Genomic DNA, 60948 nt, shown 5'->3' with positions numbered 1-60948 from the left:
CTCAATAAAAAGTCATTTTCCATGACCAAATGAAGCACAAGAAAAGGATATCAAAGACCATCATAAATGTCACATATCAAACCACAAAGAATTACTTGTAATTTTTCTTAAAAATAATTTACATGTCTTAATAAGTTAATATTGCAAATTTCAAATGATCTGACTAATTCTTTAAGAATATTATTATTGATCAAGTTTAATTAGAAAACTGAAAAGAACTTAGGATTTCAATTATTATGAAAGGGATAATTAGTCAGATTTACTACATACATGCCTTGTTGATTTAGACATGAGATATCCATGTCCTTGTACATAGGTACGGTAGTAGTTGTAAAATAATCAATAATCAATAATAACTAATGATATTAGGGCATTTTAGATGTACTAAATAAATATCGCATGTTTTTCTACCACTCAAAATCTGCCACGTAAGACCATTGTTGCAAAATGTGTGTATTTATGTAGAGTACTAATATTATTGTTCAAAATTTTCTTTTGCTGATATGATTTCCACTTGTCATAGTCCTATACACTTCTAATCACTTGCAAATGGTACTGCCTTAGTAATTAGTAGAAAGTCACTCGTCCACTCTAGTATATTAACTTGGTAGAAGTAGACTACTATACCATATTTTATAATAAGGTTGCTTTAAAATATAAATTATTAGTAAATACTAAAACTGGAAAAGGAATAAGAATTAATTTCTACTAAAAAAACATTCTAGGTCCATAATTTTTTTCACAATTATCTGCATGTTTGATTATGAATAGTGAAAAAAAAAAGTTATGGATCTATATAAAAGTGACAAACAATCAATTATGATTTGCCATGTAAAATTGTAACAAAAGATGTGAATTAATTTATGGTCATAGAACTACTCATTTCTACCCAATGGAACATCCCACCTCCAAGCTTTTTTCTTGAAAATTCAGGTTGCTATGTTTAGAGTAAGTAAGTTCTAGCCTCGAGGTGGTGTAGACAGTTGAACCTTTGAGTACAAGTCTAAGGTATATATAAATATATATATTCTTTTGTGTGTATAGGTGGAGGAAAAATTATCATATATATGTATGGTGGGTGAGATTTCGTCTAACTCAGTTTTTATTATTTTATTTTTTGTTTTCCATCTAGATAAGATGCAACTCATGCAACACTATCAGCGAGGATACCACTGCTGTGTCTTTGGGGCAAAAAAAGTTTGCAAGGTGAGTCTCTTTTGTGTGAGCTTCAGCATATAGCCTCCAACATTTGAAATGTTTTTCTTTATTTGCAATACTATAATATGATTTTCATCCATCACTTGAACATTAAGACTAGGCTATTGTATTCTTTACATTCCAATATAAGTACCCATGTTTGATGTTTCCAACCTAATTTTAATATTTGTTTTCTATATATATGTAGTGCAAAAATCGGACTTGTCGTGTTCAAGGTAATATTACACTAGAACCTGGACATAGAAGGGAAGTTTCCGAAAATGATAATATGAAGTTTGTGCCGTTAATGCGCTTTCGTTGCATGTATATATACACATATATACATAGATATGTATGTATGTATGTATGGTGTGTGAGATTTCATCTAACTCAATTTCCGTTATTTGATTTTTTTTTTTTTTTTTTTCCATCTAGATAAGATGCAACTCATGTAACACTATTAGTGAGAATACCATTGTTGTGTCTTTGGGGAAAAAGAAAGTATGCAACAATTTTGTGTAAACATATTATAGAGATTCTTAATACAACAAAACCGACTAGTTGGCAATGGTTTTCAAACAGCATAATGTAGAAAGTTTCAGCTCGGCCTCATATTTTTTGGCCATTGAACCAGGTCCTACTCATGTTGAATAGATTTAGAGTTATAGTACAACTCCTCTAAATCACTTGTTATTAAAACAAAATTTTTTCTTATCAATACATTACATAAAATTACTATCCGTTTATTGGGCAAAAGAGAAGTCAATACACCACCAAAAACAATTGATTTTTCTTTTTCTTTATTTGCTTGTGTAATCAAATTTTCATCCATCACCCGACCACTGAGACTAGGCTTGTATTTTTTACAAGTACCCATGTTTAATGTTTCCAAGCTATTTTTAACATTTTAACTCTATATATGCTATGCAAGAAACCGACTTGTCGTGCTCTTGTATCGAAAATTGGACATGGAAGAGCCTTTACTGATGATAAGGGTGGTATGTGCCGTTGATGTGCTTTTACGATTTGGGTTTTGAGCATTAGTGATTTGAGTTTAGGGATGAACTCTTGTGCTCTTAGGGTTTTCTTTCTTTCACAAATTAACAAAAGACTTCAAACAACATTAAATACGTTGTTTTTGTAAATTTATTTATAGAATGAATTCTTTTTATATTACAATAAAATTAATTACTAAATTTGTATTTGTCTCTATCTCAACTAAATGTGTTTTTACAATAGGCCAAATCCAAAATAATAAAGATAATTTATTACCACAGAAAATTGTGAAGTAACAACATATTGGAATGAAAATTTTCATTGCAACACCTTTTTGCAATGAAATATGTTGTTGCCATATCTTATTGCAACAAATCAAATTATTAGAATGACTTATTGCAATGAAAAAAAAAATGTAGTTATGATAACTTAATGCTATGAAACTCCACAATTGCAACAACTAGTTTTGTTGCATTAACAATATTTTTAAAATATCAAAAATCCTTTATCACACCGACTTCATTGCAACGATAATTTTTGTTGCAATAACCTATTTACCACAAAGTTTATTCAAACTATGTGTAACAATTTTTTTTTTTTTGCAATAGAATCTTATTACAAAAACTTCAGCTTTATTGTAATGAAAAATGTCATTGCAACAATCATTTTTTTTTTTCTTGTAGTGCCTTTACTGATAATATATGGGGTTTGTGCCGTTGATGTGCTTCCGTTGTTGGGCTTTAAGCCCCTGGGATTTGAGTTTGGAGATGATTAGGTTATAAGAGTACTAGCATCCGTGGATGAAAAAAAAAAAAAAAAAACCTATTTTACATCCTCAAATACCACTTTATCTATTTTACTAAATCATTTTACAATACACCATACATCCTAATTCCTATTTTTATATACAACCTAATAAAATAATATAAACTACTAAATCAAATATTATAAAACACTACTTTATCTCTTCTCTCTCTTCCTCTCTATAACTCCCTTTCTCATCCACTACCATCACCCAAACCCAGCTCCTCCACCACCAAATTGTAGATCCCACCAAATTGTAGCAACAGAGAGATTGAAAGCTTTTAGGATCACGTGGTGATGCCATTCACTTGCAATATGTTGTGACTGCATTGCTCATTGAATTGGGCTGACTGATGTACATAAATGTGACTGATATTGTTCTGCCTATATAATGCAATGTTTATGACTGATGTGCAAACACTATAGGGTATAGGGTCTATCTCACCACAATTGCTATATTGGCAATGTCCAATAGCCAGTAGAGGAATTAGAAACCTCATCAAAGTGCTCTCGTGCTCTCGTGCATGTAGATGCAGTTGTGTCTTGCAGGTCTCCTTGCAAGAGTGTTGTGACCTCCTGTTTAGTGAGGTCGGGTTAGTAGCTCTGCGAAACTATGACGACAGAGCTGGAAGAGCTATGGAAGAAACTCTCTTTCACGGAAGAGGAAGATGAGAGTATTTCCCTGGGGAGCAATAGCACAGAAGCAGCAAAGGAAATAGGTAAGAAATGCCTCGTGATGAAAGTGCTGGCACACAGAAGTATATCGCTGGAAGCACTTCGAAAAAACTTGAGGATGATATGGAAGCCCAACAAAGGAGTGCAGATAATGGAGATTGACGATGAGCTATACTTAGTCGAGTTTGGAGATGGACGGGACAAGAAGAAAATAATGGATATGAGCCCCTGGAGCTATGAGAAACAACTAGTTTTGTTAAAGGAGTTTGAAGGTGAACAAGTTCCTAAGGATATATCTATTAAGCAGTCTCCGTTTTGGATTCAGATTCATAATCTTCCATTGATGAGCAGAACCTGTGAGACGGGCTGGGCTATAGGGTCCACATTAGGAGAGGTGATGTCCGTTGACGTAGCTGATTCTGGGGTTCAATGGGGAAAGTATCTCCGGATCCGAGTGAAGATCGATGTTACAAAGAAGTTAGTCAGAGGAAAGAAAGTTAAGATTGAAGGTGGCGAGCAAAGATGGATTAGCTTCAGGTATGAAAGGCTTCCGAACTTCTGTTACAGATGCGGACTGCTTAACCACGACCTGAGGGATTGTGCTGAAGCAGTGGAGAAAGAAAACCAAAAGGAGCAAACAAACCTTCAATATGGACCGTGGTTAAGAGGTGAGGCACTACGAAGGTTTGGAGGTGAGGCACCTAAAGGAGGTCAGAGTTTTGGGCCGAGTATGGGAGACAAACAAGGCAGAAATTATGGAAAATTCTTGGGGAAGCCCTCTCACGCGCCACCTGTGGCATTGGGGGTGGATGTTGCGGAGGGGTCAGCGATGAACGGCCTAGGAAACAGGGATAAAGAGGATGGGACAAAAGGGCATGATACTAGAGATCAAGCTCTAGGATGTATTCATGAAAATGGTATGGACAGTAGTTTCGGGCTGAACAAAGAAAGCATAATTCCTTTCCAAGAAAAGGAAAGTTTGACCAAACCCACAATCCAAAATGAAGATGTGAGTGATCAGACATGGGGGAAAGGGACTCAACAGAAGGAAGAGCCTCAATTCAACTTCCTTTTGGCGCCAAGCTTGAAAGGCCCAAGTGGGGATGAAAACCCAGTTAAAAATGAGAAAGAAACAGGCCCAATGGCCATGTGTTTTAATGAAAAGACGGCTGGGTGGCAGGGACCTTGGGCCCGAAGAGTGGGCATTGGAAAAGACTTGCGAGGAAGGCCCAAAGTAATGATGAGAGCATGGGCTTAGACTTACTAGGGAGCAAAAGACCTGGTCTGGTTCCCACTATGAAACTTGAACAAGACTTGGTTGTGCAGAAACGAAGGAAAACAGAGAGCAAAACAAAAAACACTCAGGAAAAGGAAAAAGATAGGGATGGCGGAGAGGCGGCGACTGTGACGCAGTGCCGCCGAGCCAAATGAGTATCTTAGCTTGGAATTGCCGGGGTCTAGGATCACCCCCGGCAGTTCGGATTCTCACCGACGAGGTGAAATCCAAAAATCCGATCCTGGTGTTCCTTGTGGAGACCAAAGCACGTTCTAGCAGAATGAAGGGATTCATGAGGAAATTGGAGATGACCCAGGGAATTGATGTTCCTAGCGATGGCATGAGCGGTGGGTTGGCTATGATTTGGAAGGAAGGCGCAGATATTAGGTTCAAAAGCTGCTCCAACTCGCATATCGACGTGGTGGTATATGATGAGAAGGGGCGGAATCCATGGAGGGCGACCGGGTTTTATGGGCATCCGGATGCAAGGAAGAGGCATATATCATGGAGTTTGCTTGAAACATTGAAGAAGCAATGTGATATGCCGTGGGTGGTCTTTGGTGATTTCAACGAGATCACCCACCCCGATGAAAAACTTGGATGGGCAGACCGAGATGCAGATCAAATGAGAAAGTTTAGAGATTGTTTGAGTGTGTGTGGTCTTAATGATTTGGGATTTGTGGGAAGCAGATTTACTTGGTGCAACGGCCGGTTTGGAGACCAACGGACCCTAGTTAGGCTGGATCGGGTGGTGGCCAATGAGGGCTGGCTTGCTAATTTCTCCGAAGCGCAAGTTCACCACCTCTCAATGGCAGCTTCGGACCATTGCCTCTTGGCTTTGTTCTTAAGGAAAAAAGCGCCACCAAAGGAAGTGAGAAAGAGATTCTTTTTTGAGGCCATGTGGATCAGAGATGAAAGATGCAAGGAAGTGATTGAAGGGGCTTGGGATCCATTACGGGCTGATGTGGATATTCAGGAGAGGATTAAAAATTGTCAAGGGCAGCTTAGAAGATGGAACCACGGGGTCTATGGGAATGTGAATAAGGTGCTGAAGCTGAAACAGGACAGGCTCAGACACCTTGAAGATTTGAATCTCTTGCACGAGACAGCGGAAGAAATTCAGGGATTGAAAAAGGAGATCAATGAGATACTCATAAGGGAGGAGGTTATGTGGAATCAAAGATCAAGGGCTTTATGGATCAAATGTGGCGACCACAATACTAAATTCTTCCATGCCACGGCAAATCAAAGACGAAAGACTAACAAGATTGAGGGGATTCGGGGCGCGAATGATGTATGGTTTGATCAGCCGGAGGACATTGAGAGAGAAGTCCTTGAGTATTTTTCATCCATATTTAGCACTGCAAGTCCATCTTCGTTTGCTGCTAGCTTGGGTGCCATAAATCCGCTGGTCTCAAATGAAATGAATGTTGCTCTCCTTAAGGAGTTTAGTGTGTTGGAAGTCCGGAAAGCTCTGCATCAAATGCACCCTACCAAAGCCCCCGGCGCCGACGGTATGTCCCCTATCTTTTATCAAAAGTACTGGAATGTGGTTGGTCATAATGTTACAAACTCTGTTCTGCAAATTCTAAATACTGGTTGCATGCCGAATGGTTGGAATGAAACTTATATTTGTCTTATACCTAAAGTCAGCTCCCCCCAAAAAATATCCGAATATAGGCCTATTAGTCTATGTAACGTCCTCTATAAAATTGTAGCAAAAGTCCTCGCTAATAGGTTAAAGCTGATTCTACCTGAAGTTATTAGCGAGTCTCAGAGTGCATTTGTACCAGGAAGACAGATAACTGATAATGTGATTGCAGCATTCGAAACTATGCATAGCATTGAATTACGAAGAAGAGGGAAACAGGGTCTGATGGCAATAAAACTTGATATGAGCAAAGCGTACGATAGAGTGGAGTGGGCTTATTTGGATGCAATGATGAGAAAATTGGGGTTTGCGGAGAGATGGATCCAGCTGATTATGATGTGCGTAACGACAGTGACTTACTCTGTTCTCATTAATGGAGAGTCGAGGGGAAAAATAAGCCCATCAAGGGGTCTTCGACAAGGCGATCCCATTTCCCCGTATCTCTTCATGTTATGCTTTGAAGGGCTTTCTGCCATGTTGAAAAGAGAGGAAACAGTTGGCAAAATAAAAGGGGTGTCGGTGTGCCATGGTGCTCCTCAGGTGTCCCATCTTTTATTTGCAGACGATAGTATCATATTTTGTAGGGCAAGTGTGAGTGAAGGGTAGAGGGTGATGAAAGTATTGGCGGATTATGAACAAGAATCGGGGCAAAAGTTAAATAAGGAGAAGACATCTTTGTTCTTTAGTAGAAATACAAGTAGAGATTGTCAAGAAGAAATTAAGGAGCTGTTCGGGGCCCAAATCATCCAACAACATGAAAGATATTTGGGATTGCCCCCACTTGTGGGCCGTGGAAAGAGGAAAGCTTTCTCTCGGGTTAAAGACCAAGTCGGGAGGAAAATAGCTAATTGGAAAGGCAAGCTATTGTCCAACGTGGGTCGTGAGATTCTTATTAAGGCGGTTGCCCAAGCCACACCTACATACACAATGAGCTGCTTTAAGTTCCCGGATTCACTTTGCAAAGAGCTTAATTCGATGACGCGAAATTTTTGGTGGGGGCAGAAAGATAAGGAGAGGAAAATGGCATGGATCTCTTGGGAAAAGCTATGCATCCCTAAATTGGAAGGCGGCATGGGGTTTAAAGATCTTAAGGCATTCAATCTCACGCTCCTAGCCAAGCAAGGGTGGCGGCTTCAACAAAACCCAAACTCCATTACCTACAAAATACTAGCAGCAAAGTATTTCAAGGGAAGCAATTTCATGGAGGCAAACTTGGGCCGAAGACCTTCCTATGTGTGGAGAAGTTTGCTGGTAGCAAGGGAAGTTCTTGAGAGGGGGTCCCGATGGATTATTGGTGATGGAAAAAAGGTTAAGACCTGGGAGGATAGATGGCTCCCAACTCCAAACACCTTCAAAGTAATGAGCCTGAGGAGTCAATTTCAAGTGTTGGATAGAGTGGAGAAGCTAATAGATAGGGAGAAAGGCTCTTGGGATGCAGACTTGGTGAAGAGCAATTTTGTTGCTCATGAGGTAGAAATCATATTAAGTATCCCTATTAGTAGCACACTCCCTGAGGACTCCCGGGTTTGGGCAGGAACAAGGAATGGTTTTCTTACTGTTAGAAGTGCCTATGAAGTGGCTTTCAACCTCATTAAGGAAGGAAAAAAGCAAGTGGCCTTAGGGGAAAGCTCAGACAGATCAAAAATGAAGGTTTTTTGGAAGTTTATTTGGAAGTTGGAGTGCCCGAATAAGGTAAAACAGTTTTTCTGGAAAGCCTGCAAAGACATTCTACCAACCAACTCTATGCTTGTTTCTCAGAAAATCACCGGGATTGATAGTTGTGGGTTGTGTGGTCTACGTGAAACCTCGGGTCATGCTCTTTGGGGATGCAAGTTTGTTTCAGAGGTATGGAAAAATGGAGGTCTACCAACAAGTGTTAGAGACCAGCTTCGGTACTCAAATGAATTCATAGATGTGGTGTGGAGGCTGAAGGAGGATAAGTGTATCCAAGACTGGGAGTGGTATGCAATCACGGCATGGAAAATATGGAATAACAGGAATTCTTTCAAGCATGAAGGCCTGTGTAAACAGCCAAAGCAAATTGCAGTGGAGGCCCGAAATTACACTGAGGAATGCAGACAAAGTGATCCTACCCCTAATGGAATTCAGGTTCGAACCAAAACTTGCTGGCAACCGCCAAGGGCTGGATGGTATAAAGTCAACGTGGATGGTGCCATTTTCAAGGATGCTAGTTGCTGTGGTGTTGGAGTCGTAATCAGGAATGAAAAAGGCCAAGTCATGGGTGCATTAAGTAAAAGATTTCAACTTCCCCTGGGGCCTTTAGAGATTGAAACAAAGGCTATGGAGGAAGGCATTCAGCTGGCAAAAGATCTTAGTCTTAAGGAGATCATCATCGAAGGAGATGCAAAGCAGGTGGTGATGGCCATCTCCGATTCTGCTTCGACCCCAAGCTCGATCAAGAAGGTGATTGAGGGAATGCGCCTTTGTTTGCTGCATTTTAATTACTGGACGGCTTCCCATGTTGGCAGAAATGGAAACATGGTTGCGCACCAGTTAGCCAAGCATGCTTTGTTTGAGGATGATTGTACTGTTTGGGTGGAAGATACCCCCCATTTTGTATCAAATCAGGTTCCTATGGATGTAATCTCTATGGATAATTGTCCAAATCAATGAAAGGTGTATGATGTTTGTTATCAAAAAAAAAAAAGCTCCTCCACCACCCACTAGCCAAACCCAAATCAATCCAACCACTAAAGCTACGAACAAAAACCACACCACCATCGAAATTTGTCACAAACTCATCTACCACCTACAACAAACTCATCCACCACCAAATCAGAACATCCACATACCCAAACCCAAATCGGAACAACCACACCCATACAATGAACAACCACCACTAATCTATAAAGGTTGGGTTATGGTTTGCTTTGTTGAACTGTAAAAGATACCCAGAAATTAAAATATATGGTACTTCAAAGAGGAAGACACCTCTCAAGAATGTGAAGAAGGAGTTGGATTGCAAGAAAAACGCTAAGGCTTGGGCTAACACTATCGTTGAAGACTTGTTTGAACTTATTTAAAAGAAACAACGGCTCCAAGCCCTTCACGTTTGACCATTTGCTCTTTTTTTTGTTCATTATTTTGCTGCTAGGCATAAGACTATGGTTTTGGTTTTTGGGTATTTGAATATTGATGTAAATATTGTAACAATTGAACAATAAAATTGTTCATAAAACAAATCTCAGGGAACCAAAAGGGAGAAAGATGAGATAGAGAGGGAGGAGAGAAAGGAGAAAAGAAGAAAAAGGGAATAAGAAGAGGGAGGCAGTAGCGTGTGAGAGAAGGAGAGAAGGGAAAGTGAGAAGAAAAAAATAATAAAAAAAGCCAAGCAACTGTTACAGTAAGGTTGTATTTATTAAATACAACCTTACTGTAGCTGGGTTGCAAATTTTTTTAGATATAGCCAACTAGCCCTAAAAACAACCCCTCACTTTGTTTCTACTATTTCCTAACCGAGTAACCATTCAAAACTTCCAAGGCCCTTCAATACCACATATAATATACCTTCCATACAATATATAATAAAAGATAGCCTTTTTGCCTCCAATAAGTATAATCACACAATAATTTTCATACAATTGCTTATATAATATATTATGATTGGTGTATAATAAAAATAATGTCAGTAGTGAACTCAAGTAAAAGTGATTATATGCAAAAAATTTCCATCCACACAATCAAGACATGAGCATCAATAGCTCTCTTGGCTAGGGCACGAGTTAGTAAAAAGGGCACCATCAAAATTGGCTTTGTATCGATTTCCTTCAAGAGACTTCCACTTCACTGCTCAGTGTTATGTTATGCTAGGTTGACTCAATTTTTTGTTGGCTTAATGGAACTCGAGTAACATTGTCTTGGCCACTCGATTGAGCTCTTCCACCTTAATACCTACCTATTTGAGACATAGCTTCGGAACATACATATTGATGCTACCTCACTTAGAATTTTCATTTTCGAAAATCCCATTGCTACTAAAATATCTCTCCCATTGCTATGGTGACACGTTGTAATTTGTGTACAATAAAAATAATTTCAAAGGTGATCTTATGTGAAAGTAATGTTATAATAATTAACCGCAATATGTCACCTCTCAGATGTGAAAATAGTTATTAAAATTCAAATGTGTTGTGATTGTAACATTGTTGATAAACAAAATGGACATAGAGAAATAGATTTAATTTTTAGGTAAATAATTCATTAGTTCATTTTCTCCACAAAAAAAAAAATATCTATATATATATATATATCCCTCACCAATTTTGTAGTCCTTTTGGCAATTTCATACTTTAATTAGGGCTATAAATGAGCGAAATTGTTTATGAATAGTTTGAGCTTGACTCGAGAAAAAGCTTGTTTATGTTTATTTATCTAGCATATGAACCAAGTTCATTAGACTTAATTATTAAACAAACTGAGCTCAAATATAAATATGTGATCATGAACAAGTTCATCAATATAAGGTTTGATTAAAATATATATACTTTTAAATGTTTTTTTTTTTCTTGAAAGGGGCCTCAATATCATTTATTAACTCAAATTAAAATCCAGGTACAAGGCTTCAGCAGCTGGTGGAGGATCTTCCTCCATCCAAACAAGCTCATTTGCTACTAGTCTAGCATGTTTAGCCAAAACGTGAGCCACGTTATTTGCACTACGTCGCACACAGCTCAACATTACTGAGTTAAGACCAGCTAACAGACACCAAATATCCTCATAGATCAAACCAAGCCGAGAATAGGTCTCCTGCTGAACCTGAGCAATAGTCTTCATCACAACAACATTATCCCCCTCAGTAATCAGGTCCGTAAAGCCAGTATCTACTGCAACCTCAAGGGCCTTGCGACACGCTAATGCCTCCACTTCTTCACTGTCACTAATAGCTCCTCCCTTTGCCGAAATAGCCACCATCACTTGTCCTTTATCATTACGAATAACTGCTCCATAACCCGAACCATCGCCACCTTCAAATACAGCCCTATCAAAGTTCAGTTTGTACTGCAAACACGGCGGAGGCTGCCATGCCTGAGTGACTACACCTGGGCTGGACCCGGTTACAACAAGATGGTCCATAGCATCACAGTACTCTTTAAGATAGTCCATCGCACGCTGGTTTAATTGAGAAGGATGATGAAGGACACCCCTACGTGATACAACATTTCTTTGTTGCCAAATCTGCCAGCATATAACCCAAAAAAGATCAACTTCTTCTGCCGTTTTCTTCACCATTAACTCCTCTACCAGATGCCTAAAATCATGAAAAACCATCCCACATTTTTGGAAACAAACAACACTCCTTGCCCAAACATCTTGTGCAACCCCACAACCGCATAGAGCATGTAATATTGTCTCCTCATCTCTCTGACAAAAAATGCAAGTTACATTCTCAATTACTCGCCTACGAAGTAGATTATCCAATGTTGGCAATGCATTCTGACCAGCTCTCCAAGCAAAAACTTTTATTTTGTTTGGAACATTGGCTTTCCATATCTTACTCCAAATTGGGTTTGGCACCCTCTATGACGAACACTCCCCAGCATTGCAGTCCTCCAACTCCAGTTGCTTAGCCATGTGATAGCCCGACTTCACCGAATATTTACCATTCCTAGTATGGATCCTACAATCAAATCCTGTACCAGTCTCCTACTCAAAGGGATTTTTAGAATAGCCTCCGCATCAAACTTATGAAAACATGCCTCAATTCTATCCTTATCCCACTTGTGTTCCTGCCAATCAATTAAATCTGAAACCCTCCACTCCCATTCCACCTTAGCTGGCTGAAAAAGAACTTTATGTGTTGGTTGTGAGGGCAGCCAGCAATCCTGCAAAACCCGAATTGAGGCACCATTACCCACCCTCCAACAACACCCTTTCTTCAGTATTGGTTGAGCCGCCAACAAACTTTTCCATACATAGGAGCTGTTTGGACAGTCAGTCGCCTCAAGAAAACTACACCGAGGGAAATATTTAGCCTTGAAACAGCCATGTAACAACGATCCATGGTTTTGAAGCATCCGCCATCCTTGTTTAGCTAGCATAGCTAAGTTGAAAGATCTCGAGTCCCGGAAACCCATTCCTCCCATTTTCTTTGGTTGAGTTAAGAAATTCCAACTCTTCCAATGTATTTTCCGTTCTTCTCCAACTTGACCCCACCAAAACCTTGCACACATAGCATCCAATTCATCACATAGTTTCCTCGGAATTTGGAAGACACCCATGGTATAAGTGGGGATGGATTGAGTCATAGCTTTTATTAATACTTCCTTCCCTACCCTAGATAACAACTTCCCTTTCCAGCCTTGAATCTTCTTCCATACCCTCTCTTTCAGAAAGGAGAAGATATCATATTTTTTCCTCCCAATCAAGGTAGGCAACCCCAGATAAGAATCAAACCTCTCCACTTCATGCACCTTCAGTTTTTCAATAATCCACTCCTTGTTCTCCACTGAAACATTGCTACTGAAGTAAGCATAAGACTTTTCAAAATTAATGTACTGTCCAGAAGCATCAGCATACAACTAAAGAATATCAGAGACAACCTGCACTTCATTCTCATTAGCTTGGCAGAAAATTAAAGAATCACCAGCAAAGAGAAGATTATTAATTTTAGGTGCAGTCTTACAGATTGCCACCCCATTTAGCTTTCCATCCCTTTTTGCTTTTGCCAAGAGAGATGTGAAGCCCTTTGCACATATCAAGAACAAATAAGGTGATAAAGGATCTCCTTGACAGAGACCTCTAGAAAGGGTGATATTGCCATAAGTTTTACCATTGATCTTGACTGAAAAAGAAGGTGTAGAAACACAACACATAACCCTATCCACCCAAACTTCCGGAAACCCCATTTTTTTCATCATCCCAGATAGGAAGGACCATTCCACTCGGTCATAGGCTTTGCTAACATCCAATTTTAATGCCAAATCCCCTTTTTTACCCTTCTTCTTAAGATGCATAGCATGTAAAATCTCATAGGCAACCAACATATTATCAGTAATAAGACGACCAGGCACAAAGGCACTTTGAGTTGGGGATATCAACTGAGAAAGAATCAGTTTTAACCTATTTGCCATAACCTTAGATATGATTTTATAAATCACATTACAAAGGCTAATAGGTCTGAAGTCTGACATTTTATCCGGTTTCTTTACCTTTGGAATCAAAACAATATGCATATAATTCATTTCAGGCACCATAATACCAGAATGTAAAAATTCTAACACTGCATCCGTCACATCACTACCAACAATATGCCAAAATTTTTGATAAAAAAGTGCATTCATACCATCAGGTCTAGGAGCCTTTGTTGGTCCCATTTGGAACAACGCTGCTTTAACTTCTTCTCTGATGTATGGCCTGGATAACACTTCCAGCTTCTCATCAGTCATCTTGTGAGAAACTGCATTGAGACATTCCTCCATTCTGGCACAAGTGTCTGCTTTAAAAATATTATGGAAATAATCTGAAGCCACCTCCGCTACCTCCTCAATCTCTTCAACCCAGTCTCCATTATTGGTTTTAATCCCCTGTATATGATTCCTTTGCCTTCTTTGAGAGGCTTTGTTATGAAAAAATTTTGTATTCTTATCCCCATGATTTAACCAAGAAATTCGAGACCTTTGCTTCCAAAAAACTTCTTGTTGCCTCAATAAAGCATCCAATTTTTTACTCTCCACCAAGAATTCCTCCTTACTCTCTTCCGTCATCTCCCTACCATTCAACTCCTCCAACCTTTTTTGCAATCTCTTTATTCCCTCAGTTTTTGGCCTAGTTTTGGAAGAACCCCAAGCAAGCAGCTCAGCTCCACTTATACAAATTTTCTCCATTGTAGTCTCCAAACTAGAACTGCCTACACCTCCTTTTGTCCAAACCTCAGCCACCACCTCCCTACAATCATCCCACAAAAGCCAACTCTCCTCAAACTTGAAATTCCCAGCACCCCTACCTTGTTTCGATCTATCTTTCATTGTCTTCAGTAAAATCGGCAAATGATCAGATGCATAGCTAAACAAATGGGTAACTGAGCTGGCCGGGAACTTCTCTACCTAATCTCTGTTTGCCACAGCCCTATCCAGTCTCTGCTTTGTATACGCTTCACCTGGTCTTCTGTTATTCCATGTAAATTTGTTCCCATGAAAGCCCAAATCAGCTAGCTGACAAACTTCCAATACTATACGAAAGTCATCCATTTGGCTATAAGAAGGCGAATGCAAGCTCTGTTTTTCAGAAGAATGGAGGAAGGCATTGAAATCCCCAATGCAGCACCAAGGACCTTTCACAAAAGATCTTAGGTGGGATAAAAGAGCCCATGATTTTTTCTTCTCACATGCTTTAGGCCAACCATAAAATCCTGTGAGAAACCACACAAATCCATCATCTTCATCCACTTTTGCCAAAATATGATTATCTGTAAAATTTATGACATCTAAATTTACATCAAACCTCCATAATAAAGCCAAACCTCCACCTGCCTTTGGCTTTTTAACTATCAACTTATTTTTAAAAGGTAAATCTCCACCATGCTTCTCAAACCCTTCCCTATCCAATCGCGTCTCCATCAAGAAACACTCCTCGGGAGCTTATTCCCTCACTAGTTTGTGAAGGCTTTGAACTGACCAAAGGTTCCCAAGCCCTTGGCAGTTCCAACTTAAGATCTTCATTGTTCTCAGCAAGGGTGTTGCAACACCCCCGCTGCTTCAATAATTGTATTGTCATCATCAACCTTCCCTCTCTTAGCTTCACTATGCTGACTGTCTTCCATGTCTTCATCATACATGGGCTGCGAACTTCTCTTCCCCAAAATGGACTTTGTCCCATCCTTTAATAACTCTCCCGACCCACAATCCATTCTGACTAACCTGGTCCATTTGGGCTGTTTCTTTCCCTCACTCAGCCCACTCACATCCTCATTAACTTGCACGTGACTCCCTTATGCTATTGGAACCAAACCATTCACCACATTTGAATTTGAAACTGGCACATCCAACGTTTGAGCCCGTAAATCCCTACTTTCCTTATCAGCTACCACATTCCCATGATTCATGCCTCTTTCATCGCTGATATTGCAATTTGCTCTTGTAATCTCGAACTTTCTTTTCCCCTGCTCCGATGTTGCCTCAGTGAAGTTTACCCCGGCGCCGCTACTTTCCTCCACCACCCCACTTTGCCGAGGCTCACTTTGCTTCTCGGTCTTCTCTACTCCGGTCTCCCTTCTCAATGGTGATCGTGCTCTCCCCCCCACCGCCTTTAGCCACTCCCCATAGCAGCAGTCCACCACTTTACCGTCATTCATATGGCAGAAGTACTGATCACAATGATGTAAGTCATGTCCTAGTAGGCCACAAAAATGGCAGAAAACCGGTAATCTTTCATACTTCAGGTCCACCCAATGTCTCAACCCATCAGAGCCTGTTAGAAAAGCCCCTCTTTGAATGGCTTTTGCAACTGGTATGTCCACCTTCACACGCATAAACAAATTCTGAGAATCAGTATATCGCCACTTCTTAACCTCTAAAACCTTTCCTAATCTTTTTCCCACTTCCTCAGCCATCTTAGGTGATCTCATGTCAAAAGGAGCCCCCCATATCTGTACCCACAACGGCACTGTTTCAAATCTGACGTTTGCGGCCGTCATCCCCGCCTCCCACTTGGTTAACATCAGAGCTTGATTGTCAAAACTCCACGGTCCCCCTGTGAACACTCTATTTAGATCAAACTCCTCTTTGAACTTAAATTGAAATAGATTAGACCCCATTTCAATGATTTGTACTTTTTCTTCTAGCCCCCACGCCTTCTTTAGAGTTGCCAAAGCCGCTCTCTTGTTAAAGGATCTGCAAGTAAGGAACTTCCCTATCAAACTTAACGCACAACTCTCTAGTTCCTCCTTACGCCCCTCGTCTGATATTGCTATAGTTTCTTCTTCCTCTGATGTAAGTTTCTTCTTTTCCAGCACATTTGAGACCTCGTCTGCCATGAAGAAAAGAAAAGAGAAAAGTCAAGCCCTTAGTGACCCTAAGGGAGGGAGTTCTCACAATAGACGAGGGAGAGAGCTCCTATCAACGAGGAGAGTGTACAAACCAAAAGTGCTTTTTAAGTGGATGTTGAATTAATTTTAAATGTTTTAAATATATATAAGTTTGTAAATAAGTTCATAAGATATTAAATTATTATTTGTAATTTATTGATGACATGAATAGTCCACAATATATTAAAATTATATTTAAATTTTAACCAATATAAGTTGGTATATCTAATTTTTGTAAGTTCATAATGGGTAGGAAGGAAAGAGCCCTATATCTTTTTTTTTTTTTTTTTTTTTGAGAGGAAATGATAGTAGACTTTATTAATACAAAATCAAGTTATACAATGGGGAAGAGAAAGAGGGACATTCTTTTAACCAAGTAATGACCTCCTCATTCTCTTTTGCAACACTAGCCTAAATTAGAGCGGCACGATTACATCGTAAAGAAATACTAAAAATAAAAGAAATAAATCAAAACTATCACATAGAAATATAATGTCTTCAAAAAACCAAACTACTGCCAGAGAACAAATCCACTCTTCAAAGTTTTTGGATGCCCATAAAATCAGTATGACGCCAAACAACACCGTCTTGATTTACTAAGGTATCAGTGTGATGTGGATTTTTATTTTTTTTTTGGTTTTTTTTTTTATTTTTTAATGGTGACGAATGGGGTGAGAAAATACCCCCAACAGCTTATTGGTAGACACTAAAACTATCTGAGCAAATAGCTTGCTTTTTTGTATGTGAAGGATCCAAGGATAGTGAGGAAGATGAAGAATGTTTACCCGAAGGTTGAACCTTAGACAAATTCTCAAGAGAAGTTTGAGACTTGGAACTACATAGAATACGCTTCCATGATCTCAAAGAAAATTCTTTTTTGCCTGGTATATCCTCATCAAAATTGGAAATACACTACATCTCCGTATCTGATTTTAAGCTTTCCTCATTTGAATTTTCATTAGCCACATTTGCCAGTATACTCCCTTGCTGATTTCTTGGAGATTTTGATTTCGACAAAGAAGGAAGTTCCTTATTTTTTGGAGTTACAGATTCGGATACACCACCATCACATTCAAAACTTGAAAATTGAAAAGGAACAAGAAATTTCGGCTTACTCAAATCTCTTAGCTGTCTCGGCTTCTCTGGTAGTTGCTTAGCTGTATCCGTATCCGCTTCACTGGTCATCGATAGCGGTGGTGGCTAAAGGTTGATGATGGGTTGCCCAATTCCTTCCTTTTCTCCATCAACAGAACTTGAGTATTGAGATCACGTTCAGTTGGAAGGGATTGAGAAATAACCTCCTTTGAACTCGGATCTTCAAAATTCGAAATTTCGTGGCAAGATATCTGACTGGAGGGTCCTGTGTCAGTCAAGGATGGTTGAGTAGTGCCGGCGCTGGGAGGTGGATCAGCTCTCGTTTTTTTAGAAGCCTTCGACTACCATGAACGTTTTCCTACCTGAGGAAGAAGGTGATGCTCTAAGCCAAGCTCCATATTCTTGCTGATCCAAAGATAATGACCCCTACTTGCTAACCACAGACTGCATTCTTTGTCATCGTGAGAAACCGTGCCACACCAATAATAGAAGTTTGGTATCTTTTTGTACTTGAAAGACACCCAATCCTCGTGGTCACCATTAAGCAATATCTTTCAACCGCGATACAGAGGTTTAGAGACATCAACTTCCACTCTTACTCGTAAAAAATTACCCCCTATCATCTCCCCCTTCTGCTCCGAATAAGATACCTCCCCCACCGATCTACCAATTTCAATGGCAGTTTTCCAGTTTAGCTTATTAACTGGAAGACTGTGCAGTTGAATCCAAAACTTAGCCTTCAAAAACTTTAAGTTTCGAATTGGACATGAACCATCGTACTTCTGCAAGAGGACCAGATGCTTATCAAAAGTCCACAACTCCATGGCTATTACCCGCTCAGCATCACTCTCCACTTCGAATACAAAAAGGATTGTATGACTACCAATAACTCGTATCTGGAAACCATTGTGAGCTTTCCATAAAGGTTTGAACGTGCGACCTATAGCCTCAACATTCAAAACTCTACGGGCTAGGAACCTAGCTGCAAGAATATACTCTTTATTGACCTCCTCCTTGTTATTATCCAGATTGACCCTAGCCCCTTCGTCCTGAGTGAGCGACAAACGATTCCAATCTTTTAAAACCTCATCCATGTTTGAAAACAAACGAAATAGAATGAGAAAAAAGGAAACAAGAAAACCTATAAACTAAAGCAATTTCCCCACCCCTGAAAGGAAAAGAGAACCCAACAAGCCCCACTAGTAACAGTGTTACTAAAGGAAAAAGATATCACTCCCTAAGGATGATAATGCCTTCTACCGACTTGTCTCTATGGTGACACCATAGCGACGAGAGTAGAGAAACTGGTTTGGCATTATATCTAATTAACTTCAAAGAATTCAACTATAGTTTAATCTATATATATATATATAAAACCGAAACTTTTAGAGCTCCCACATTTTTCCACATTAACATTATTTAAAAAAAAAGATTATTAAAAAAAAAAGTAAAACCCTTTTCTGACCCAATAACTATTTCTCCAAAAACAAACCCGATAAAACCTATTTCTCTCCCTCAAACGCAAACGTATCTCTCTCTGTCGTTCCCCCCACTCCTCTTCTACCTGTGGCTCTGCTACCCCAAACAAATTCTATTCTACAAAAAAAACAGAATCGCCGCATCCAAAAAAAAAAAACACAGAGCCGCGAAACGTCGAGACAGAGATAGCAATTTGATTTTGAGGGTCCTTCACCATTCTCTTTGATTTTCGGGTTGTGGCCTACTTCCTCTCAAAAGGTAATTCTCCTCCGCCCATAAACACCGCTGCTGATGGGTTCCTACTCTTTCTCTGATAAAAAAAATTCCTCCACCGATGGGTTCCCATTCTTTCTTTGATTTTTTGTTATACGTTTTCAAAATTTATAATTTCAGTTGGCTTTGGTTCTAGATTTAAATTCAGAAATTAGGGCTTAGAAAATAGGATTCTGATGTGATTGATTACATGTTTTCGTTTATATATATATATATATATATATATATTTTAATTCATCTCTTTGGATTTAAATCATTCAGTTTCTTTGCAGAGATGAAGTGGAATACTCTAATTTCATCACAGCAAAGGTATTAATTCTTTTTCTAATATTCTCTTCAATTATGGTTTGTTGTCAAGTTAGGAATTTTAGTTCATACCCCTTTTCCTCTCTAAACGGGCATAATCCAAAGAACCCAACGACATCGCAAATTGTCTTCTGGAACAAATCGATCTTCCTTTTATTCAAAACATACAAAGTCTTCCATATGTTATTCAAAATCCAATTTTGTTTGACAAATTCACCAGCTTTCTTGCTTTTTCTCTCTGTAATTCTCTCTTTCTCATGTTTTTGCTGGTATAATGGTTGAGAGAATGATGTAAGAATCGGTATCCTTTGTGAAAATAAGCCAACCCTAAGTGTTTGACAAAATGACCCAGAGAAATTAGAATCAATGAAAATTAAAGGTTTGGTAAAAATTTTATGTTTGTTTTGTTAAAATCCTCCCCATCACCCTAAGTGTTTGACAGAATGTCTCAATGAAATTGAAATCTTTTTTTTTCTTACCATGTTGTAATAATGAAATTCATTCTCATTTAAAGTTGCTGCAAAATATGTTTGTATGGCATTGTTACCGTATTGTTGGAATTAGAGATAAGTCAGACTTCATCTATTTGTTTTTTCCATACTCTATTCCTGTTTTATGGAGGACTTTTGGATTGAACTTCAGCTTTAGCTCATGATTTTTGTAGCAATCATCAAATGTTTTTTTTATAGCCCAATTTAATAGGTGTCTCTTTTCTTATCTTTGGGTTGCTACTGACGGCTATAATAAATTTTTGGACTTGGATATGTGACTTTTTGTTAGAATAATACACTTATTGGTATTTGATGCAAGTTTCCTAAAGTTTAGGACTTTTGGATTGAACTTTCAGCTTTAGCTCATGATTTTTGTAGCAATCATCAAATGTTTTTTTTATAGCCCAATTTAATAGGTCTCTTTTCTTATCTTTGGGTTGCTACTGACGGCTATAATAAATTTTTGGACTTGGATATGTGACTTTTTGTTAGAATAATACACTTATTGGCATTTGATGCAAGTTTCCTAAAATTTATGTTGGTTGCAATTTGGGTTCTTATTGTTGTTAATTGTTCTGCTGATAGGTAGCACTTTGATTTTCTTGGAAGGATTGCAAAAATATGTCTTTAACTTAATGGAATTCCCCGTGGGATGTAATGATAGTGTTGGGCAGTTAGGGAAACAGCACTTTTGAATAGTACATTGTTATACTCTACATTGTTATACTTATCCCTTTTTCATCGCAGGTGAATTTTAGTTCTTTTAAACTTAATCATGTCACTTTAATTTTCAAGTTTTGTTTTCCCTCTTATCTGTTCTGATATTCGTAAGGGGGAGTGAAATTGAGGAATTCTGTCGGTTTGATCTACTTTTGGTTTTTTGGGTTGCTATGGTTGAATGGTTGGCCTTTGGTTCAACACCCTTAAAAAGGGGTTTTTAGCAAATTTTTAATTGTGTAGTTTTGGTATTTGATGTCCTCCACCGTAAGAATTCTCAGTTTATGCTCTATTTGTATTAACATGAGACCTTTATTATTATTATTATTTTATTTTTTTTGGGGATTTAATTAAAGTTTCTAGGTTATCTCAAGCTTTGGTTTCATGTTTAGTCTCTATTTATTTTGTATTTTAGTTTGACCGAATCTTCTTTAATAGTAGCATCTTGATTTTTGAGGGGTTTTATTTGATTCTTTGTTTGGTTGCAGACCCCAGCTTCTTTTCCAATTTCCTCCTTTAGTAACCCACGGATTATTTTCTGCTTTCTGTTATGCACAGCGAAAGACCAAATCTATATAGTTTAGAAGCTGTCTGCAAATCCCAGCAATAGCAAAGTGAAAAGGTAGAGCTATTTAAGATAGAAATTATGAGAAAATTTTACTAATGATAGAAGATTTTCTGTTGTGATTATTTAATGCAAATTGTTGGTATGGGTTGCAGGGAAAAGAAAGCTATGAGTAATGGACATAGACATGAGTTATTAAAACACTAAACAATTGTATCTTTTTGGTGGTTTGCTATTGGTAATTCTTTTCTTCACAATCATGCTATTGTTTTCTGTTTTTAATTTTTAATTTTTATAATAACAAACATTTATAACTAAAGCATTGAAATATTTTGTGCACACCATGTGTTTGAGAAAATGCCTTGCTTACTCTTGCATTAGTTTGTAGCCACTTTATGGTTTGTGCATCTTGGTTTTAATTGATACTGGTTATTGACTACTTTTTGTTATGTATCAATCATAAGTTATGATGATACAAAAAATATTCTGTTTGTACCCAACGATCGGAAAAAAATATGTTTTGCCAAGTCATTAAAGGATGAAGAAACTCTTAGATGTCAGTTCTGCTAAATAGCCAATGTACTTAATCAGTAGATTTGATTTCAATTGCCAGATTTTCAATTGATATAGAAATAATGGAATGATGGATTGTTGTTCTTTTCAAATTTTTTTTATAATGAAAGCCTTATGGTCAAAGCACAGTTTGTCAACGTTACTTTCAACTTTCAAGCATTCAAATTTAGATAGGTGCTTGGTAGAACTTTGTTTCTAAGGTATTTAATTCAATGCATTGAATAGTCTTTTTTCTTATTTTCTGCCAAATAATGCAGTGGCTTGGTATTCAAACTAATATTTTCAATGCTTCGTTCTTTGCTCTCTTTTTATTTTGAAAATTTTTTTCCTGGGCTGAATGAGTTGTCCTCTATTAAGGTTACAACTGAGACATTATATAGCACTTACATCAATTCAAATGCCTACGTAAAGCTTTACATGAATCATTCTTCTTTTTTCCTTGCTTTAGCCTCTTTTTCTATTTGCTAAGATAGAGTAAATTTGTGGTTTGTTGACAGTACTTGCTACATGCAATGAGAATTACTATAGTTCACAATCGAATGAGTTTTACCATAGTTAACAAATGAGTTTCTTTTGGAACATCTGACTCCTCCTGCCAACAGTTTGAAGCCATGTCATATCATGTACAACAATGAAGATGACAATGGGAGAGATATTTTCCAAAGATTATATTGAAATTTTATTGTTTAATAGATTGTGCTGATTTTTTTTTCGACCCAATTGTTTTTATGTAAATAATTATATTAGAGGGTACTTGTGTCTGTTTTGTACTCTATATTTGATTGAATTGTAGTTTAGATGAATCTTTGGGTTTGGAACAAGAGATGGAGTTCATACATAACCCATTTTGGTCCTTAATTGTATTGTGGAAAAATTTATTGCAGAGAGATGATTAGAGTCAAAATAATTATGCTGCTACGACAATTCTTATAATTCTTTTCAATTAGAGTATGAAATTGAAATTTTGAAATTTTTTTGCCTGTTCGTTGTTGGTGCTTCTAACTATTGGAAAATTTCATTTATTGTTGTTTTCGTTATCAATCTGTTCTATTGCCAGGCTTACCAAAAAACACTTTTAAAAGTTTTTCTTTTTTCAATTTATTGGAAATATTGATTAATTCTTAAGATTTAATTCTTCATTTTATTTTAAACTTAAGTTTGATTTCTATTTTTCATTAAGTAATTTAATGTTTCATCTTTATACAAAATAGTTTTCCCGTGCATCGCACGGGTTAGCGACTAGTTTTTAATTATTAGCATATATTTGTAATGGGATAAAAAGTTTTGGTTGTAGGGTCCGTTTGGATACAGCTGAAAACTGAAAATTGAAAAACACTATAGCAAAATAATTTTCAAATGTGTGAATAGTACCATGAGATCCATTTTTAATGAAAAAGTTACTGAAAAGTGAGGTTTATGGGTCTCGTAAATAGTACTCGGGACCCACTGATATGCTGGAAAGGTGGAAAAGTCCAACATTGAGGCTACTGTTTATGAACAGTAGCCGTAACAGTGAGGTTTGTCTCTCAAACGCATGCCAAAAAAGAAAAAAAAAAAAGGAAAAACACCAGACAGAGATACGCTTGGTTTTTTAGCTGAATCCAAACGTAACCGTAATGTTTATTATATATGAAAATGAATAAATTAATGAAGTAACCTATAAAAAAGCTCAAACTTATTTTTTTTTTAAAATGAACCAAATTTAAATATCTAATCTCATTTTGTACTAAGCTCAATCTCGATTAAGGTATTATTTATAGCTCTAATTTTAGTCTGCTTTACATTATTAAACGCACTTTTTTCTACCCTCACCTCTTAGCAAATACAATTAAAGGTATTTAAAAAAAAAAAAAAAAAAAAATCAGCTCATTTCTTCTCTATAAAAAGCCACAACTTCGTACGTACATGTGACTTTATCCATTTCAGCTGGCTTTCCCTTGTTCCGAGGTTTTCCCTCCCCACCCATTACCACTAGTGAAGTCACTGGTCACTACTTCTGGACCCACTTGCTGACGTGGCAAGCCAGGGGTGGTGCAAGGAAAAGACTTTGGAATTGAATTTACATCCTCGTCAACCTTTGGTCCTTTATTTACTTTATTTGCGTGTAAATTAAGTTCAGAACCTGCAGAATTCAGACAGTCGGTGTTTAGTGTTGGATCAAGATCAAGATTCAAGAATCCAGGTGGGTTTTCTCTTCTAGTTCTACTCTGTCTTCTATCATTATAACATGCTTATAATAGCTAAGCTTCTCTGATATCTACTACATCGTACTCACTTTCTTAGATTTTCAATGATCTTTTTGGTCTGTATGGGTAGTCTGATCTTTCACTTCAGTTGTGTGTGTGTTTTGTTTTGACTTTTTGTAGATCAGAACCATGAAGAACTATGAGATTCTACATTTTCATTGCTGCCTATATCCCAATTTTGCATGTTTGGTATATCATATATATGTATCTTCTAATCGATTGCTTATTGCTGTACATTTTCAGATTTACTATATGCCTTGTTGATTAAGATATCCATGTTCCACAAATTCTGAAACGTTGTCCTTATTTTTCCTCAGAAATCAAAGTGAGGTTTGATCTCAAAAAGACCATATATTTATGTGATATGTCTTGTTTTCTAGAAATCTTGAAGTGTATCCTTTGTTGCGAAGAAGATAGTTATGATAACACTTACTCTAGAACTAGATCTAGGCCTTTTCTGCTGGAATCTGGTTCTGAAAGGAATGAATATTTGGTACGTAATTCAACTCCAACTCCAACAACCACAACCCCATTGTACCGTGACCACTACCAAATTTTAGCAAAGTCGTCATTGCCAAGTGCTTCTTCACCTTATTATCAAACCAAAGTTGCAGTAGATTCATGGATAAGCAGCTCAGTGACACCTCAATCTTCATCTTCATCTAAGCCGAGCCCATCTTCCTATGTGCCACCTCAATTTTCCACTAATGAAGTTTCCCACAGTTCTAAAAGTTCAAGTCCATTGCCACCTGCATTTTCTTCTAGATCAATTCAATCTCCATCTAAACAATCTGCATATTCCTACCTATCCCAATCTTCACCTAAACCGCCTCCCTCGTCTTCTAGTTCATCCTCATCATCCCTTAAACCTCCAGTTCCTTCTTCTAAAGCCCCATCAGCTTCTTCTCCAACTTCCTATAAACCATCTCAATCTTCACCATCTACTTCTAAGCAACCTCCAGATTTTAAGCCAATTCTGCATATAGCTCCCAATAATGTAACAGATGAAGAAAGGAAGACAAGTTATATTTGTGAAAAGGGTACAGCCATATATGCTGTTCCTGAGGATATCAAAGGTCTGATCAAGAGAGACATTGTGCCCGAAGTTCTGAAGCAGCCTTTGTCTCCTTCAACTTATAAGGCTTATTTTGCTGCCCTATTATATGCCGAGGATTACTACTTGGACGTAAGTTAACTACTTTGTCAACAAATGTTACTTGGTATATCATACAAATTTGTGTACTATCTTCTTTGAAATCTTGTTTATAAGATATCATTTACATTAACAATTGTACCCCTATTTTGTTCAATTTAAAGAAATAGATATAAATTGACATGTAAGATTTGGGTCAGGTCTAATTGAGGTAGTTATGAACCATCTGATAAAATTTAGTGACCCAGTTTTTACTAATTTAATTTCAAACAACATGGATAAACGTGTATATACATTAGAAAAATTGAAAAAAATGAAAGAAATATTTTTGAAAATTAATACTGGGATGCAAATCAATGGGGTAGAGGAGCTGAATGCTAAACATGTTGCAGGTGTCAGGTGTGACTCATTTGAGCTCTATAGTTTGCATGCATATTGCCTTCAATACAGAACAATTTTTGGTACCTATGTAAATTTGTATTTTTTAACCTCTGTAAATTTGGACTGGACATGCAACTTTGTATTGCAAATGAGTCCCTTTGCCTTTTATGCTGTAGTTTAATGCCTCACAAACTTTTCACACATATACTGCAAGGAATATAAAAGATGTCATGGAAAGCCAATTGGGAACTCCCTCTTACTGGAGACAAGGAGAAGCAATGTATTGCTGGTTTCCACTGTAAATGTAATCTCATTTTGGTCATCCCTCTTCTTGAATTGGGTTTTAGTTGAGTTGTGGGTGTTTCCCACATGCAATGCTTTCCATGGTGTGTGTGAAAGAAGGGATCATACTGCTATCAGTAAAAGAAAGTCAAAATTTTAGGCAGGCGTGCACTTTTAGTTTATGCAGTAACTCAATTCATTGAGAGACTTTGTTGCCAAAATTGATGTGATTGTGCACAGCATCAATTATTTAGCATTCTGTTTTTTGGTTGGCAAAACTTGATATTCTAGTAATTCATGGATAAAGATTCCATTAAATGATGTAAGAAATTTCTTCTTATGATTTTCAAACTGGTCTCTGCATTTGCAGATAGGTAAATTTAAATTGGTTGTGTGATCACATATATGCTTAGGATTTTGTTTCAAATCTTACAGTGTTTAATTGGAAGAAGGCCTCAACTTGAAATTGATCCAATCAGATAAACATATGATATAAAGTCCTGGAACCTGTGTCAGAGGTAATGATACATAATGAAATCAGGGCATTATTTTACACATCTACTGAAATGATCTTCCAATGTGCTCTATGTTCAAATGGAATGGTTTTATTCCATTTGTCATATCATTCAAAACAAATACTTCTGTTCAATCACAGGATCAGTTTCTAGAATATGATTAAAAGGATGTGAAATCAAATTCTTCTATTGTTTTTAAGATGAGTTTGTCCTGGATGATGGAATTTTGTTTATGTGTTGACTTTAGGAATTAAAATTTTAAATTTCTCTATTGGACATACTTGAATGCTTGTTAAAAAGGTATCTGATTGCAGGTGTAATGAATAATTACTTTCTTTTTTTCTCAGCAATAGCATTTGAAGCTAGAGCATCGTAAATAAGTATATATTCTAAATGATCATCTCTTCTGTTACCAAATGGAAAGTGAAGTTCCTAGATTTAAACGGAATTATACTCTTGAATAAGTGAGAGTGGCAATGTAAATGAGCCAACTCATTTTCTTAAAACCTTCCATAGGAGCAAAGCAAAAATTCAAAAGTTTTTTTTTTTTTTATTATTTTTTTTATGGAATTCGAAAGTTTCTTAAATTATCTTTCTCTAGTATCCCATTTTGACACCTCTTTTAAATCACAAGGAGATCTTTTGAGGGAGTATTTTACACTGTTATTGTCAGATATCCATCATACAATTTCAATGATATATATTTTGGCTTATTTGACTATTTTAAGTAGTATGTATAGTAAAATGTTGTGATTGATGTAATAATCTATGCTTTTGCACTCTGGCTTGTAGTAATTTTATGCTTTTATTGGAACTAGAAATGGAGTGACTTCCTATTGAAGAAAGTGACATTGGAGTTGGAGAAAGCAGCAGTTTTTAAAAAATCAAACAAGAATAAATATTCCAAAGGAAGTAAGGAGAAGGATGATAAAATCTTTGTAGCATTTGACATTGATTGTATTCGTGAGAAGCGGCCATATCTTTTATCAAGGGATATGGTCAATGCACGACCTTCAGATAAAAAGGTTGAGCCATTTCAGGTAAGCTTATTCTTAATTAACACATGATTAAATCACGTAATTTTTCTGGAGGTAGTCTTGAGTTTTATGATTAGATAACTTGTTTTCTTTGAGTTTAAAATGGTCCAGTATTTCGGTAGTTCTGTACAGCATTTTTTGAATTTTTCTTAACTAACCTGAAGTTAAGGTTCTTGCATCACATTATTAAAATAAATTGTTATGAATTCTTCTCTGTATATGACCTTTTTTGTTATGAATTCTGTCCAATACATCTGACTTTAACTATTATATAGCCAGTTAATCAACCAGTGATAAAGTCAGCTAATTTGACCTGTTAATGAGGTTGTTCTTGCATTATTGGCCTTGACTATGGTTATGCAGAGGCTTTTTATACTATTTGTTAAATTTAATGTATCAAATATCTTAGTGGGTCTTTTGAAACGAGATGAGTGAGCAGCCAAACCTCTGCACGGATCATCCTATAGTTATCTGTTGTTCAGGAAAATCTCTGTGATCCATACTATATCCTTTTGTGTGTCCCTAATTCACTTGAGAAATTCAGAGGTTACAGATCTTTGGTTGCTTTGATGCAAAAATGTGCTTCTTGAGGAGCCAAAATTCATAACATGGATGTATCCCCAAGTGATATTGAATGGATGAGCTAAATAAAAAGAGAGAGAAAGGGAAAGCGGAAGCACTAAGGAATAAATGTGGTTCAGACTAATATATATCAGGTACAATGACATGTATACACAGATCTAGGTTATCCTATCAGCCCTACAGTTATCCACTTTTGACGGATGGAGTTACCAGCTGATCAAAGTCCATACCTAATAAATAATACTGTTCACATTTATTTGTGCCAAACTGAATTTTGAGAATTATTTTATAGAGTGCTTATAAACATCATTTTTTTTTTCATTTTATGATTTTATTTACAACACTAACAGTCTAAATGGTAAGCAGGGTTTTGTCTATCGTGTGGTGAGAAGCAATCGTGTATTAGTTGAATTTGGAGATGATTTTCATTCACAGCATCATCCTAATCGCAAATATGATATCAGCTTCTCATTCAACAGAGTGTGTCTAAAAAGGGCTCATCAAGCAATAGAAGCTGCATTTGCATTAGATCCTTTATCCCACAACTTACTCTTTCCTGAATGCGTCTCTCGGAAGAACATCCTTAGCCCACCTGCTCTGCTTGATGCCTATGATAAACTCAATACAAATGAGTTCAATTCAGTACGCCGGATTTTAAGCTTTCGGGGCTCACCACCTTATCTTCTTGGGGGCGAGCTTGTCGGCACTGAAGTAAAAAGGTCTGTACCTGAACCAAAAGCACCAGCAACTGCAAGAACTGGACTGGTTGTTTGTGAAGCAGTAATTGAATTATATAAAACCTTTAAAGAGAGTCGGATTCTTATATGTGCACCTACAAATCACACATGTGATGAGCTGACAATAAGTTTAAGGGAAGTGATTCCAGACTCAGATATGTTTCGGGCCAATGCTGCATTTCGTGAGGTAAAAAGGGTACCCGTTGACATTCTGCTTTCATGTCCTATAAAAGATGAATGTTTTACATGTCCTCCACTAGCAAAACTTCGAAAGTTCAAGATAATTCTGTCAACTTTTGTGAGTAGCTTTCGACTATACAACGAAGGTATACCTGCTGGACATTTTAGTCATATTTTTCTAGTGGATGCCTCATCAACCATAGAGCCAGAAGCAACAATAGCTTTAGCTCATTTTGCTAATGAGAATACAGCCGTCATAGTTACTGGTGCACCCAAAGACCGTCCAGGTTGGGTTCGCTCTGACATCGCTTGGAATCATGGATTGGAGAAGTCATATTTTGAAAGACTTCTTGAATTCAGGCCATATAAAACCCTCAATCCAATGTTCATCACAGAGATGGTCAACTTTGAGGGACGGTCAAAGGACATCTATAAATAGGTCTGTGTCATTCTATTGAATTTCATGTTTTGAACTGTTCTTTCATGAACAGCAATATCCACTTGTATAAATGCTGCCTCCTTAGTATCTACCTGTGTTGTGTGTAAACTTTGTCATGTGTTGTGTGTATGTATATTTATTACTGCAAAGACCACCTATGGTAAAAGTTAGAACCTTTATTGTCTTCTCTCTTTCCATCTACTGTTATAGTTCAATGCATTTTGTGTTTCTGAAAGGCGGATTAGTTTTTTCTCTTTGTTCAAGGGACTGATACGTTCCTTGTAAAAATAAATAATAAAAAAAGACTGATACGTTCCTACCTATCTTTGTATCATACAAATGGTCATAGCATCATGATGCAAAAGTAATAGGGATTTCAGGTGATATAATATTTTATTATCCAAATTTTGTTTGGAGTTAGGCAACCTGGTGTCCTGGTATATGAAATTGTTTTCATACCCCCTCCCTAATAATAAAACAAAAACAAAACTATTTGGTGAAATTTGCTCCATTTGTTTCGACATTCACATTTTATGGAAAATAAATAATTTTTTAAAAGCATTTTTTAGAAAACTACATTGTTTTCTTATATTTGGTGGCGACCTTAAAATGAATTGAAAAATTATTTTTCGACTTCTTTTATTTAGTTTTGCTTGAGATATAATATTTTCATAGAAAAATTTACCTAAAAAAACTCTATCTTGTACTAAACTAAATAAGATAAGCAAAAAGATTTTTTTTTTTCATTTACTTAATTTTTCTAATACTACCAACATAGGAAAACGCAAAAAACCTATCTTGATAATTGATATAACGTTTTCCATCGAAATTACTTAGCAACCAAGGCCTACTGGATGCTTGATTAGCCCAACTGGAATTTCGACATGGCCCAAACGATGAAAATAAAGAAAAGAAATACTCTTCCCACGTCCCATATCTGGACTAGGAGTTGCCAAACCATGATGTGAACCCATCCCAATTCCCAAGCACCGAAATCTTTTGGTCCTTCAAAATTTTTTTTTTTTTTTGAATGAAGGTCCTTCAATGTTTTAATTTGTAACAATTTAGCATCTTTTTATGGCCCATTTATTGCTTTACATCCATTTCTTACTTGCATGTTTTTGTCCTTTAGAATATGGGTCGATTTTTTAGTCTCTTAAATATGAAGTACGGATTTTTTAGTACTTTAAATATGGGATTGGATTGATTTTGGTTCATGCTAACCGGAAAAATAGACGAAGAGGACTAATTGTTAGATTTTGAAAATTTGAAGGACCGAAATTGATTCGACCTCATATTTGGGAGACCGTAAATGCAATTTTCCCTTATCAATATATTACTAAAAGCTGAAGCGTAGCGTTTAATGCTGCTGCGCTCATGTTAAGCCACGTCAACGTCCACGTCAACGTCCACGTCAACGTCCACGTCATCATCTTTTTTTTTTTTTTTTTTTTTTCCATTTTCTTATAATTATTTATAATTTTTTTTATTTCATATTTACACTTATCCAACCTTTCTTCCTCCCTTACCTTTTCATCTCCCCACTACTTCTTTAACCTTTCTCCTTCTCTCATTCTCTCACCTTCTCATCTCCCCACTACTCTCTACATTAAAATCATTCTTCATCTTTCCCTTCATCTTCCTCTATTTTTGTCTCTTCTTATTCACACTTTCTTACTATAAATTTGTCACTATCTCATTCATTCCATGCATAGTTTTCCCTTACAAAAAAAAGGCTCTCTCTCTCTCTCTCTCTCTCTCTCTCTCTCTTTGATTGTTAAATGTTATCCTATTACATTATAAAGGATTAAATATAAAAATATAATATTATTCTAATACATAGCATGATTTGGATAATTTAATTTGGTAGCTACTGTAATTTGATAGCATGATTTTTATAGTGCTCAATTTAGATGTTAAACTATGAGACTTTAATCATTTTTGTTTATTTTTTAATCCTTTGTGGTAGACAAAGTACTCTATAATGCAATTTATTTAAAGAAAAGCAAAGGTTGGCTAAACAAAAGTTATTGGATGAGAGACAAATTTTATCTTTTGCAATTTTACTTTAATTATTATTATTATTATTTTATAACAATGCATATATAGAAATTTATTTCTTAGATTTTGCTAATAATTGATTATTTGATAATATGTTTTGGGTGGACGAAATTACAATTTCCGCAAAGAAAATAACCTTAGTAGATTATAAATAACAATTTTTTTTCCTAATTGGTCCAATTAATCATAGTTAAGTTTTATTAATTTTTTTAGTTACTTTTTTCAGTCTTTTGGATTGTAGGCAGAAAAAATAAGTTTGAGAAAGTTTGTTTAAAACTAAAAGAATAATTTCTAAATTTTATTTTCTTTTTAATGATTCACAAAATGTTATAAATAAATTTTATTAAAAAATAAATATTTTCGTTAAATTGCCTTTTGAATTTTTGAGAAAAATTGTATTTTTTTTCATTTTAGTACGACAAAAATTATTAAATTTATGATTTATGATTGTTTCTATATTACATTTATGATTATTCTTATAATGAATAAAAATATAATTACAAAATACATTACTCTTTATTAAATTAGTTTAAATTGTATAAAAAAAATTTAATAAAACTATCATAAAAATAATTATCATGCGCAACGCGCAGGTTTGTGGCTAATCTATATATATAAAACCGAAACCTTTGGAGCTCCCATAATTTTCCACGTCATCACTATTTTTTTTTCTTTTTATTTTAGATTCTTTTTATTTTTGGTTCAATTTTCTACGTCATCACTATTTTCTTTTTCTTTTTCTTTTTATTTTAGATTCTTTTTATTTTTCGTTTTATATCTTATCAAGTATTACAATAGTTTAGTTTAAATAAAATTCTATTAGATATATGTTTCAAAAGCTTGAAAATAGCCTTTGGAGCTCCCACAATTTTCCACGTCATCACTATTTTCTTTTTCTTTTAGATTCTTTTTATTTTTGGTTTTATATCTTATCAAGTATTACAATAGTTTAGTTTAAATAAAATTCTATTAGATATATGTTTCAAAAGCTTGAAAATTCTATTTCAACTAAAATTCTATAACAAAAATTTTCACAAATATAAACTTCTGCCAAGGTCGAAACCCTTCATACTGACTCAAATTTTCACAAAGAAAACACACATATCAAATTGAAGCCATAGTAGGAAGCAAGTTGATTCTTCAACGAGAACAAATCCTATAGTACAAAGGCCACCAATTGCTTTTAGTTTTGAACTCGATTGTCTTATTAACAACAAAGTCTATGAATTGCAATGATGGACAGCCGTCAACAAATAACATCCACGCAAGGGCTTGATGTTCTTCTTAATTATCTCATATAATTCTAGGAATTATTTTATTTAATTTTTTTTGGAATTAATATATTTAGATGGTTGGCATAGCAGACAACATAAAAACAATTTTCTGTCATTTATGTTGCCTTCTGCATAACCCTAAATCAATGTTGAAATGTTGTGTTTTACAACCATCTGATCTTGGTAACCAAACCCTGCACCTATGATTGTTTATGATTATTTTTGTTCATTGTTTGTAGTTTAAACCCATTAAAACTTATTGGCTGATGGTATTTCATGGTTTTTTTTTTTTTTTTTTCCCTTTACTTTTACTTTCAAGGTTGCTAGGAACACAATCTAACATGTGATTTTTTTTCATTGTTTAAAGTTTAGACCCATTAAAATTTAAAACTTATTACTTTATAGGTTCATGTACTTTTTTCTTCTTCTTATTTTTCTCTTTTGAATAGTCATATATTTTGTGTTAGTTTTTGCAATATTTGAACATGTTTAGCAGATTTCAACAACTATACCATGTATTATTCTTTTGAAGGTAATCAATTTTTCTTTTATATTTCTCTATTATAAAATCATATATATATATATATATATAGTTTTGTTTCAATAATTTATAGGATGTAAATCTTATGATTCCTTAATATTTTTTGGCCTTTTGGAAGTTTTAACATCTGACTTTTTGAGTTATATTTTTGTAATATCCAAAACTATCTGGAAAATTTCAATAATTATAACCAGGAATTATTATTTTGAGTGTAACAAATTTTTCTTCTATATTTCTCTGTTGTGTAGTCACACACACATATATATTTTTATAATTTTTAAGCTCTTAATCTTTTGATTCTTTTCAATAGTTATAAGTTTATAGTCATGAACTATTCTTTAATATTTTTCGTAAGTCATTGCACGTTCAAACAATGACTTCTTTATCAAATTGTAACACAAATTGAAGTTATACAAGAGCAATTAATGCAATAATGTAGTTTCTTAATCAATTTAAAATTTTATAAAATCAATTTAGTTTACCACATAAATAGGTAGGTTCCCGTGCATAGCACGGGTTGGCGACTAGTTAATAGTAAATTGCCTCATCCAAAATGCTTTTTATGAGATAAAGAATATTATACAACATCCTAATCATGTGTATTTGTAGGGTTCACGATTTTTGACCTCACATGCAAGTTAAAGTGATATTCTATATATCCGTTTTACAAGATACCACCTTACTCTCAACACATCCATATAACCATTAACCATCCCCATCTAACTAAGACTAGCAGCACAATTTGGTAGCACCTAAAAACAGTTCTCAACAGCACCATATTTTGGACTTTCCAAAATCCAGTTGCGTACCACTGTTCATGCACTAAATTCTCTTGCAAAATTGGAGTACATGCTCATGCATTTGGGACTGTATGCCCACAAAGCAAGCCTAATGGATGTCACCTAATATGGACTCCAGTGGCTCGTTGTATCTTCCAAATTTCCAATGGATATAGCGCAGAAACATGTTCCTGTTTAAATTCCAAGCGGTAGCAGGAGAAAAGAAAAAAGTCCTTGAGCAAGGCCTTTGGCCCATAAATGGTTACCACTTGGTTGTGAAGCCAGGCCAATGGATCCAAATCAAATTTGAGCAAATTCCAATTTGCTGTTATCAGTGTGGAATACTTGTCATGCTCATCCAAATTGCACTGCCACCAATTCAAGTTGGTCAGTTCTAGCTCAGTGCCATGCCTAACAATCTCATGTCTGTTATCTCTAATCCAAAAAGCTCAGGTAAAAAGCTTGACAGATTATTCATAATCAGAGAAGATACTATCCAAAATCCTCAAAGGATATATGGAAACCAAAAGCCTATGGGGGGTTTAGGCTTAGGGAGAGTTGTTGACATTGAATACAGCCTTATTGGCAAAGCTGGGGTGACAGCTGTTGGAAAATGAGGCTAAATAAACAAGTTTTGATTCAACAATACAAATCCTAAAAAATTAGAAATGACAAAAATAAATAGATAGAGTTAGAAAGATCTCACAAACTATAGAATCACGCAAAATGCGTTGTCCTTAAAGGTTGATACGTGCCACCCGGAGTAGAACTCGGTGTGAATAGCTCTCTTGGCTGAACAACCCCCCAAGATTAGACTATAATGATTTCTTCAAGTTGATCACACACTCAAGCAAGAAGAACTAGGAACAACCTTAATTTGCCTTTCCTTAAAACTAAAAATTGATGATGAATTTTTTAGTGGAGATGAGCAGAAAAACAGAGCAAAACAGAGAGGGAAGAGGCGGCTGTTTAGCTGAAAAAAAAAACTAAAAAGAATAAAGAGGGGAATAGAGGGTTTTATAAGCCAACTAGTGAGAGGACTTATGGGCTGCAACGGTCATTGTGCATGCCCAACGGGCAGCACATTAAATGCCCCCAACGGGTTGCTTGGTTAATGCCCAACGGGCTGAACCGAGTTGGGCTAAAAGCAAAATAAAGGGAAAATGAATGAGGCCCAAGAGAGATAGAGACAAGCCTAAATCCAACTCAAGCTCAACTCTAACCTTTAGCCCATTATCTTTCAAGCTATCACTTAAGTTGTGCTGTGGTTTATAAACATAAATGAAAACTCATCTCTAACCAATGTGAGACACAACCATAGTTTAAGTGTTTGAAACACACATACTCCAACAATCCTCCATATGTTACAAATACTAAACTAGGAAAGACAATAAACTCAAGAAGGCATGCATCAATATGGTACCATAAGGTTTTAACTATACATAGAATAAATAAGTAGGAACTACTAGACAATGTTAGAGTTAGATTCTTTTAACCAAGCTATTAGATAACCAAACTTACCACCCACATACCTTTCTTTACCAAGGTTGTTCCATAAGCTGGTTGGCACCTTATATAGGCCATGCGCCACTGGGTTTCATGAGAGCTCTAGAGACCTACCCAAGTCTCATAGGAAGCGGCACAACTTCCACTCTCACATAGGTGGCATCCATCAAGAGTGTGTGCAGTACACCCCATCCCAACAGGTAGGGACTATGGATCCATTAAGAGCTAGAGCTCAACCTCCAACAATTTGCAACTTAGCATTATCTCACATCATAGGGATGGACTCATCACTAATCTCCTCAATGAGATAGCGGAACACATAAAAACTGACAGTGCCCATATGGACCACAAATGACCTCTACCCATTTAACCCCTGTGTGGAATCACCCATCATAGAGGTTGGGCATTGGCCATAGTGTTACAATTTGGGTATTAGTCCTATCCCCCTCGATGTTTCACTTACCAGCCTTTTTACTAGTGGCTTGGTTAAAGGATTGGCCAAATTCCTTTCTGACCTCACAAAGTCCAAAGACATTACACCATTATTAATGAGCTGCCTCACAATTTTGTGCCTCAATCGGATATGTCGACTTTTCCCATTATAGATTTTGCTCTTAGCACGTGCTATGGTAGCCTCGCAATCACAATGTATGCAAACAGAGGCAATAGAGTTAGTATACAATGGTATATCAATTAATAAACTCTTAAGCCACTCGGCTTCTCTAAGGCTATTAACTCTGATTTCATGGTGGATCTCGCTATGCAAGTCTACTTGGATGATTTCCAAGAGACAGCCCCTCCAGCTAGTGTGAACACATATCCACCAGTGGGCTTTACCTCATCTGTATCAGAGATTTAATTAGCATCACAATATCCTTCTAATATAGCAGGATAACCACAATATGACAAACCATAATCAAAAGTACCCTTCAAATATCTCAACAATCTTGATATTGCATCCCAATGTTCAATACTAGGATTATGAGTATATCTACTCAATCTACCAACAACATATTCAATATCAAGGCAAGTACAGTTTGTCAAAAACATTAAACTACTAATGATTTGTGCATATTTATCTTGTGAAACACTATCACCACAATTTTAAACAAGTGCACCTTTGAGTCAAAATGAGTAGACATAGGTGACATATCAAAGTGTTTAAACTTTTTAAGAATTTTCTCTATATAGTGAGATTGTGATAGTGTAATGCAATCATTATCCCTATGGATCTTGAAGCCCAAGATTATATTTGCCTCACCCAAATCTTTCATATCAAAATTAGAGGCAAGAAAACATTTAGTATCATGCACAATATCAAAGCTAGTTCCAAATATAAGCAAGTCATCCATATATAAACATATAATAACACCTTCATTATTAGTAAACTTGCTATATATGCATTTATCGGCACCATTGATATCATACCCATGTGTAAGCATAACGCTATCAAATTTTTCATGCCATTGTTTAGGTGCTTGTTTTAAACCATATAAAGATTTATCCAACTTACAAATTTTATGTTCTTGTCCAAAAACAACATAACCCTTGGGTTGCTCCATATAAATCTCTTCTTCTAAATCACCATTTAGAAAAGCAGTTTTAATATCCATTTGATGTACTACAAGTTTGTGAATAGAAGCAATGACAAATAAAATTCTAATAGATGCAATTCTAGTAACCGGAGAATAAGTGTCAAAATAATCCACATTATGTTTTTGCTTATAGCCCTTGGCTACTAAGCAAGTTTTAAACTTATTAATTGCACTATCCGGTTTTAATTTCCTTTCAAACACCCATTTGCAACCAATAGGTTTAACTTTGGGTGGAAGCTCAACTAATTCCCAAGTATGATTAGACATGATAGATTCTAATTCATTATTAATTGCTTCCAACCAAAAAGGTGCATCTACGGATTTAATTGCATCATAATAATTTACAGGTTCATCTTCAATGACATAGGCAAGAAAATCGTTACTGTAATTCTTTTCCTTCCTAGCTCGCTTACTCCTTCTTATTTCTTGCACATCATTAACAAAGTCATTAGAAATTTCAATAGAATCATGCAATTCTTTTTCCTTATTTTTCAAAGGAAATATATGCTCAAAGAATATGGCATTTTTGAATTCAATAATAGTGTATGATTCTAATATATCACTTTTGATGACAAGAAATCCATAGCAAGAACTATTACAAGCATAGCTAATAAACACACAATCACATGTTCTAGAACCAAGCTTTCTCCTTTCAGGCTTGGGTAGCATGACCTTAGCCAAGCACCCCCACACTTTGAGGTATTCCAAGTTAGGCTTACGCCTTTCCCAAAGATCATAAGAAGTTCTACTGGTTTTCTTATGAGGTATCTTATTTTGAATATGGCAAGCCAAAAGAATGGCCTCCCCCCACATGTTGGAGGATAGCCCAGAACTAACAAGCATAGCATTCATCATCTCCTTAAGAGTTCTATTTTTCCTTTCAGGTATTCCATTAGATTTTGGTGAATAAGGTGGAGTTACCTAATGTATTATGTCATTTTGTTCACAAAATTCCTTAAAAGGATTAGACTCATATTCACCACCTCTATCGGCTCTAAGTCTTTTAATCCTTTTATTCTTTTGGTTCTCAACTTCACTTTTATACTTTATAAATATCTCCAAAGCTTCATCTTTGGTTCTTAGTAAATAAAGTTTAGTGAATCTAGAGTGGTCATCAACAAAGATCACAAAATCTTTTACCACCTCTAGTCATGGTGTGTTTTAAATCACCCAATTCACTATGTACCAATCCAAGAAGCTCGGTTTCTCTTGTTATGGATTTACAAGGTTTCTTGGTGATTTTAGTTTCGGCAAAAATTTCACATTTGTCCATATTAGCTTCACTTAGTGAGTTAATAATTCCACATTCTTTCATTTTCTTTATATAGCCAAGATTAACATGTCCAAGTCTATCATGCCAAACATCAATGGAATCAACTAAGCAAGCACAAGAAGATGAACCTTTTTTCATTAATAACTTGATCAATATTAAGTACAAAGAGACCTTCATCATCATAGCCCTTACCAACAAAGACTTCATTCTTAGTTAAAGTAACTATGCCACCATCAAATAAAACTTTAATATCGGCCTTACCAAGCAAATGTACCGAAATGAGATTGTGTTGAAAGTGAGGTACATGAAGGACATTATTGAGTAAAAGAGTTTTACTGGAAGTTAGCTTCAAGAGTATCTTCCCTTTACCACTCATCGGCATGGACCTATTGTCCCCAACATAGACACATTTGGTGCCTTCTGTCATAGGAGTGCAGGAACTAAACTCCTCTTTGAATGCACTAATATGTCTTGTGCAAGCCAAGTCAACTACCCATCCCTTCACTTTTGTCACCAAGTGTGCCTCACACACCACCTCTGCAATAATCTCTTTGGTTTGCACTACATTTGCCTTATTTGATGTAGAGCCTTTGTTGTTGTTCTTATTGTTGTTGAAGTTGCCTCTTGAACTACAAGTTGCCGCATAATGACTTACCTTGCCACAAATAAAACAATTACCCTTTTTCTTTTGGATTTGAGTATTTGAGCAATTTTTATTATGAAATTTTCATTTTCCCTTAAAATCACGTTTCTTATTATGTTGTGGAGGTCTAGGGGGTCCTCCCTCTACATCATTAGCCTTGGAAGTAAATTCCTTAGCTCTAGAAACCTTTTCCGACATCCTATTTGTTTCTTCAATTTAAATATCAACGATAGTTTGTTGAAGATTCAAATAGGTTCGATGGTGGCTATACTGGTGTTTATACTTTTTCCAAGAGTTCGGAAACTTAAACACAAGGCCATGAGCCACAAATCTCTCGGGTAAAACATCACCCTTTTTAGCTAGGTCGGATACTGATTTTTGAAAATTTTCAATTTGGCTAGAAACACTTTTTTCCTCAACCATTTGAAAAGACATAAATTTAGCCGTAGCAAACTTTTTAGCACCCTCATCCTCAAACCCATAACCACCATTAAGTTCATCCCATAAATCTTTAGCATAAGTAAAATAACAATAATTATCAAACAACTTGTTAGATAAACCACACTTAATAGTATGAAAATCTAATTTATTTGTTTTTTCCCACTTTGCTATATTTTTAGGATTATCTTCCGGTTTAGGCTCATAAAGAACCCGGTCAATTTCGGTAAATTCCAAGATAGGAAAAACCCTTTCTTTTCAACATTTAAAATTATTTCCATCAAAAGCCTCAAGCTTTGTAATTTCCAAAATGATCTTAAGAGAATCAACAACTTGTTTCTTCATTTTTAAAACATGAATATCAACCTTTAAGATTGTTGGAAAATGAGGCTAAATAAACAAGTTTTGATTCAACAATACAAATCCTAAAAAATTAGCAATGACAAAAATAAATAGATAGTGTTAGAAAGATCTCACAAATTATAGAATCACACAAAATGCGTTGTCCTTTAACGTTGATACGTGCCACCCAGAGTAGAACTCGATGAGAATAGCTCTCTTGGTTGAACAACCCCCCAAGATTAGAATATAGTGATTTCTTCAAGTTGATCACACACTCAAGCAAGAAGAACTAGGAACAACCTTAATTTGCCTTTTGTTAAAACTAAAAATTGATGTTGAAATTTTTAGTAGAGATGAGTAGAAAAATAGAGCAAAACAGAGAGGGAAGAGGTGGTTGTGTAGTTGAAAAAAAACTAAAAATAATAAAGAGGGGAATAGAGGGTTTTATAAGCCAACCAGTGAGAGGACTTATGGGCTGCAACGGTCACTGTGCATGCCTAACGGGCAGCACATTAAATGCCCCCAACGGGCTGCTTGGAACACAAATAAGCTCTCCCACCTCTTTGATCAACACACTACCACCTAAATAAGAAGGAACCATCTCAATAGCACTGCTGGAGCTGACAGATTAGTATGGATCCCATCCCCAAGTAGTAAGTTCACAACTTAATTTGCTTATTTAGTTGATCACACACACAATTTTCCCTCTTATTTAGTAAAGATAAATTGAACATCCTATGAAAAAAAAAGAATGAAAAACTCAAATACATTATGTGGCTAAATAACATGGCAGATCCTTTCTGTGAAAGAGACTTTGACAAACTAAGAGCATTAGCCAAATTGTTATTTTTAGCACCTCAAATGCTAAAAAGCATGCTGCAATGATGGTGCTATATCTAAAAAATTTTCAATATGTGAACAGTAAACTGCTATCTTTAAGAGCATTTTTAGTAGTCTCTCTAAATTTTTGTATTGTTTGAATAGTGAATAGTGAACAGTTACATTTACCTTTTATCTACTTACTTTTTCAAATACATTTTTCAATATACTCTTTATCTTTTCTCTACCTCATTTAAATATTATTTCTTCATTCATCTTTTAATCTTTGTTATTCATCGTGGGTGGTCTTTTTTTCAATGGATCTCTTGAAGCACTTGAGATAGCAATATAGTGAGTTGTTAATTTTTATTTATTTATTATTATTCATTAATTTATCATTAGCCCATTTTTTTTAATTCTTTTTGAAATGAAAAAAAAGTGCTACATCCACAATATTTTCACAATAAATCACATGTGGTAAGTTGTTATTGGTTCTAATTTGAATCCACAATTTAAATTACTTTTTTGCCCATTCATAACAACCAATAACAACCTACCACTTAAGATTAATTGTGAAAATATTGTGGATATAACATTTCTAAAAATAAAATAAAAAAGTATTTGATCATAAAATTTTTCTAATTATCATTAACTCAATTTTCCACCACACATGTACACACCACTTCTATATTTACAAGTTACAACCCATTGTTTCCACCACACACACACTCATCTATAATTACAAACCAATTCTCCACCACATACCAAAAGTTAAAGAATAAAAAATATCTTCATCTCAAACTCAAAGACTCAAAAATAGAGAGGACTTCAAGAAAAAAAAAAAAAAAAAGAAAAAAAGAAAAAAAAAAAGAGAGAGGAAAGACCAAGCGACAAAGATGGCGAGGAAGGTGATCATGGAGAACGGGTGCCAAAAGAGGCTGAGGAGCGTGATGAGCTTGTAGTTCATGCAGCCCAGATGGGTCTTTCTCCATAGCCGCTTGTCCTTCTCCCTATCGCCAACAAAATGTGGTTTTTTTGCTTTTATTGTTTTGATTTCATTAGGCTTATGAGAACGAATGTTTTGTGTTTCAAATCTTTTGATTGTGTTTTGTGTTTTTGTTCTAATTGTGGTATGTTTTACTTTGTAACCGTTGAGATAGAGAAAGAGAGTGTGAAGAATGAAAGAGAAAAGGGATGAGAGAGAAAGAATCATTATTTTATTTAACCGGTGATTATTTTAAGAGTGAAAAATGTTTGGCGTTACTACAGTACTTGCAGTAGTGCTCTACAAGTGACGAGAATCTAAAAACAAATTTAGGGCTAGTGAGGCGGTTGGAGGAGCTCGCATATATGCTGGGTACAACATATAATTTTCGCTATTGGAAGGTGTTTTTTGTGGGTTTGCTCTAAAAAAATGTGGTTTTATAGAGCCTATTGGAGATAAGAGTTCACTATATCTTTTTGCTCTCTCCTCTCTGTTCTCATCTCAAAAACGGAGGTTCAAGAGAGGGGATTTTGGCTTCCTTTTGGGTTGGACCAAAGATCCATGGATTTCTTTAGGTTTGGGTTTTACTGGGATGACAATGGCGATGATCAGTTGTGGTAGTTTGTGTTTTTTTTTTTTTTAAATTTTTTATAAATCAAATTTGCAGTGGGCTATAGGTGTTTATGGTGGTTGGTTTTGGGTGATTGTGGTATTGGGTGGTGGGTTGCGGCAGTTTTGTGGTTGTCTATGGTGCTTTTTGAGGTGGGTGTGTGGTGGATGTTGAGGTGGGTGTGGTGGTTTTTTTTTATTTTATTTTTAATTTTTAATTAGAGTTGTGGTGGTTTTTTGGTGTGTTTGATATGGAATTTTTTTTGGGACTGTGAGTTTGTGGCCCTAGGTTGTGGTGGCTAGTTGTGCTGGCAGTGGATTGTGCCTAGTGGTTGTGGGTGGTTGTTCTTGCTTCATAGAAGAGAGTGTGAGTGAGACAAAGAGGAAGAGAGATAAAGAGACAAAAAATAAAGTAAGAATTAAAATATAATAATAAAGAAAGAATATTTAAATGAAGTGGCAAAATAAATAGAATCATTAATGTTGGGTGTATTATAAAGTAAGGTGGTAAAATAGATAAACTAGGTTTTTGAGGTGCTAAAAAATAAAAATTTTGGCACCATCAATGTTGATGCTCTAAGAAGCATGGACATGGGTATTGGTACAATATGACAACACATAAATTAAAAAAAAAAAGAAAAGAAAAAGAAAAAGAAAAAGAATAGGACATGGATACAATGAGACATGACTATTAAATAATTATTAAATATATTTGTATTTATATTTTCTATATACTACTAAGCATTTATTTTTCACATATGTTAAATATATATCAAATTAAGAGTAATAATAGATAATAAAGCAAATTTATGAATATTAAAAGATGTTTAGAAATTAAAATACAAACTAAGAATAAAGATATTTATTAATTTTAAAACACACTATTACTATTTATAGCATGAATGGTCTTTTGTTTTGTGAAATCGTATTATATTACTCTTGTTTTTGTATCGCGGTTGTGTCCTCCATTTTTATTATTATTTAAAAAATGACACTATTAAAACATGAATGCAAAAGTATCTCATACATGTCAAGTTTCTGACATAGATATGGTGCCGCAAATGAAGTGTGCATGCTTCTTATGTCACAAACTACCATTCTTTTGTCAAATCCTATTATGATAATATATTAGCATGAGTTAGATAGAGAGATCTTGTACAAGAACTTAGCAAAGTGTTTATTGAGAGTAAACGGTGTCAATGTCTATGTTTTTGAGGTTCCTTATGCCTATCATTTTGGGCTTTGGTTGCTTTTTCAAAATTAAAGATCAATACCATAGAATCCTTTTTGAAATCAAAATATGGACTCATTAAATCAAAATTTTAATTATTTTATTTTATTTTTCATTTAGAAAATTAGAGATATGGACATTACGTTTTTAATATTTTATTTTAGAAGAAAGAACAATTGTGAATGTTGGGGTTAGGAGATGAAGACCCTTATTGCAATTGTCATCTATGAAAAAAAACATTCTTTAGTTTTTATTATTATTATATTTTTTTTATATTGAATTGTATATATTTAAGCATCTAAAGAGATGTGCATTATTTAAATTATTTAAGAATGATTAAATTTTTATATGTTTAATAATTTTTAAAAACTATTAGTATACTCTGACTAAGCAATCTCTAAATTATATAACATTTTTTTTTTAATCTAAAACATTTAAACTTTGTGTTAGAACCCTTTTCTCTCTTCTTTGTGTGTGTGCCTTTGTTTCTCAATAAATAAATAAATAAATAATATCAATTGTGATTAATATAATTTGGGTAAACTACCAAGTTGGTCTCTATCCTTTACACCATATTTCAATTTGATTCTTAATTTTTCAATTGTATCAAACTTAGTCCCTAGCCTTTTAGTGTCGTATCATTTTGGTCCTTACTGTTGTCCCTTGGATAGAAAAGTCTGATGTGTTCCGGGACGCAGTTATGCATAAAGGTGGGGGGGGGGGGGCAAAATTTTGAAAAAAAAATTATTTTAATGTTTTTAAATTTTGGTCTACAAAAAGAAGAGTTAGCCCCAAATGTTTGATTTAGTCCAATGATGTTCTTAAAAAAAAATAATTGATCTAATAGTTATAGAGATATAACATTATTTTTTGCAATTCTATATTTTATTGTAAAATGTGCTCTTATATTTGTTAAATATTTGATAAAGTGTGGCACCAAACATATTTGAATCTATATCTTTTTCAACCCGTTATATGGCAATTAACAAATCATTGAATCATTAAAAAAATACTGTCACTAAAACTACACATGAAATGTCTTTTTAATTGCCACATAATGGGTTAGAGTAAGACAAGATAACTTCAAATATGTTTGAAACTTAACTTCTTCTTTCAAGTTTTGGATCATTCATGTTTTTGAAAATTTTATTAGTTCAATTAAAAGATTTTTTACTTACTTTAGTATAAAATTTGATAATTTGTATTAAAAATGAAACTTTTTATGAATGTCACTATGAAAATGGTAAAAATGAATTTTATTTTACGAAAGATCGCCATCAAACATAATTGTGATTGGAAATACTAAGTTCTTTTTTGTTGGGCGTGTGTATAAATATAACTGTAGGGTCACGTTTTTTAGCTCAGGCCCAAGATGTATGGGACCTTAGACCAGTGAGCCCGGTACAATGAATTTGTAGAGAACGAGTTAAAGAGCTAGGCTTTAGTGTATGGACAACAGTTAACACAGTGTTCTTCACGATCAAGCTGAGGTGAGCTGAGTTTACCAAAGAAGATTGGTCCTCGGCGCGGTCTGAGGAGCTTTTTCTGGAGCCTCTGGTGTGATAGGGGTTTTAGCCCCCCTTCTTGTCTCCCTCCACCCCCTTTTTATAGTAGTTTCCTTCCTCCTGAATTGGGTTCCCAGGACAGGTACTTGTCCCATCAGCCCTTACCTCCAGTTGTTGGGAGTGGTTGTAAAGGTAGAAAAGCATGGCTATGTCAAGTTCCAGGCATTGAATGCAATAATGGCAGCCTTTTTCTCAGACATTTCCATTTTCTCTGTTTTAGTACTTTTTCTGTTCCGTGAAATGATCTGGAGTGTCACTACCAGTAGCAGGTTGCTCCCTTTGTCCTCGGCTACATCTATGGCCGAGAAGGGTCCTTCCCATGGTTGAGGAGGGGTTTTTCCTTGGACTGGGCCCTTGGCCCAACGTAGACATTGACATGGGCTTCCCGGTCTTGTAACCCCCATAATAGCCCCTCAAAATCCTGCTGTCTGGCTCCTCAAACGAAGAGGAGGGTTTTGGTGACATCGGGCTTCTATCATGGCTTGCCAAATCTTGTCCTTCATCAATGCCAGAGCCTTTTCGCTTGCCTGAGGCACGTTCCTGGCTGTGAGACATTCTTTTAGTTTATCCAAGCCGCGTTCCTACCCTTTTGATACACGAGGCGCGCTTTTATTAAAGTCTTTTCACGAGGTGATGCAAATCCAACGGCTGAAGACTGCTTTGGAAATTGAGCGACATTTATCTCGCTTGTAATTCCTTCTTGGAGATTTGGGCGAATTGATTGCCACCAGGTTCGCCCCCTATATAAGACACATAGGTGGAGATCATTCTCCCCGCTTAATTGTTGCTAGAGCAAGTATATGGATTTGGCGTTCTTGCTTCTTCTTCTCTTCCACCACTGGTGTCATCCATACTTGCTCGATTGCTACTGGACCAAGATTGAGGATTTATCGTTCCCGTGGACTGCTTTTTAAAGTTAGCTTCTGATATAGGCTTGTCTAAACCCTTTTGTGTACACTGTACTTCTTCTTTATCTAATAAAAAGACGATTTTATTTCATTTTACGTACCTTTTCTTTTCTACAATAATTATTTTATGAATGGGTGTGCTGGTGTCTTTTCTTTTGAATAGTACTTAGAACTGATGCCGTTGATGGTAAAGAGTTGTCACCCTGAACTTATCAAAAATGATGGGCACAACAATGCCGACTTTAAGTAAGTTAACAATATAAGACTAACCAGGAAAACATCCGCATGTTCTGCATTGCGAATAGGGTGACCGCCTAAGGATGTGTAACCTAAAGTAAACAGTCCGAGGGGATTGCTGGGTACTAGGGTTCTCTTCCATGTTTGCGATGATGTTTATAGCTTCAACTTGCTTTAGGCGTCTGGTTTGAGGACCGAGGCATGATTGAATTTAACTTAAACGCTTAGAAAGGTGCCAGCGCGTGTTAGTTTTCACAAAGTAGAAGGTTCGAGGACCATGCAAGACCTTGGTTTTGTCTAGTACTTAGATTCTTCTTTTGAAGTAGCTAGTTTCCTCATAGGTTTAAGTCCGAGGACCATGAAAGACCTTGGTTCTGTTTAGTACTTAGATTTTCTTGGAGTAGCTAGTTTCCCCATAGGTTTGAGTCTGAGGACCATGCAAGACCTTGGTTTTGTCTAGTACTTAGATTTTCTTGGAGTAGCTAGTTTTCCCACAAGTTTGAGTCCGAGGACCATGCAAGACCTTGGTTCTGTTTAGTACTTAGATTTTCTTGGAGTAGCTAGTTTCCCCATAGGTTTGAGTCTGAGGACCATGCAAGACCTTGGTTTTGTCTAGTACTTAGATTTTCTTGGAGTAGCTAGTTTTCCCACAAGTTTGAGTCCGAGGACCATGCAAGACCTTGGTTCTGTCTAGTAGTTAGATTTTCTTGGAGTAGCTAGTTTTCCCATATGTTTGAGTCCGAGGACCATGCAAGACCTTGGTTCTGTCTAGTACTTAGATTTTCTTGGAGTAGCTAGTTTCCCCATATGTTTGAGTCTGAGGACCATGCAAGACCTTGGTTATATCTAATACTTAGATTTTCTTGGAGTAGCTAGTTTCCCCATAGGTTTGAGTCTGAGGACCATGTAAGACCTTGGTTCTGTCTAGTACTTAGATTCTTCTTTTGAAGTAGCTAGTTTCCTCATAGATTTGAGTTCGAGGACCATGCAAGACCTTGGTTCTGTCTAGTACTTAGATTTTCTTGGAGTAGCTAGTTTCCCCATAGGTTTGAGTCCGAGGACCATGCAAGACCTTGGTTCTGTCTAGTACTTAGATTTTCTTGGAGTAGCTAGTTTCCCCATAAGTTTGAATCCGAGGATCATGTAAGACCTTGGTTCTGTCTAGCACTTAGATTTTCTTTTGAAGTAGCTAGTTTCCCCATAGATTTGAGTCCGAAGACCATGCAAGACCTTGGTTCTGTCTAGTACTTAGATTTTCTTGGAGTAGCTAGTTTCCCCATAGGTTTGAATCCGAGGACCATGTAAGACTTTGGTTCTGTCTAGTACTTAGATTCTTCTTTTGAAGTAGCTAGTTTCCCCATAGGTTTGAGTCTGAGGACCATGCAAGACCTTGGTTCTGTCTAGTACTTAGATTTTCTTTTGAAGTAGCTAGTTTCCCCATAGGTTTGAGTCCGAGGAACATGCAAGACCTTGGTTCTGTCTAGTACTTAGATTGTTCTTTTGAAGTAGCTAGTTACCTATAGGTTTAAGTCCGAGGATCATACAAGACCTTGGTTCTGTTTAGTACTTGGGCTTCCTTGAAGTAGCTAGTTTCCCCATAGGTTTGAGTCCGAGGACCATGCAAGACCTTGGTTTTGTCCAGTACTTGGACCTCCTTGAAGTAGCTAGTTTCCCCATAGGTTTGAGTCCGAGGACCATGTAAGACCTTGGTTCTGTCTAGTACTTAGTCATTTAGAAAGTTGTCAGTGCGCATTAATTTCCCCAAAGCCGGAGGTCCGAGGATCCGACATAGCTAAGGTTCTGTTTAACCGCTTCAAAAGATTCTGGTTTGGCCCTTGACTTCTTTCTCTGAAGGGAATTCAGCGAACCGGACCACTAGACCCGCGAGAATTAGCCCCTTGACAAGTGCCTAGGGCACACACCTGACGTCAGAAGCCCCTAGAACCGCGCTTCGTTTAGCAATCCTTCCCGCGTAATCAAAACTTCGAAGTGTAGACCTAAGCGGAAGCTGAGTTATGACAATGATTGTGTGTTCTTAGAAATAATTTTGGGGGGGGGGGGCTTTCGCGTAGCTTGAACCACCGCCAAAATGGTCCTCTCGAGGGACTCTTGCCGATGGGAGCTTGATCCCACCGTGATTAACCGTTGCATTCGCCAATGCACAAGCTCTTCCCATAGACGGTGCCAATTGTAGGGTCACGTTTTTTAGCTCAGGCCCAAGATGTATGGGACCTTAGACCAGTGAGCCCGGTACCATGCAAGACCTTGGTTCTGTCTAGTACTTAGATTTTCTTTTGAAGTAGCTAGTTTCCCCATAGGTTTGAGTCCGAGGAACATGCAAGACCTTGGTTCTGTCTAGTACTTAGATTGTTCTTTTGAAGTAGCTAGTTACCTATAGGTTTAAGTCCGAGGATCATACAAGACCTTGGTTCTGTTTAGTACTTGGGCCTCCTTGAAGTAGCTAGTTTCCCCATAGGTTTGAGTCCGAGGACCATGCAAGACCTTGGTTTTGTCCAGTACTTGGACCTCCTTGAAGTAGCTAGTTTCCCTACAGGTTTGAGTCCGAGGACCATGTAAGACCTTGGTTCTGTCTAGTACTTAGTCATTTAGAAAGTTGTCAGTGCGCGTTAATTTCCCCAAAGCCGGAGGTCCGAGGATCTGACATAGCTAAGGTTCTGTTTAACTGCTTCAAAAGATTCTGGTTTGGCCCTCGACTTCTTTCTCTGAAGGGAATTCAGCGAACCAGACCACTAGACCCGCGAGAATTAGCCCCTTGACAAGTGCCTAGGGCACACACCTGACGTCAGAAGCCCCTAGAACCGCGCTTCGTTTAGCAATCCTTCCCGCGTAATCAACACTTCGAAGTGTAGACCTAAGCGGAAGCTGAGTTATGACAATGATGGTGTGTTCTTAGAAATAATTTTTGGGGGGGGGGGGGGGTTTCGCGTAGCTTGAACCACCGCCAAAATGGTCCTCTCGAGGGACTCTTGCCGATGGGAGCTTGATCCCACCGTAATTAACCGTTGCATTCGCCAATGCACAAGCTCTTCCCATAGACGGTGTCAATTGTAGGGTCACGTTTTTTAGCTCAGGCCCAAGATGTATGGGACCTTAGACCAGTGAGCCCGGTACAATGAATTTGTAGAGAGTGGGTCAAAGAGCTAGACTTTAGTGTATGGACAACAGTTAACACGGTGTTCTTCATGATCAAGCTGAGGTGAGCTGAGTTTACCAAAGAAGATTGGTCCTCGGCGCAGTCTGAGGAGCTTTTTCTGGAGCTTCTGGTGTGATAGGGTTTCAGCCCCTCTTCCTGTCTCTCTTCACCCCCTTTTTTATAGTAGTTTCCTTCCTCCTGAATTGGGTTCCTAGGGTAGGTACTTGTCCCATCAGCCCTTCCCTCCAGTTGTTGGGAGTGGTTGTAAAGGCAGAAAAGCATGACTATGTCAGGTTCCAAGCATTGAATGCAATATGACAGGCTTTTTCTCAGACATTTCCCTTTTCTTTGTTGTCTTTTTCTGTTTTAGTACTTTTCCTGTTCCGTGAAATGATCTGGAGTGTCACTACCAGTAGCAGGTTGCTCCCTTTGTCCTCGACTACATCTATGGTCGAAAAGGGTCCTTCCCATGGCCGAGGAGAGGTTTTTCCTTGGACTGGACCCTTGGCCCAACGTAGACATTAACATGGGCTTCTTGGTCTTGTACCCCCACAATAACTTATCAAATAAAAAAGTGTGTGTATATAATAAAAAAACGTGTGTATGTGTATGTGTGAAGGGTTGTCTTGATAAATATATTAGTGCTGCATCTTGACCCCCAAACAAAAATTCCTGACTCCGCCCCTAGATGTGTCAAATGTAGTAATAAAAAATTAATTTATTTACCACATTAACAGACAACAATACAGCCACATATATTAAAATTATATATATATATATATATATATTAAAAAAAAAAAAACTAAATTGTTGTTCTCACTTCTCACGTGAGATTCAGCTTGGGAAAATATTAAAATCCCTTACTCTCACTCTCACGCTCACGCTCTTCTCTGTACCTAATTCCTAACTGTCTCGGTTAAAACAAAAGTTGCAAATGAAGATGGCAATGGCGAGGTCAGGCAGTTAGGTTTTTTCTCTAGCCAAATCAATTGAATTTTGGAATTTTCTTTAAATGTTAATCTTTCCCATAATCTGTTTGTTAATCAGTTTACACAAACTGTTTCCAGTTTTGAGAAATGAGACAAAAAAATGAAATCCAACCAAAAAAAGAGAAAAATAAAACAAACAACAAAATCAAAGAACGCACCTATCTTTGAGTAATTGAGCGAACTCCTCTTTTATAATCTGGTACATGTAGTTTATGGATTGGATTTTACATTGGGGTCGCAAAATTTTAGCCATCTGTTTCATGTAGTTTTTGGACATGGATTGAATATGGTAATAATAATTTCGATGATATCATGTAGTCATTATCTTCTAGTGCACCAAAACAGTCAAATCTCCCATATGCCTAAATATACAAATAGTAGATTCATAAATCCATATTTCTAAGTTTTATACATGATTTGTATCATGACCACTAACCAAGAGGATAGAAATCATAAACAATCACCCAACCCCCAAATGAAAACCCATCTTTTCAAAACCCCCAAACCCAAACCTCCAAATTAGTAAACCTAAGATGAGCATGAGGGTTATTAGGGATAGAGAAGAGCATGAGAGTGAGACAATGGCAGAGTTAGGAATTCATCTTTGAGGGGGCCAAATAAAAAATGTGAAAGTATATATTTTTTTAGCTATTGTAGGGGCCTTTTGTGCATATTGTGCGTTAGGCTGGGCTGCCTCCTACTGTAATGGGCCCGGATGTTTCTGAGCAAGGGAGTTGGGGCCGGTCCAATTGGAATTCAACTTGGACCGGTTTGTGCACAAACTTATGCCTTATCTGCCAGGAGTAGGCTTACGGCAAGCAGAACTGTTTCAGATGAGTTACGGTAGGCAGATATAATAATAGTAACCAAAACAGAGTATTCTGACTATTTAAATAAATGACTAAGTAATCCCTACTTGTAAAGCATGATTACAGTCATGATAATGTCATTCACAGAGAAAGTAAAGGAGAAAGAAAATAATATGAACTAATCAAGAATGGTCATAAATCAAGTTTTGAGTTTGGTCTGCTGAAGCAAAGCCAAAGAGGGGATAATGCCTCTTCTCAACGCAAATAATCTCCCAGGAAAAGATCCTGCTGTGGGGATTAATGGCTTCGAGGGAGTCGGACCTGAATGGTTATTGCCCAAAAGGAGTCCTTGTTACGTTTTGGAAGAGAGCAGGATTTAAAGAGGGAGAGAGGGAAACCGACCTACTGGTGCATGCCCATTGAACTATCTCCCTTTTTTTTCCTCAATTTCCTCTATTTTCTTCTCTGTTTTTCTTTCTTATCTTTTTTCTTTCTTTTTACTATGTTTTTTCTTTTTTACTCCGTGAATACTCTGTTTTTGGTCCCTTCTTCAGGGCACGGCAAGGGCCCTTTTATAGTGCCTGCCGTGACCAATGTTTTACCACTTTGCCCCTTAACCGCCTTTGTCTGGTTTGGGCGTACTTGCCGACCACCAAGTTTGTGCGGTATTCACCATTGCCAGACAAAGGCACGTTTTTGTCGTTCCTCAGTCCACCGTAGCACTCTTACCTGCCACGGCATAAATGATTTCTCTCTCTTTCCCTCAAGGCATGCACCCAACGGTTCCCCCCTCAACTTTGCCTCTTTTGGGTGGTCTGTTATCCCAACAGGACGTACCTCCCAAAAGGGCTTGGGTAGGAACCACAAAATAGATCTTTTCCCCTCTCCCCACCACCAAACCATACACCCTTTACCTCTTACCTCTGGCCCATGGCCCCACCACGTCCTATATTGGCTGGGTACAGGCTGGTGGTGCCTGGGCCTTGCGCGTGCTTTCCTTTAAGATATGTCCAAGAGTCTGCCTACTGCTCATGCGTTTGCCGTGATCTGGAGACTCTCCGTCTGTGTTTTCTAACCTTTTATGTGGGCTTTTCTTTGGTTTCCCGCTCCATTCAAGAGCTGGGCTTTGTTTGATGATGGGCCTTACATTTCTTTGGTCCACTCTTGATTTTTTTTTTTATTTCTTGCAACGTTGAACTGTTATTCCTGCCGTAATAACTTAATCCTACTGGACCTCTTTTGAGCCAGCCGTTTATTCCTTTTCTCAGTGGCTTGTCATGGGCACTGTTTTGCTTTTACTTATGGGCTCCTATGTCCCTTTGGGCATCTACGGCCCGATCGCTTTCTTTGGGCTTCCTCGGCCCATTTGCTTAATTCCACACTCCCATGGGCTTTTTACTAACTTCATTGGGCTTCCCCAACCCAATAACCTTATTCTCATCCTTAGGGTTCATGGGTCTGCCATAAACCCCTTACTCTCTTAGTTTGCATTGCCTTGGGCCTGCGGCGGCCCTTTCTTGCTTTTCTACCTCATACATCGCCCATGGGATGCTATTTCTTTCTTTCCTGGCTTCTTTGAGCCCGCTTGCCTCTTCAAGACCCATTTGTTTATTTGTTGGAACTGTGATCCATTATTCCTGCCGCTGGGGCCTAATGGTTTTTTGCTATCTATTTTGTCAATTCTTTGTTGCCCTTATTATTGGGCTTTCTTTCTGTCTGCCTGGGCTTCCACAAATGACCCTCAACATTTAGTCCCCTGAACATATGAAACGTTCTTGCGATTCATATGTGAGTGAAATGACGTTTTTGCCCTTCTCTCATCTTTTTTTTTCTTCTTTTCTTTTTCGTGGGTCTTTTTTAAGTTGTGGACCCCTTCTTATTCATATATATATTTTCCTTCCTGCCGCGAACAGGGTTGTCTCTTCGAATTTCCCAGTTTGGCAGTTATTTTCGAAACAGAGCCGTCGCTTCATTAATTTCATCCCATTCTGATGGCTGACCCGTCACCTTCTTTCGTGCTGTTATTAATGACCTGGGTATTTAAGGAAGAATCCTTCTGCACTTTAAACACAAACTCTTTCTTTTCCTAGAACATACACTCTCCATCTCTTACTCTCCTTTTTCTTTTTAAATACCCATACCCATTTTCTCAGACTAAGCCTCTTCACCATGTCGCCGGTGAAAAGCCAAGGCTCTTCTCACCGCAAAGGGAAGGCGATTGCCTCCGATTCTCCCGCCGTTCTTGATGTGGGCAAGGAGATGGAACGTTCCGATTCGGAGCAGTCCCCTGAGGAAGAGACGCAGCGCGACCCCAACAGTGAATGTGCTTCTTTAATCGACCCGTGGTATGAAGTCAATCCTCACTTCCCAAAAGTTCCTGGTGACTATGTACCGCCGCCGCCGGGCCGTGTATTGATTGCTCTTGTCCGGTGAAACCCTGACGTCTCTTAGGCTCTTTTAGCATCTTCGATCCCCGATCTGTCCATTCGCCAAGGTACCTCGCTTCCCGTACCCCTTCATTTTGAATTTGGGTTCGGCACAGCCTCGAGTTGGAAGGAATGGGTTGACAGTGAGCTTTTCGATACGGGCTTTATGGGTTTGTTGCAACGAGCCGGCGTCTTGAAGACTATAGTCTCATCTCGCTACTTGTCGAATTTTCGGGACCTCTATAACCTCCGTCATTTGGTCCGACGATGGTATACCACCACCCACACCTTCTTTTTCTCGTGCGGCGAACTCATTGTGACCCTTGAAGATATGGCTAACCAGTTGCTCCTGCCCATTCTTGGCAATGCCGATCTTGCCGCCCTAGAGTTTTCTCCGGAGGAAGAGGCCATTGAGGCTGAATTGAGGAAAAGGATGGCCAGAAATGCCAAGTTATCATACTGGGTGAGTTCTTCCTCTAAGTTTTCTGTTGCTGCTCGCCGTGCAGCTTTTATTGCATTTTGGCTTTGCAAATTCGTTTTTGGGTCCCACCCCCACTACGCCATAAAGCCTTTGTACTTTCGTTTGGCTATTAAAATATCTGCCGGGGTGAGCCTGCCGTTGGTCCCCATGTTCCTGGAACACTTGTATGTTCAATTAGACATTCTCCGTAGTGATGAGAGTCAGGTTGGGTCCTGCCACATTGTTACCTCTTCCGTTCACTGTACCATACTCCAGCAGTTGTTGTTTGAGCGTTGTGCTCAGTATTTGACAAAGTGTAGATCCGCTCAGTTTGCCAGAGAGAAGTACCAGACATGTCCAAGAGTGATTACTGACTTTTGTGGCAGGTTTGAATCCGATTTTCCGCTTGCTTTTCATTGGTCTGGTTTGAAGCCGATTAGCTATTCTGTGGTTGAATCTTTTGATGAGGGCATCGGTTCTTCTTGGAGAGCCTATAGAAACTTGGGTGCAGATTACACTTGTGCGGATTCTGCCATGGGTTCGTTTGTTGACACCATTGGGACCACTACCCCATTGGTTAGTTTTGATGAAACAGGGATCAGCTATCTTGCTGCTACTAATCCTGGATGGCTGCCTTACTTGGCCGATGAAGGCATTAGGTTTGTTCACTATCCTGCCAACCGGGTGAGAAGGCAGTTTGGGTTGGATCAAGATATCTCCGATGACATTTCTTTTCTCATGGAATCTCCTACTTCAGTCTGTCCTTTCCTGCGGCACACTGCCTTTGAGTTTTGGAGGCAACGTTTCAACGCCGTTACAGTTCCCAGTTCACTAAGGGAGGGTGTCTGTACTTTTCCCATGCATGGTTATTGGCACGCAGTGATGGCTACATTTGTGGATGAGCTAGCGGGTAGTCGTGGCTTCTCCTTTATTCCTCCTGATGGGCTAGGTATGGTTGTCTCAGTTAACCCTTGCCTGCTGCTTCCTTCTAAATCTGTTTTGGTGTATGCCAAAAAACAAAGCCGGTCAGCCATCTTTGAGTGGGACGCAGAGAAGAAAGGATGGTACTGGCACGCTGGTGATTATCCCCCTGGTTGGGAGAAAAAAGTTAAATTAATAAACATCTCTGTACCGAGCAAGAAAGCTCCTGCCAAACCTAAGTCCGCCGGCAAAACCAAGCCTGCCACCCCACTACCTCCTACAGGTGCTCCTTTGGCTAGCAGAACTCGTGGTAGCAAAAGGAAAACTACTTCTCACCCCGTATCTTCCGCTGAACGGAGGGTAAGTTATTTCTCCCCTTTTTTCTTTTTTTGACAAAACTTCTTAACTTTCTTGCGGTTGACTTACTAATTTCCTCTGCCTCTTTCCTTTTAGTCCAAGCATAAGGAAGACTCGTCAGTTACCTGCCCCATTTTGCTTGATGAACCTGAATCTGAGGTAGGCCCATTTTTTTTTTTTTTTTTCGTACGTGCTCCCTCTGCCACATATCTTTTGTTTTTTGCTTAATAATTTTTTTTAGGAGGAACCTGAACCTCTATCCATATATCGCCCCACTGCCGAGGAGATTTCCGCCTCCATGGGTGTACCCATGGAAGGATTTTTTGATGGGGCCGATGCAGTATTCGCAATGCCCGCTCCTTCTACTGCTGCACACAAAGCTCCTGCCAAAACTCCCACCCCTTCCGCCGAGCCGGTACCTAGAAAGGGTACTCATGTCGAAGGGGTTGGTGAGACTACACCTTTGCCTGCCGAGAGACCCACTCCTCCAGAGGGTGCCATTTCTCCTACCGCTGTTCAAACCAAGATCACTCCTTCCGTTCTGCCACTTGTTATTTCGACTAGTAACCCTTTTGCAGCTATCTCCCAGGCTGCAAAGGGCGGTGCCTCCCTTGTTGTTACTCCTTCCTCCATTCCCGGCTCCGCTACCCATGGTCCTGATACGGACTTATCCTCGGAAGGATCCGATGACATTCTTGAGGATCCCGATGATGCGTCTATCCTGAAGAAAAGAATTTCCGATTCTGATGAATAGGGGAGTGCTTTGCCCGAGCCTGACTTCATGGGTATGTATCTTTCCTCCCCTTCTCTTTTTTTTTTGTTGTATTTGCGTTTCATTTGCACACCTATCTCCCTGCTTGCAGAGACTTCTGAGGGGCCAGAAATTGCAGCAGGCGTGGGAATGACTGCTCCTGCCACACCCGTAGTGCCTATTCCTGCCGCACCTTCAGCACCTGTTTCAGCAGTACCTACTACCCCTGCTTCTTCTGTGCCTACAGTACTTGTTTCTGCTATACCCGCAGCCCCCATTCCTGGTAACTTTGGCAAGTTTCCTTTTCTTTTTTATTTCATCCTCTTTTTCTGTAAGTCTTTTCTTCCCGTGCCATGGCTTCTCATTCTGCCTTACGTTTCCCCTTTTATAGGTCCACTTCCTGCTATCCCTTCTCAGTTTGAGGCGGGTAGTAGTTCTGCTGCCGTCCCGAATGATGCTGTGACTTTCTTTGCCCGCTTTGACCAGTCGGAGGTTAACGACCTTGGTTTGGCAGACTTCTGGGCTTCCGGTCCTCCTTACGTAGACTTTTACGGCTTCCGAGTCCCTGAGGATTGCATTTCTCACTTGGTGATGATCTACAGTAGTCATGGAAACTTTATGCAGGAGTTTCGTCTTGGCCGTTCTGCTAGGGAGCATTTCTTGAAGATGTTAGGGTGCGTGCTGAACGATATTGAGCATAACTTCATCGACTCTGTTTCTGTTGAGAGAATCCTACAGTGGAGGGCTGTGATTCAAGAACTTATCAGTGTGGGTTTTGCAGTGGAGTTTGTCCTTGATCATCTTCGTGAGGTTGCCTGAGCCCTTTTTATGAGGAGAGTTTAGCCAGCCGTTGATGCCATAGATGCCCGTATTAAGTTTTTGAAGAAAGAAATGGCGGATTTAGAGGGTCGTCGTGAGCACCTTCTTTTCGGCGTTAGTGGGCCTAGTTGTTTTGGAGATCAGAGTCTCATTTCCGGACTTCATTGATGATGGCGTGGTTCCCTTTCCTTTTTTCTGCTTCTCTGTTTTTGTTATGTCACACAGAACACTTATATGTTTCCTACAGTAGTTTTTTGGTGTGTGTTTGCCACATTTTGGGTTTGTAATGATGCTACACTTTGCTACTTTTTTCTTTACTATTGCTATGACATGATGCTAATACTTCGTACTTTTTCATTGCATACTCATGAAAGCACGTTACAATTTCTTCTGTGACATAGTCACTTGGAGGAATAAAAAGAAAAAGTGAAGGAAACATAAACAAAAAACTAAAGAAAGGGACAACCACATAACTTTCTTCTCTAAGTAAAATAACGTTTCAGCCATTTTTCATTGATGGGATCCATCAAGTCCCTGCCGTCCATTTAAGTTAGGCGATAATACCCACTTTGGTTCGCTTCCCTTATCACAAGGGTTCCCTCCCACTTTGGCGCAAACTTGGATGGTCCTGCCAAGCCTCGCCTGACATAGTCTGCCACCTTTAACACTAGTTGTCCTTCCGCAAACACTCTTTCCTTGGTCATCCTGTCGTAGGCTTCAGTCATCTTTTGCTTGTATCTTCGACTTCGTTCCTGGGCTTCTTCCCTTCTTTCATCAAGCTCTTCTAGGTCCTCGAACCTTTCTGCCGCGAAGACTTCTCCCTCTTTTTCTTTTTCTCGCATCTGCATGACCCTTAGGGACGGTGTCATTATTTCTGCTGGACTCACTACTTTAGTTCCGTAAACTAAGGAAAAGGGTGAAAAGCCTGCGGCCGACTTTGGTGATTTTCTGTAAACCCAGAAAGCATCCGGCAGGTGCATCGCCCATCCTCCCAAATACTCTTGACTCATTTTGTTGATGATCTTTATGAGAGTTTTGTTTGTTGCCTCTGCCTGCCCATTCCCTTGAGGGTAATAAGGTGATGACCTGTGGTGCTTGACTTGATAGAACTCTAGCATTCTCCTTACATCATTGTTGACAAATGGTGTGCCGTTGTCACTGATGATCCTGTGGGGCACCTCAAGCCTCACAATTATATTTTCTTTTATGAAGTTTGCCACTGCTCCCCCTGTGGCCTTATGGAGTGGCACTGCTTCTGCCCACTTAGTAAAATATTCTGTAGCCACTAGTATCCATATATATCCACGTGATGGTAGGTTGACTGGCCCTACCAAATCTAGCCCCCAAGTGTGGAAAGGCCATGGGGTGACCATGCCGTGCAAGCCCTATGGATGGGTATGAATTAAGTTGGCTTGTACCTGACAACTGTGACACTTTTTTACAAATTCCGCCACATCTTTCTTTATGGTTGGCCAGTAGTAGCCCATCTGCAGCAGGCATCTGTAAAACTTTTTCTTCCCTTGATGTTCACCACATTCCCCTGAATGTACTTTTTTTATCATTTCTTTTGCCTCTTCAGGGCCCAAACACCTCAAAGGGTCTCCATCATATCCTTTTTTGAAAAGGACCATGTTATGCAAGAAGTAGCGTGTTGCCAACCTCTTAATCTTGTATCTTTCACTGTGCCTTTGTGGCAGGACGCCTTCTGTTAGGTACTGCATGAAAGGGCTTCTCCAATCCTCGCTGATGAACACAACGTAACTTTCCTCCCTGTCTGCCGTAAGCTAGCAGGTCCCACACTGGGTTTAGACTTGATCTGCGTCTTTACCCATGCTTGGCCAATAGAAACCTGCTCTCTGAAGTCTGCGGTAAAGACTAACTTCCCCGCAAGACCTGCAAGTCTTGTCGTGTATTTCTTTCAATTTTCTCTGGACTTCCTCTTGCCCCACGCATCTAGATAAGACCCCACCTGGCATCCTACGGTACAACTCTTCTTTTACCAAGGCATAGTCTTTTAATATCTTTAATTCTGCTGCATCGTCTCCCTTCACCAAGATTTCCTTTATGGGGGTTCGCCAATCCCCTTCACCCTGTTCCTCTCGGAACTTTTCCTTCAACACCTCAATGATGGATTCTTCCCTCTTGCTGACTTCTATATTAGTGCTATTCCCTTTGAAGATTATTTGCGAACCTAATCTAGCTAACGCGTCCGCAAACCGATTTTCATTTCTCTGAGCATGTTCTATTTCAAAGGTTGAGAATTTTTTTTTTCCATTCTCTGGGCCATCGCTCTGTATGGGGCTAGGCTAGGCTCCTTTAAGGAAAAGCTTCCTTTGGCCTGGCAGACAACCAAGTTTGAATCTCCCAGTACTCTCAAATGTTTGACTCCCATTTCGAGCGCTGTGGCAAGCTCGGTTAGATAGGTCTCGTACTCCACCGTGTTGTTTGAACAGGGGAATTCCAACTTAAATGACAGCGCCACTGCCTTGTCTTTTTCATGATACAGAACTACTCCCACCCCTCCAGAATGGGTAGTAGAAGACTCATCGAATTTCATTACCCACTGTTCCTTGACTTCTTCTGCCATAGCTACTTCCCCTGGAACTTCATCATCCAGTGGGAATTCTTCCTCTCCTGGAAACTGCGTCAATAAATCTGCTATAGCCTGACTTTTCATTGCCCTAGGTGTCCCCATTCTCAAGTCGTATTGTAATAACTGTAGCAACCACTGGGATATCCTACCGGAGAGGATCGACTGTTGTAACAGAGCTTTAATGGCATGAGACTTAGTCATTAGCCATACTTCGTAGGCCAAGAAATAGTGACGCAACCTCTGTGAAGCGTATACAATGGCCAGGCATGCTCTTTCTGCCCTTGGGTAGCGAGTTTCTGCATCTTTTAAGGTGCGTGCGGCTGATGTAGTATATTGGCTGCTCGATACCACCTCCATCTTCCTGACCAATTAGTGCGCCGATGGCGTACCAGTTAGTGGCCAAGTAGAGTAGCAGTGGTCTTTTATGAATAGGGGCCTGCACCGTGGGGAGGTTCATCATTATCTGCTGTAGCCTTTTGAAGGCCGCCTGCTGTGCTTCCCCCTATTCAAAACTTTGCCCCTTCTTAAGCAACTTGGTGAAGGCAGAGGTGATTGATGCCAACCCAGGGATGAATCTCTGGATATATGAGACTTTTCCTAAGAAGCTCTTCAGTTCTTTTACTGTGGCCGGAGGTCTCATAGTTGCTATAGCCGTGGCTTTGGCCGGATCCACGTCTATGCCTCTGCTGTGAACCAGGAAACCCAAAAATTTCCCAGAGGACACTCCGAATGCGCACTTGAGGGGATTCATTCTTAACTTAAAAGCTCTGCATCTTTCGAATACTCTTTTTAACACACGAAAGTGTTCTTCTCTCCTCCTTGACTTAACCACTATGTCATCCACATAGTCTTCTTGCTCCTGGTGCATCATGTCGTGAAATATGGCCGTCATTGCTCGTTGATAGGTTGCACCTACATTTTTTAACCTGAAGGGCATCACAATATAGTAGAAATTGCCCATGGGTGTTCTAAATGCAGTTTTCTCTGCATCCTTTGGCGCCATCTTGATCTGATTATACCCGCTGAAACCATCCATGAATGAGAACATGGCGCTTCCTGCCGCAGAATCTATTAGTAAATCCATGTTCGGCAATGGGAATTCGTCCTTTGGACAAGCTTTGTTGAGATTTCTGAAATCTACACAGCATCTTATCTGGCCGTTCTTCTTCTT

The 60948-nt window shown here is 37.9% G+C and overlaps 3 protein-coding genes and 1 long non-coding RNA gene across 8 annotated transcripts; 2 read left to right on the top strand and 2 right to left on the bottom strand.

Annotated features, from left to right (window-relative positions):
• Positions 1 to 18290: 18290 nt before the first annotated feature.
• On the bottom strand, positions 18291 to 18830 carry LOC126721434 (uncharacterized). The gene has a single exon (XM_050424466.1). The coding sequence runs from the start codon at positions 18828 to 18830 to the stop codon at positions 18291 to 18293; it is 540 nt and encodes a 179-aa protein (XP_050280423.1).
• A 414-nt stretch (positions 18831 to 19244) lies between these two features.
• On the top strand, positions 19245 to 22853 carry LOC126720656 (uncharacterized). Of its 3 annotated transcripts, XR_007653568.1 has the most exons (5): positions 19245 to 19473; positions 19761 to 19797; positions 21491 to 21624; positions 21723 to 21805; positions 22638 to 22853. It is a non-coding gene; the product is annotated as an uncharacterized LOC126720656 (long non-coding RNA). The 3 variants fall into 3 exon arrangements; XR_007653567.1 differs by having other exon boundaries at positions 21491 to 21805; XR_007653569.1 differs by having other exon boundaries at positions 19750 to 19797; positions 21491 to 21805.
• Positions 22854 to 24071: 1218 nt separating this feature from the next.
• LOC126720655 (probable RNA helicase SDE3) lies at positions 24072 to 29879 on the top strand. Of its 3 annotated transcripts, none has more exons than XM_050423391.1 (4): positions 24072 to 24322; positions 24704 to 25572; positions 27536 to 27757; positions 28703 to 29879. In XM_050423391.1, exons 2-4 carry the CDS (start codon positions 24751 to 24753, stop codon positions 29690 to 29692), a joined length of 2034 nt encoding a protein of 677 aa, XP_050279348.1. In that variant the 5' UTR covers positions 24072 to 24322; positions 24704 to 24750; the 3' UTR covers positions 29693 to 29879. The 3 variants fall into 3 exon arrangements, with proteins under 3 accessions (XP_050279348.1, XP_050279347.1, XP_050279346.1); XM_050423390.1 differs by having other exon boundaries at positions 24630 to 25572; XM_050423389.1 differs by lacking the exon at positions 24072 to 24322 and adding an exon at positions 24554 to 24575.
• Positions 29880 to 58989: 29110 nt separating this feature from the next.
• LOC126721433 (uncharacterized) lies at positions 58990 to 60134 on the bottom strand. Its single transcript, XM_050424465.1, has 2 exons — positions 59535 to 60134; positions 58990 to 59415 (listed from the first exon to the last, which is right to left on the bottom strand). The coding sequence occupies exons 1-2, from the start codon at positions 60132 to 60134 to the stop codon at positions 58990 to 58992; spliced, it is 1026 nt and encodes a 341-aa protein (XP_050280422.1).
• Between the last annotated feature and the right edge of the window lie 814 nt (positions 60135 to 60948).

This window comes from Quercus robur, chromosome 4, assembly GCF_932294415.1.
Source record: "Quercus robur chromosome 4, dhQueRobu3.1, whole genome shotgun sequence".
Taxonomy (NCBI): domain Eukaryota; kingdom Viridiplantae; phylum Streptophyta; class Magnoliopsida; order Fagales; family Fagaceae; genus Quercus; species Quercus robur.
Note: the sequence above shows the minus strand (reverse complement) of the source record. Positions and strands in the feature narration are given on the sequence as shown.

Bases quoted from the DNA above. Each gene is read 5' to 3' on its own strand.
- LOC126721434 (XM_050424466.1), bottom strand. From the start codon at position 18,830: ATGGATGAGGTTTTAAAAGATTGGAATCGTTTGTCGCTCACTCAGGAC.
- LOC126721433 (XM_050424465.1), bottom strand. From the start codon at position 60,134: ATGGAGGTGGTATCGAGCAGCCAATATACTACATCAGCCGCACGCACC. The intron at 59,416-59,534 runs GTTGTCTGCCAG...GAACATGCTCAG, and splicing joins TACTGGGAGATTCAAACTTG to AGAAATGAAAATCGGTTTGC.
- LOC126720655 (XM_050423389.1), top strand. The intron at 25,573-27,535 runs GTAAGTTAACTA...TATTGGAACTAG, and splicing joins CCGAGGATTACTACTTGGAC to AAATGGAGTGACTTCCTATT. The intron at 27,758-28,702 runs GTAAGCTTATTC...AATGGTAAGCAG, and splicing joins AAAAGGTTGAGCCATTTCAG to GGTTTTGTCTATCGTGTGGT.